Source organism: Electrona antarctica (genome assembly GCF_951216825.1).
Source record: "Electrona antarctica genome assembly, chromosome: 13".
Taxonomy (NCBI): domain Eukaryota; kingdom Metazoa; phylum Chordata; class Actinopteri; order Myctophiformes; family Myctophidae; genus Electrona; species Electrona antarctica.
The window spans coordinates 7439223-7511311 of NC_136794.1; the positions used below are offsets into that span (position 1 = coordinate 7439223).

General features: G+C 42.9%; 1 protein-coding gene across 1 annotated transcript; it reads right to left on the reverse strand.

Annotated features, from left to right (window-relative positions):
- Window positions 1–271: 271 nt before the first annotated feature.
- On the reverse strand, window positions 272–49501 carry nck2a (NCK adaptor protein 2a). The gene is made up of 4 exons (XM_079517565.1): window positions 49173–49501; window positions 16098–16339; window positions 4294–5099; window positions 272–3239 (listed from the first exon to the last, which is right to left on the reverse strand). The coding sequence occupies exons 2-4, from the start codon at window positions 16321–16323 to the stop codon at window positions 3045–3047; spliced, it is 1227 nt and encodes a 408-aa protein (XP_079373691.1). The 5' UTR covers window positions 16324–16339; window positions 49173–49501; the 3' UTR covers window positions 272–3044.
- Between the last annotated feature and the right edge of the window lie 22588 nt (window positions 49502–72089).

The following is a 72089-nucleotide window of genomic DNA, read 5'->3' on the forward strand; positions in this document are numbered from 1 at the left end:
TCTGCTAGACACAGAAAAGCAGTAGAATAGGCTAATCAGTGAATAAAACTTGCGGGGAAAGTGTTGAAGACTCAGAATGGCACATCTGTAGATCCTTGGAATTAATTGGCATAACGACCAAGAAAAAGGGATTATATATATATATATATATATATATATATATTTAATAACCTGGCCTTTATTTACAGATTGGGCATGTCATTAAAGAAAAAGAAAAAAACAGCGATGAATCACAACATAACAGCAACAGATTTTGACCCCCAAATACATATCGTTTTAAGTATTCTGCAAAAAACTTTTATTGAACAAAAGTATTTCAATTCTTACCATGTTGTCGGTGGTACAGTACCATATAGCTGGATCAGAACGATTCATTTATGCAGCCGATCTCATTTTGAATATATACATACAGTGGAAATAAGAATTAAATAACAATGTTCAATAACATTCAGAATGATATATAATGTCTTATAAAAGCCGAGAACCCCATGATCCGATACTCTCATTGGTAAACAGAAGCACATAGCCAAAGGAAACAAAACCAAATTAATAAACAAAGGTTTGGTAAGACTAGAATAAATCTTGTTTTTTTTTATACGGCATTCATAAAGCAGAAGTAAATTGAAGACTTTGTTTTATACAACTTTTAAAGACAGAACATCAATGAAAATATGCTTTTGACTCGCTTTGAATCAGCATTGGTTTTGTTACAGCCAAAAGTGTTGGACTGGTTTAAATGAACTAATTGCTGAGAAACGTGGTTGGTTTATGAATGTATTATTATAATAACATACAGCTTACGATTATGCCTGTAACTTCTTACTACTCTGTTCTCAGGGTCTACTTATAGCTGAGGAGAGTCATCGCTATTCCTCTTCTTCGCAGCATAGCAATAGTTTCAAAGATGTATGCGTTTGATAAATATGAAATCAAGAGGTAATTTTGTGTATTTGCAGGAGGATATTGCGATGAGCAATTCTACATACTAAGCCATTTCATTTCATATCCGAGCGTTCAGATTAGTCTGTAAACTCAAAATAAATTATAAAAACAAAATAAGCTGGGCCAGGAAGGCTACCAAAGGTAGGCTTTCCGCTTTGAAACAACGCCTCAACTCTTTTACATCCGAAGTGTTGGGAGAATTATTGGAATTATTCGTTATTGGAGACATATTGGAATAGAAAGGTACCTGTGAGTTTGAATGCGTACAGTTTATTATTGTGGAGCTAAAACTGACAGATGGCAGTGCAGCGAGTGGGGTAGTGACGGGGTGGCACATTTGGTTGGTTGATCGACAGACATTCAAACCGTCTGCGGACATCAGAGTCCTCCTCCTTTGTAGCTAGAATATATTAAATATTAAGCCATACGTTTAAAACAATCACTCAAAAGGATCAAGAAAGACCGGTTTGGGGGAAAAAAACAATAAGAGGAGGAAATGAAGACAAGTCTGGATAGAGGAGGGGTAGATATCACGTGGAGGAATGACGACACTAAAATGTGTGTGTGTGTGTGTGTGTGTGTGTGCGTGCGTGGCTGCGTGCGCAGGGGGGTATTACGGTCACTTTGTGAAATCATCGGGTGGATGATTGTTACCTCCAGAGATGGTTAGATTACAGCATAAAAGTGGGTGCCTGGTGGCTCAGCCAGTTAGTGCACAGATTATGCTCCCTGTGAGCTCAAGGGTTAAAATCCGAGCTCCAACTTTTCTCACACGTATCTCCTCTCTCTCTGCCCTAGGTTTCCCCCGTCTCTCCACCCAGATAGCCAAGAGAGAGTTACGACACTCCCATAGACTTATGACATGAAGAATGTTCCTATGATATACATTATTTTCTATAATGTATTGTTCAAAACCAACTCACGACTTGATTTGGAATTTGTTTGGGGCGTGCTTGGAGATAAGAACAAGAAGAATGCACAAGTAACTCTTGCCATCGGGTGACCAATATTTCCGAACACCAACTGTACAGTTTCAAACATTGAAACCTCGTGATGGGTGTTGATGAGGCACATGTGATACATGGCCCAAGTGATCACGGCGAGATCAACCCATTTTGGGGCGGGAACCCCTTTTGGTGTTAGCATTATGTTATGCTTTAGCTATTGAAAAATAGCAGATCTACAAGCTCATAGCGCGCCACCGAGTGGCGCGCTACGAGCTTGTAGGTCTGCTATTTTTGAAAAATCGAAGAACGACTGACATAGAAACATAGCTTTTTCAGAAAACTGTCAGGATGTAGAAGACATTTTTAGAATCTGATCTCAGGTCAAAATGGGTTAAGGAGTGTCATAACTCTCTGTTTCAACGTTAAACAAGGAATAACAACGCCCCAAATTAAATCAAAAAAAAAAAAGGGTTTCAAAAATAAAAACACTTTAATGGAGTCCATTTAGTTGAACAAGAATGGAACAAAATACACGCCGGCGGCAACAATGACAGGAATAACACGAGACAATATAATCTACGGTCCTCCGCCAAGAGCACATCCTCTCTCTCAAAATGTTCTCAACACTTGTCCTGACTGTATGTATGCCTGGTGGTGTGTGCGTGCGTGCGCGTGCGTGCGTGCGTGCGTGCGTGCGTGTGTGTGTGCGCGCGCGTGTGTGTGTGCGTGTGTGTGTGTGTGCGTGTGTGTAGGCCAAAAGTTGGGGTGACCCCACAAAACAAGACCTTAAACATTTCCGTTAGCAGCTGATGTGCTCACCGACATAGTTAGCCTCTCACACTAAGAAATAAAGAGGGGCTTGAATATGTTGTGCGCCTTAATGAAGGTGTTTTTGAGCATCTTGCTCACACATTGCTTGCCGTCTTGGGGATTCTGGGCTCTATGGCTGCAGATAATTTCACCTAATATATAAAACCTGAAACAGTAGATGAAGAGTGTGGATGATATCAGCCCCTCCAGAGCTACTGTAAGGCTTGCATTAAGACAGGTAGTGCACAGTAATCCGTGTATGCACGTCATACAAGCATGTTCCAGTGTTGATGTGTGTGTGTGTGTGTGTGTGTGTGTGTGTGTGTGTGTGTGTGTGTGTGGGAGTCACAGTAGCGCTTTGACCAAATACAGCTTGTCTCCGTGTTCACTGGTGAAAATAGGCGCTTTCTTGTAGTGCTCCACCAGCTCATCCATGGAGTTGAACCGACGCTGGCCGATACAGAACACTCCCTCCGTCTGCTGCACCTTGAAGTGCTTGTTCTTCCCCGGCGCCTTCAGAGAGACCGAAAAGTCATTGGGCTGAAAGAGAGAGAGAGAGATAAAGATAAAGAAAACGTTATTGTCCATTAAATTTACATAAAATGGAAATTTGTCTTTGGCACCCGGCAGTCAGTTACAACAATAAAACATTACTTAAAATACACAGATGCATTAAAATACTATATCAAAATGCATTCACATAGACACAGCAACAGTGATCATGAACAGTGGGGATTAGGTGAACTATCTAAACATTTTCTTTCATTTAAAATGTCCACAGCAGTTGGCACAAATGAAGTTTAGTAACCCTTCTTTTTAGAACATTTTGCCCTAAGCCTCCTGCCCGATGGCAACAGAGAGAGAGAGAGAGAGAGACGGATTTGAAAGGGTTACAAATGACAAAGAGAAAGGTGAAGTTTTATGGTTGTACATGCTGCTGTATACCAGCAGATGGCAGTATACTACACAGTATACTACAGTTAAGTGATGGTCTGTAAACAAAGTGTCTCTTTGGTGGCAAAAGCTTTCCATTCAATGGACAGCGGGCGGAGTAACTTTAAAAAAATAACAATAATCTATTCAGCCTGTCCTCATGAACTGCACTTTTAATATATTGTTATGGTTATCTTGATGCTCTTTTTAACCTTGCTCTCTAAAGCACATTGTAACCCTGTTTCAGCTATACAAATAAATACACTTTCATCATTAACCCATTCTCGGGGCGGGAACCCCTTTTGGTGTTTTAAAGCATTATGTTATACTTTTAGCTATTATTATTATAAATAGCAGATCTACAAGCTCATAGCGTGGCACCGAGTGCCGCGCTACGAGCTTGTAGGTCTGCTATTTTTGAAAAATCGTGAAAATCTTTGAATATATTCTTTCAGAACGTTTTTAACTCAAATCTTTGCTTCTGAGGGGTTCCTGGAATAACATATTTTCAGATGGGGGGGTCGGAGGCATATTACATATAACTTTTGGAGTCCTTGACATGAAATATTGAGCACCACAGATACAGAAACATAAGGTTTTTCAGAAAACTGTAACATTTCAGGCCTAAATGGGTTAATAACCCTTAAATCTTCTCACTCACCGATGACTCGCTGTCCCGTATGAGGAAGTCTCCTTCCTCGGCCCTCTCGTTGAGAATGCCCTCGGCCTGGTGTCGGGTGATGTTGCCGTAGTACCAGTCCCTCTCGGCGAACTTCCCCGAGCGCGCCGGTCCCAGAGCGTGGCTGCTCTGGGGGGACCCGGGCACGGACGAGGGACACGCCACGACGACATGGCCCTCGTTCAGCACCACCACGTAGTTCTTAGGCACCAGCCCCACCAGGCCGTGCGAGTTCTTACACCGCCACCACTCCGGGTCGTTCTCCGGCTTCTCCACCACCTCCATCACCTCGCCCTTCTCAAAGTTCAGCTCCTCCTCCGTCACCGAGCTGAAGGGGTAGAGAGTCTGAACGAGCTGCAGCGGCCCGCCGCCGCCGCGCCCGTTGGCCAGAGACGGGTCCCCTCCCCCGTGGCCCGCCCGGGGCCCGCCCGGGTGGTCTTCCTCCCTCCCGTCGTTGTCCGGCCCGCTCGGCTCCTCCTCCTGCACGTAGTTGGAGGGGAACCAGCCCACGCGGCCCGCCTGGCTGCCCCGCCACCAGCCGTCGCTGCACTTCTCCATCACCACCACCCGGGAGCCCTTCAGCAGGGTCAGCTCGTCCTCCCTCTCCGCGGCGTAGGCGAACTTGACCACGGCGGGAACGCTGAGGTCGTAGACTCTCTCGGTGGCTCCTCCGCCTCCTCCTCCGCCGCCTCCTCCTCCCCCGCTGCCATTGGATGGGTACTCCGTGTCCGAGCTTGGCGTCGGCGAAGCATCGCGGGCACTCGTCTTCCTCTTGGTCTTTCCCAAGCCTGAGATTTGTGGAGGAGAGCGGGGGACAAATACAGCATTAACTTAACCCATTTTGACCTGAGATCAGATTCTAAAAATGTCTTCTACATCCTGACAGTCTTCTGAAAAAGCTATGTTTCTAAAAATAGCAGACCTACAAGCTCGTAGCGCGCCACTTGGTGGCGCGCTATGAGCTTGTAGATCTGCTATTTTTCAATAGCTAAAGCATAACATAATGACAGAGACAGACAGACTACATGTTCTACATCAACCAGTGTGTGAGTTTCCATTTTCCAATATTAATATACATCTTTGTTACTAAGGCTATGCATGCTATAGAGCAGGGTGTCCAAAGTGCGGCCTGTGAGGCCAAATGCGGGGACGAATTTTATATGGCCCGCAGCTTCGTACCTAAACAGAGGGTAGGCACATGCATAAAGTGACGTGGCAAAGTGAGTTTAACGTTGTTTTAACGGTCGGTTAATACAATCAGATAGGACTTTTCTGTTCGGATGTATGGGCTGTCCAGAAAGTAGGTTTTTTTTTTGCCACTCAGCAGGCGTTCCTGCATAACTTCCGGGTACGATGATATTGTCACGCACAAAAACTACTTTCTGGCCTTGACAGCCCATACATCTAAACAGAAAAGTCCTATCTGATTGAACAACGTTAAACTCACTTTGCTTTACTGTCATACTTTATGCATACGTGTGCATACCCTCTATTGACATGTAAACACTTAGATTGATGGATAAGTATACATAGAAAATCACAGGAAAATCAATCACCAGCAACAACACAGGATTTATAAAGTTAGTGAGAGGTTCTGGTGAATGAATCAGCAGATGGGGCTGACGATGCACAAGCACAGAAAGGTCTGAGTCTCTGCGTGCTTCCACAACGGAAGCAAACGCTGGTTATTGGGGCAGCGATCCAATTGAGGAGCTGCACTAAATAGGGACAGAGGACATACTTAGAGAAGATTCCCCGAAGGAGGACGCAGAAGAGACATTCCTGCCAAATATAGCCGGGAGAAAGTACATCATGGCCATCATTTTGGGACTCCAGTGCTCATTATATAACACTCCTTGTTCCATCTGTATAATCTCCACGCTCTTAGACACAAATCTCTGCTAATCAAAGGGCTGAAAATAGGTGTTGGAACTTTGGTAGACAGACAGACGGGTGGGAAAAAGTGGAGCAGCTGATGATGACAGCAAGCCACGGGATCAAAAGGTGCTTCCTTCCCTAAACCTGTCGGACTCTTCCCCGCTCCAACAACACAACAAAGGCGTCGGTTAGAAAACACACACACACCCCACTCTGAGACAACAAAGGCGTCTGTTTAACCGATTTTGACCTGACGTCGAAATAAATAAAAATAAGTCTTCTGAAAGACTATATATTCAAAGATTTGTGCCACATTTTCACGATTTTTCAAAAATAGCAGACCTACAAGCTCGTAGCGCGCCACTCGGTGGCGCGCTATGAGCTTGTAGATCTGCTATTTTTCAATAGCTAAAGTATAACATAATGCTTAGTTAAAACACCAAAAGGGGTTCCCGTCCAGAATGGGATAAAACACACTGAGAGCTTTGGAGGCCACGCGGGAGTCCTACCAGGGCCAAAAACTACAACATCACACAGAAACTAGTTTTTCACCTGTCAAATGGAAGAACGTGCAAAGCAGACTAAGTGAGAACGATTGCCGCGGACAACGAACAAAGTGAACGTACTGGAGCCAGCGCGAGCTGCTGTAACACTTACACGCGCAACCGCAAATGCACACGCACATGCACACACACACGCATGCACACGCACGCACGCACGCACGCACGCACGCACGCACGCCATTTCATCACATTTAGTCACATCAATGAAGATGGTTTAAAAAAAAACATGAAAAAGATGAGGATAATGAGGGAGTTGAAAAGAGAGCGATAAGAGGACATGAATACTGATCAGGTACAACATGTAGACCTTGGTGATCTGCGTTAGCTCATAGTCATATATTGAGACTCGGACAGAATATCATATCCGTGAGCCGGGGTGAAAGGTTGTCTCATGGGCCTACTGAGAGAGAGAGAGAGAGAGAGAGAGAGAGAGAGAGAGGGGAGCTGCCACGGGTTCGAAAACAGAGATGTCACTGCGGGTAGCAGACATGCACTCCCTTAAGCCCTCATCAACTCAGCAAAAGCGCGCACGCACGCACGCACGCACGCACGCACGCACACACGCACACACGCACACACACACATTAACCTTCACCTATCTCTTCACTATGCGGACGTAGGCATGTTATTCAATAAGCAACAGCCCCTCGGGCTCCACCACAGCAGGTCTCCATGCATATAAAGATCCAGAGAACTTAAGCTCTGGGTCAGAGGTTTCCTGGCTGAAGTGAGTCTTCCTATACCAAACATACCATACCAGCCGACATTGCATTGGGAGCTATGAAAGTAGCCATGCGTGCACTGCCGATATCTCAACGGCATAATGTACAAGAGCACTTATAGGACTCAATGAAATGGGAGATTGACTGTATGGGGTTGGTTTTATTCTCGTGTCATGCCCTGTGGTACTAACCTGACTCCGCCAGATGGGGCAGCAGAGAGTACAGGAGGAACACAGTGTACTCTCTGCTGCCCCATCTGGCGGAGTCAGGTTTCTGTGGTACTACAGTACTACACAAACATCTGCCACGTTAAGTTCTCTAGCCCATTCTGTCCGGGAACCCCTTTTGGTGTTTTTTTAGCATTAAGTTATACTTTAGCTATTGAAAAATAGCAGATCTACAAGCTCATAGCGCGGCACAGAGTGCCGCGCTACGAGCTTGTAGGTCTGCTATTTTTGAAAAATCATGACAAATGTGGCACAAATCTTTGAATGTATATTCTTTCAGAGCGAATGTTTTTGAGTGGTGCAACCACTCCAAGGAACAGCAATGTCCGTGCTAACCTACCTATGTGACTGTGTGACTATGTGACTATGTGTACCAGTAGGGGCAAAAGCGGCGCTGTTGTGCCAGAAACAGAGAGAGAGAGATAGTGCTGCACTGTTGCCTGCTAATGAGAGAGAGGGGGGGGGGGGGGGGGGGGGGGGGGGGGGGTAGTTGCACCACCCACTTTACCTCAAATCTTTGCTTCTGGGGGGTTCCTGGAACAACATATTTTCAGATGGGGGTCGGCCGCCAATTACATATAATTTTTGGGGTCCTCAACATGAAATATTGAGCACCGCTGAATATAGAAACATGAGGTATTTCAGAAAACTGTCAGGATTTAGAAGACATTTTTAAAATGTCAGGCCTAAATGGGCTAGTCTACAGAAACAACTGGAAGTGCTCAAAGTTCACAAAATACGCCAACATAATTTTGCAGCATATCCTGTTGACATAATGTGCATGTGAGTGTGTGACAGTCTTTTAAAATTATTGTTGAGATCATTACAGGCCTGTAATAATGAAGGCCTTGCGTTATAGATTGTTCACAAACTGGTTGATGATACAATCTATTTATAGTTCAGAAACACATCCCAAAAGAGGATCCCAGTGATACCAGGGAACCCCTTTTGGTGTTAGCATTCGGTTATGCTTTAGCTATTGAAAAATAGCAGATCTACAAGCTCATAGCGCGCCACCGAGTGGCGCGCTACGAGCTTGTAGGTCTGCTATTTTTGAAAAATCGAAGAACGACTGACATAGAAACATAGCTTTTTCAGAAAACTGTCAGGATGTAGAAGACATTTTTAGAATCTGTTCTCAGGTCAAAATGGGTTAAAATATGGTATGGATCTATGGATCATTGTGCCAGACAGTACAAGGAATCCGAATTTCCTTCCTGCTTCATATTCTCTGACAGAACCCTCACACCTTATGTGGAGATACACTACGTCAGTACAAAGTGAAAGGAGTCAAACAGGCACTAGTGTGTACTATAGGTAGGACGCTTGTTGAATATTTTTGGCCGTTTAACTCAAGAGAACAGCATGCATCCATTTACAATATGAACTCTGCCTTGACTGGGGAGTGGGACACACACACACATTATTGCGAGCTAAATTAAAAAACTAGCATTGAAAATACGGAAATTGTTGAGCATTTGAAAGCTGTATTCCAAACTAGTGACTGAATTAAGTCAAGATCCATCAGATTCTTCTGTTCTTTTTACAATCCAATAACTCCCATTAGAATCTAATGGGAGTCCTTCTGCTGCAAGGTCATCTAATGATTAGATGACCTTGCAGCAGAAGGACTTTAAAAGGCCCCGACACTAAAAGTGTCAGATGCTCGTGTCATCAATGTACCCAGGGCTGCAATTATTGATGGTTTTCTTAGCAATTATCTTGTCGATTTTTCGATTTACTGAATAATCTACAAGAGTGTTTTGATATTTTGTATTTTTTTTTTATATCAACAAATCAAAGCAAAAATATTTTAATCAATGCCACACCGGAGTTGTAAAATGGGTGCGCCAGAACCTTGCTGATGAATCTTTCAGAGTTCGGTTCTATTTCGGAGCTTTGGCGCGCAGCACAGACCAACTAAGATGGTAGCATCACGGTAATCTATTTTCATTTCAAACGTGTATCGCAGTGCATGTATGTTTGTTTGCACATTCTAGGAACATAAAGGGCCTTGCAAACGTGAAGCGAGGAACGCAGGCGTTGCTGCCTGGATCAACACAGGTCTCCTCCAGGTCTGTTGAAGACGGGGCGCGACAGCGCAAGCAGCGTAAACAGAATCCAGGTCTTGTGTGTCGCGGGCGTGTGCACGTAACGAGCACGCGCGCAACAAATTCACGGGACCACGCTCACGTAAATACGCTTGCGTTGTCGCACCGCGACTTCTCAGAGCAAAAACGCAGGTCTCATTGAAAATGAACTATAGGCGTGTTTTATCGCTCCCCGTTTGCAAGGACCTTTAGACTGTTTAAAAATGAAAGACAATGCGAACAGGCGTGACACAAGCGTCACTCGTGCTCACGTCAATGATTCTTGTTGTGGGTCAGGGCCTTTAGACCTCACCTATTAGACATCGCCTCATCAGCTAAATGTTCTCACCCACTGAATTTAATCAGGATTCTAACAATGAAAAATGGAGTGCTAAAGATTGAAACAGAACTAGGCCATAATGTGCTAGTCAATATGTGACGTGGTTGGGGAGGACAGATGGATAATCCATCATTCCAGCGCTGCCATTAGTGCCAGTGACTCTTCTACTGATCATCAATCTAACCAGAGAATATACAGTCACAAACGGAGAGGCCAAAGACAGAAAAAAAAAAAAAGGTACTCAATTGTTTTACTTAACCCATTTTGACCTGGGAACGATTCTACAAATGTCTTCTAAATCCTGACAGTTTTCTGAAAAAAACCTTTTCTATGTTTCTGTCAGTCGTTCTCAAACATTTTCAAGGACACCCAGAATTATATGTAATTGGCCGCCGACCCCCATCTGAAAAGGGCCACCCCAGAAGCAAAGATTTTAGTTAAAAACTTTGTCTCTGAAAGAATATATATATTCAAAGATTTGCGCCACATTTTCACGATTTTTCAAAAATAGCAGACCTACAAGCATTGTAGGTCTGCGCGTTCGGTGCCGCGCTATGAGCTTGTAGATCTGCTATTTTTCAATAGCTAAAGTATAACATAATGCTAAAACACCAAAGGGGGTTCCTGCCCAGAATGGGTTAAGTAAAAGTATCAATAATGCAATTTAGAACTACTTCGTTACAAGTAAAAGTACGGAATTGAAAATGTACTTGAGTAAAAGTACAAAAGTATCGGCATCAAAATGTACTTAAACTACTGAAAGTAAAAGTATTCATATTGCAGAATGTCACATTTCACAAATTCAAAATGTGTTGAAAATCTATTGAAAATAGCCGCATTTCGAGCTTGTAGATCGGCTATTTTCAAATGGCCCGAAATGTATAGGGTTGAAGTGGTTAATGTATGTTTTCTAATGAAAATTTAAATTAACTAGTAACTAAAGTTTTCAAATAATTGTAGTGAAGTAAAAGTACACATTTTGGCTCCGAGATGTAGTGGAGTAGAAGTAAAAGTACTGGAAATTGGAAATACTCAAGTAAAGTACAAATACCTGAAAATTGTACTTAAGTACAGTACTTAAAGGTATATTCAGTGATTTGACTTAATTCAAATATCACTTATTTTTTCTTTTTTTCTGGATAATCCTCCCTACTATAGAGTGTGCTGACTATATAAGGAGTTCCTCCCTGTCCCCAGTGAGCCCCTGGGGTCAAAAAACCCTAGTTTCAGTTTTGGTGGCGGGTGGCAAAGCCTTCATCCAATCAGGATGAGAGGGGCCTTCCTCCAATCATGATCGAGTGGGGGCGGGCCTTGGTGCACATTTTGTTACCGGGGCGGACTGGGTGGTTTTCCAAATCACCCAAATCACTGAATGCTCCTTTAAGTAAAAGTACTTAGTTCATTTCTACCACTGGTATTGTCCTGGGGTTGGGGGGGCCGAGGTGAGAGAGAGACATGCTTGCCCTGTCAAAACAGACATGCTGCTCAAGTGAAGAAAACTGTGGCAGGCGGTGCCATGCTGCCATGCTGTTGGCACACATTGTCTGCTAGACGTTTCCCCCCGAGGGGAGTTATCCACAGAGCTGAGAGGAAATCAGAGTGTCAGAAGAAGAATACTGTATTCGTCCCTCATCTCTCTATTTTTCTCTCCCCTTTGCATTGTCCTCTTTTCACTGGTCTCTACTTCCTTCCTTAATCCAAATATGACCTCTATTTGGAGAAAAAAAAATCACCAGCCTGATTGAATTTAGCCTGGCGTCTCTTTGCCCGTTTGTTTCTTCTCTTGCATTCTCTCGTTCTCCGTTTGCTGACAACAAGAGTTGGCCCAATTTCAAGTGGCCCAAAAAAAGAAAATCAATGACTATTCCCCCCTCGGCTTCTTTCCTCCCGCTCAGCAGACGTTCTTGAGCATTTCTAATCATCTGTTTAAGCCATTTTGACCTGACCTCAAAATTTAATACAATTCTTCTAAATCCTCCAGTTTTCTGAAATAAATATTTTCACGATTTTTCAAAAAATAGCAGACCTACAAGCTCATAGCGCGCCACCGAGTGGCGCGCTATGAGCTTGTAGATCTGCTATTTTTCAATAGCTAAAGCATAACATAATGCTAACACCAAAAGGGGTTCCCGCCCAGAATGGGTTAAAAAAACGTATTGACACGGACAACCCTGCACTGCCGCGGTAAGCCCTTCTCCACATAGTTTAAATTAAGTGGAGTTTAATCCATTTCACCCTCAGCTGATTTCAGCTCATGACACTTCTGTCACTCGGTCCAGCTACATCTATACAAGCTACTATTATTCAAGTGATGTCAGGACTCGAGAGCCACAGACAACGTCTTGACAGACCAGATAGCGATGGGCAAAGGAATATTGTCCCTGGGGGCGGCGCCGACAGCTCCCAGCTAGGACAGTGAGAGAATAATTTAGTGTGTACCCCAATATGTTTACGTACGTACGTACGTACAAAGTTTACGTACAAAGTTTACGTATGTACAGACAGACAGACAGACAGACAGACAGACAGACAGACAGACAGACAGACAGACAGACAGACAGACAGACAGACAGACAGACAGACAGACAGACAGACAGACAGACAGACAGGACAAGACAAGACAAGACCAGACAAGACAGACAAGACAGACAAGACAGACAAGACAGACTTAATGGTTTCATCTTGCTTTTCATGGTTTTCGTCCTCAAAGTAGTAGTTTTTGTATTGACTTTCGTTGGAAATGATGTACCCATTCCACATACTGTGAAATAAAACTTTCAATCAGTCAATCAATCAAACCAGGGCCACATTGAGAAGGGAGAGACGGCAGCAAGGTCAATTGAATCTAAATATTCTCCCGGAATACTTTTTCAATAATATAACACATATTTTGTGAAAACCTTTGGGAGTCACTTAAAGGCGTATTCTTCACCCAATATTAAAATGGCTTTTTAAAGACCACATCTATCTCCTCCAGAAGGTGAAAGGTAGGGGGAGGAGCAGCAAAGACCACATCTATCTCCTCCAGAAGGTGAAAGGTAGGGGGAGGAGCAGCAAAGACCACATCTATCTCCTCCAGAAGGTGAAAGGTAGGGGGAGTAGCAGCAAAGACCACATCTATCTCCTCTAGAAGGTGAAAGGTAGGGGGAGGAGCAGCAAAGACCACATCTATCTCCTCCAGAAGGTGAAAGGTAGGGGGAGTAGCAGCAAAGACCACATCTATCTCCTCCAGAAGGTGAAAGGTAGGGGGAGGAGCAGCAAAGACCACATCTATCTCCTCCAGAAGGTGAAAGGTAGGGGGAGTAGCAGCAAAGACCACATCTATCTCCTCTAGAAGGTGAAAGGTAGGGGGAGTAGCAGCAAAGACCACATCTATCTCCTCCAGAAGGTGAAAGGTAGGGGGAGTAGCAGCAAAGACCACATCTATCTCCTCTAGAAGGTGAAAGGTAGGGGGAGGAGCAGCAAAGACCACATCTATCTCCTCTAGAAGGTGAAAGGTAGGGAGTAGCAGCAAAGACCACATCTATCTCCTCCAGAAGGTGAAAGGTAGGGGGAGTAGCAGCAAAGACCACATCTATCTCCTCCAGAAGGTGAAAGGTAGGGGGAGTAGCAGCAAAGACCACATCTATCTCCTCTAGAAGGTGAAAGGTAGGGAGTAGCAGCAAAGACCACATCTATCTCCTCCAGAAGGTGAAAGGTAGGGGGAGGAGCAGCAAAGACCACATCTATCTCCTCCAGAAGGTGAAAGGTAGGGGGAGTAGCAGCAAAGACCACATCTATCTCCTCTAGAAGGTGAAAGGTAGGGGGAGTAGCAGCAAAGACCACATCTATCTCCTCCAGAAGGTGAAAGGTAGGGGGAGGAGCAGCAAAGACCACATCTATCTCCTCCAGAAGGTGAAAGGTAGGGGGAGTAGCAGCAAAGACCACATCTATCTCCTCCAGAAGGTGAAAGGTAGGGGGAGAACGACCACATCTATCTCCTCCAGAAGGTGAAAGGTAGGGGGAGTAGCAGCAAAGACCACATCTATCTCCTCCAGAAGGTGAAAGGTAGGGGGAGTAGCAGCAAAGACCACATCTATCTCCTCTAGAAGGTGAAAGGTAGGGGGAGTAGCAGCAAAGACCACATCTATCTCCTCTAGAAGGTGAAAGGTAGGGGGAGTAGCAGCAAAGACCACATCTATCTCCTCCAGAAGGTGAAAGGTAGGGGGAGTAGCAGCAAAGACCACATCTATCTCCTCCAGAAGGTGAAAGGTAGGGGGAGGAGCAGCAAAGACCACATCTATCTCCTCCAGAAGGTGAAAGGTAGGGGGAGTAGCAGCAAAGACCACATCTATCTCCTCCAGAAGGTGAAAGGTAGGGGGAGAACGACCACATCTATCTCCTCCAGAAGGTGAAAGGTAGGGGGAGGAGCAGCAAAGAGCACATCTATCTCCTCCAGAAGGTGAAAGGTAGGGGGAGGAGCAGCAAAGACCACATCTATCTCCTCCAGAAGGTGAAAGGTAGGGGGAGTAGCAGCAAAGACCACATCTATCTCCTCCAGAAGGTGAAAGGTAGGGGGAGTAGCAGCAAAGACCACATCTATCTCCTCCAGAAGGTGAAAGGTAGGGGGAGGAGCAGCAAAGACCACATCTATCTCCTCCAGAAGGTGAAAGGTAGGGGGAGTAGCAGCAAAGACCACATCTATCTCCTCCAGAAGGTGAAAGGTAGGGGGAGGAGCAGCAAAGACCACATCTATCTCCTCCAGAAGGTGAAAGGTAGGGGGAGTAGCAGCAAAGACCACATCTATCTCCTCCAGAAGGTGAAAGGTAGGGGGAGTAGCAGCAAAGACCACATCTATCTCCTCCAGAAGGTGAAAGGTAGGGGGAGGAGCAGCAAAGACCACATCTATCTCCTCCAGAAGGTGAAAGGTAGGGGGAGTAGCAGCACATCTATCTCCTCCAGAAGGTGAAAGGTAGGGGGAGTAGCAGCAAAGACCACATCTATCTCCTCCAGAAGGTGAAAGGTAGGGGGAGGAGCAGCAAAGACCACATCTATCTCCTCCAGAAGGTGAAAGGTAGGGGGAGTAGCAGCACATCTATCTCCTCCAGAAGGTGAAAGGTAGGGGGAGTAGCAGCAAAGACCACATCTATCTCCTCTAGAAGGTGAAAGGTAGGGAGTAGCAGCAAAGACCACATCTATCTCCTCCAGAAGGTGAAAGGTAGGGGGAGTAGCAGCAAAGTTGGAACAAGGCCTCATTCACACGTACCAAACACCAATCAAGCAAATGTTTGGTCATTTCTTTGTTTTTTTGGGCCACCACAATGCTTTTCCAATGAGTCATTGGTGGTGTTCTGCCCCTCCCCCCTCAAACAAAAATGTTTGGCAGCATCACTCCCAATCTTCCGCCGTAGTCTGAAGACCCACCTTTTCAGACTCCATCATGGCCCATAGCACTTATCCTACCCCCTTAGATAGCACTTTTTAGACTTAAATAGCATTTGAAACAGACTTATAGCATGTCATGTAGACAGCACAATAATTGCATTGTATAGCATATCATAGTACATATGTATAGCATAGTATAGTATATATGTATAGTTAATATGTATAGTGTCATTATATCGATATGTTCTAGTTACGTTCTTAGCTTACGCATGTTTCTTGATAAATGCATTTTATATATGTGATGTATTCCCATACTTTTGTTCTTGCCTAATGTAAGTCGCTCTGGATTAAGAGCGTCTGTTAAATGCCTAAATTGTAAATTGTAAATTGTAAACCATGTGACTCCCATTTGAAAAGCATTGTGGTGGCCCAAAAAAACGACCAAACATTTGCTTGATTGGTGTTTGGTACGTGTGAATGAGGCCCAACTGAACAGGAAGGGAAAACGAGGCTCCAACTAAGTAACGATCCTGACGAGATGTAACAAAAACAAACCACCTCTTCCCCTCGGACAAACCCAATAGAAACATTTCTCTTCTTACCCAGTGTGTCTTTGATGTTCTTCACCAGCGAGCCTTTCTTCAGGCTGTTCTTGCGCTCCACATAGTTGGAGGGGACGTAGCCCGTCTGGTTGTAGCCGTTGCGGACGCGCCACCAGGTCTTGGAGTCGTCCAGCAGGAAGAGGCGCTCGTTCTTGCGGATGTCAAGCTCCTGGTCCTGCTGAGCGGTGTAGTCCCACTTGGCTACAACAATCACCTCCTCCGTCATCTTTCATGGAGTCTCCCTGCAGGCGAAACACCAGGAAGAATGGTCGTGTTATTAGGCCAGACGTCAAAAAAAAAAAAAAAGTCTTCTGAAAAAAATATATATATTCAAAGATTTGTGCCGCGTTTTCACGATTTTTCAAAAATAGCAGACCTACAAGCTCTGCTATTTTTCAATAGCTAAAGTATAACATAAATACATAATGCTTAGTTAAAACACCAAAAGGGGTTCCCGTCCAGAACGAGACGAGACACATCACTAGGAAAAAATATCCAATTGCAAAACAATTGTGATTTGAATAAAGAAATCTTTTAGGTCTACTTTACAACTACTTTACCGTTTACAAGTATAACTACCACAATCAACATACATTGATTAACCCACCTGAGCTAGATTCTACAAAATGTCTTCTAAATCATGACAGTTATGAAAAATCTGTCAGTGGTTCTCAAACATTTTCATGTCAAGGACCCACAGAATTATATGTATGTAGGGCGACCCCCATCTGAAAATGTGTTGTTCCAGGGACCACCCCAGAAGCAAACATATGAGTTAAAACGTTCGCTGTGAAAGAATATATATTCAACGATTTGCACACTTTCACAATTTTTCAAAAATAGCAGAACTACAAGCGGCACTCGGTGCCGCGCTACGAGCTTGTAGATCTGCTATTTTTCAACAGCTAAAGTGTAATATAATGCTTAAAACACCAAATGGGGTTCCCGCCCAAAATGGGTTAAAGATGATATATATACTAGTCATAAATTATACCAACAACGTTCTAAATACCATAAAGTAACCAGTTCACTGAACACATGCTCCTCCCCCACATGCTCTCTGAGACTAGTCATGAGAGAAGCCAATGACGCACAGAAGTCAGTAAGGCTGAAATAAAATGCGGGAAATGTGGCACGCTGCACGCAACTACATACCTCAATACAGGTCAAGTTAGCTTGATAAGGCAATATGTAACATTTCAGTGCAGAGCTGTCAACTCTCATGCATTGAGTGAGTTGACAAATGACCCTGGCCCCCACCTACCCACCCACACGAGAGAGAGAGAGAGAGAGAGAGAGAGAGAGAGAGAGAGAGAGAGAGAGGTAGAGAAAAGGGAGCTGCCATGGGTTAGAAAACAAACAGAGATGTGGCCTGTGTCGCGGGTTCGAGTCCCGATCCCGACGACCTTTGGCGCATGTCTTCCCCCCCCCATCTCTCTCCCCCTTTCCTGTCCTGTAAAAACCTATCAATAAAAGCATAAAAAGATATCTTAAAGGCCTGGGCCGTGGCTCAGCGGTCCAGGCACCTTGGCTGGTAATCCAGTCTGGCAGTGTGCCGCGGGTTCGACTCCCGATCCCGGCGGCCTTTACTGCATGTCTTCCCCCCATCTCTCTCCCCATTTCCTGTCAGCCTACTGTTTGTCCCTCCATTAAAAATAATAAAAGGCGAAAGCCACAAAAAAAACATTAAAAAAAAAATATATATATATATATATATATATATATATTAAAAAGAAAACAGAGATGTACATTGTACAGCCACTGCGGGTAGCCCGCTCATCGCACACGTGCACGCACAGCGCAACCCCAAACCCAAACATGTCCAAACTTATCCAGTAACGTTAATGCTCGTTCCTTTGAATTTGACCAGAAGTCGCCTCGTGATTAGGGCGAGCGCTCTATCAACTTGAGCTACATCTACAGAGAGATTCCATACACCCCAAATAGTGTCACTCTCAACCTCTAGATAGTATTCTTTGGAGTTTGATAGATGGACAAATCGACATCAAATGCATAATGGTGGGGACGTACACCTTGTTTGCCACATCGACGGCTGCATAAAGGCAGATATAAAGGCTTATTGATTAATCTGGTGCTCTATAAATTAACTGCAGTCCAATAGTGCCACATTCGTACAGCGGCACAAATGTCACACAGAGCTTGGCCAATCCGCAAAGCCGATGGGTTGGGGTTGGCCCATAATAAAATCAAGCAGGATGATGCCTAAATATGGCATGTAGAAAGATTAGTGGGGAACATTCTGAAGCTTGCCTGCCGTCTACCAGAGACGTCATCGCTCAAACTGCTCTTTATCTCCGCCAGGGCTAACTAAGGCAGGGCAGAAGAATATGTTTTGCCCCCCTGTGTGTGTATATACAGTATGTTTGTGTGTGGTATGACACATTAATCGAGAAGGTTTGATCTAGTTTGCCGTCCTGTCAAACGTTTTGATAGGAGAACCGATGGCATGAAAAACATCCGAGCAATCTAGCCTATGTTTAGAACACTGCAAAGCTCACAGACTGGAAAACAACTAAATGAAGTTTGGTTAATATGAGAGAGATTATCTGGAATGATAGAGACTGAAGAAAGCCATTGTTTTTTTTGTTTTTTTTACTGGACACCATAAATCTTCGTCTAATTACTAACAATAAAACGAACCGATTGCGCATCCGATCTGAAGAGAATTCAAGCAATACAAACTACAAAGCCCTACTGTTGTGGGATGCGGTCAATTCTGGAACATTTTTGAGTGGTGCAACCACTCCAAGGAACAGCAATGTCTGTGACGTTAATGTCTGTGACGTTAACCTATGTTTGTGTGACTGTGTGTGACTGTGTGTGACTCATGAGTACCAGTAGGGGCGCTGTTGTGCCAGAAACAGAGAGAGACAGATAGTGCTGCACTGTTGCCTGCTAATGAGAGAGAGAGAGAGAGAGAGAGAGAGAGAGAGAGACAGAGAGAGAGGGGAGTTGGGGAGGGGAGTTGCACCACTCAGTTCACACGGGTGTGATTTTTACTTTAGACTTTGTTTCCAAGGGGAAATTCCTTTCCAAATCACTGTACATATTAGACAGCAGTTCACACAATAACAGAATACAACCATAATAACATATGACCAGTGTTGATTTCGTCGACTAAAACTAAGACGAAAAATGTTCGTCGACTACCTTTTTCCACTGACGAAAACTAAATGGAAACTAAGCTGTGATGACTAAAACTAAGACTAAATATACTGACAATTTAGTCAACCAATAAAAACTAGACTAAAATGTTAGGAAGGGACTAGTGGAGAGATCCAGTATGTAATTTTACACTTGCATGCTGAAAATAGCAGCATCGCGTTGTGAGCTTGTAGATCGGCTATTTTCAGCAAGTGTAAAATCAGCCGGCAGACGGCATCAAAGCCCGCCAAAACACATTTTAGTCGACTAAATCACCTGTAGATTTAGTCGACTAAAATCTCATGACATTTAGTCGACTAAAACTAAACTAACACCAACACATTCCAGGTGACTAAAATGTGACTAAAACCAAGTGAAAACTATTCAAGAGACTATGACTAAAACTAAAATAGAGATTTGCTGCCAAAAACAACACTGCATACGACAGCCAAAAGTATACAAAGTGAGTCCTGTTGTTTAATGCCAGCTATGCCAGAAGGTATCATGCTTTTCCCAAAGCGAGCCCTTCTCCCCCTCAGTGCCCTATACCTGCACCCCCCTTACTCCATAAATACCCTGCCCCGACCTCAACCAACAACCAAAGAGCACTTGCCGAAGTGGACATGTTTAATGCATCCTTTCAACCTCAAACCAGGGTGCAATTGCATCAGCGTACCTTTTACAGACATATGAAAGTCTTTACACCATGTTCAATCATTTATGAATAATGTATCATCTGCATAGCAATGCGCCGACGATTAACTATTCTAGTGTTCCAGGCGTGTGTACACGCAAACACCTGCTGAGTGAAACACACTTAACTGGCCTGAGGGTAGGGAAAAGAGTACTTTAACCAATTAAAACCAGGAAAGCTGTGTCGTTTTAGATCTTTGCGTCGGCTATTAAAAAGAATAATGTTATTTTCAAACATTGGAGAAGAAAAAAATGTGTGAGAACTACTGATTTAGAAAGCATTTGTAGAATCGACCCCAGGTCTTGATGGGTTAAAGTGTGTGTGTGTGTGTGTGTGCGTGTGCGTGTGTGTGTGTGTGTGTTCACTACAAAGACTGAGCATTCCAGAGTAGAATGTAACAGACACACTGTATAAAAACGGGTTGCCCAGAGATCACACGTTGCTTCCTTTCTCATATTGTCAACTGCACTTTGTTCTTTAACGAGGGGGCATAGAGAGTAAAGCTTGGGCCACAAAAGAGAATTATGACTCGTGAGAAGTGCAAGCCTCCCAAATTACACCATAATAAAAGATTCCATTACCGCCGCGAAGATTCATATCTTCTATGCAGATAATATTTCATGAAATGCAAATGGGAACACTTTGAGGCATTGGGCGTATTTTTTCATTAGAGCTAGATATTAACCCGTTTTGGGCGGGAACCCCTTTTGGTGTTAGCATTATGTTATGCTTTAGCTATTGAAAAATAACAGATCTACAAGCTTGTAGCGCGCCACCGAGTGGCGCGCTACGAGCTTGTAGGTCTGCTATTTTTGAAAAATCGAAGAACCACTGACATAGAAACATAGCTTTTTCAGAAAACTGTCAGGATGTAGAAGACATTTTTAGAATCTGATCTCAGGTCAAAATGGGTTAAATTCCACTTCAATTAGGCCAGAGACACAGAGACGGCAGCAGCGCACTTGACAGGAGGAGAAATTGCAGTTACCCGATCCACTGATAGCAGATACTGTAGCTACACTGACAAAACACTAGAATCAGATTTGTGTCACACGACATGGAGAACCTCTCACAAATATGTCTTCTTTCCATATATCTACAAACTACGCACAGCTCAGAAGGAGGGAAAAAAAGAAACGATGGAATGCTGCGTTGCTGAATGCGCCCATGCTTGTAGTCACTAAAGCCGTCAAACTGGATTCCCTCACAGGCTGGGACAGGGACAGCAGGCGAGGTGAGACAGCGAGCGGAGAAGGGAATTGTACAACATGCCACCGGAAGAGGCGGGTGTGGTTTAACAATAACTTCATTTGTGCACGGAGCGTTATAGGCAACTCTTTCCATTTCAATTCGACAGTGCCAGCAATAGCGTCCCAGGAAAGAATCCAGATAAGTTCAATTCAGTGCATATCGAGGGGGGGCGACTGTGGCTCAGGAGGTAGAGCAGGTCGTCCAATGATCCATGGGTCGGCGGTTCGAATCCCGGCTCCTCCTGTCTACATGTCGAAGTGTCCTTGGGCAAGACACTGAACCCCAAATTGCTCCCGATGTGCTGGTTGGTACCTTGCATGGCTTCCGCCGCAATCGGTGTGTGAATGTAAGGCACAATCTATGTAAAGCGCCTTGGATAAAGGCGCTATATAAATGCACCATTTACCATTTATATTCAAACAGGTCCCAAGTTCAGTGGCTGGACCGTTTCTTTGGAAAGTATACATGAAGTAGAATTGGAGAAGATTTTTACGGGTCGAGGGACAGTGACGTCACTCGAAACCGTCCCTGCGTGGTATTGTGTGAGCAACGAGCATGTGGCTTCTATCTGCCTCGGGCCAGCAGGGCCAGAATAGATTACAACGAGCAAAAATGCCAATTTCCTTTTATATTTATCATTTCATATCTAATATAATTCTTTCCTCGTAAAATTCCATCTTCCACCAGTACCATCTGCCCATGTCTCTGAGATGTTAATCAGCGATTTAACAGATGAGTCGTATGTATTTCGTATGCTCCCATCATTGCCAGAGTCCTCCCCCCCCCCCCCACTCCTCTGTCGCCCTGACAACCATGCTCATTAGGGAGAGTGATGGGAATGCCACCGAGAGCACAGGATCAATCCTCCTCCTGTGTGCATCGACACATGCCAGAGTGCCACGTAAGCCATCATTCTTACACACGCACCGATGGTCTGCCAACACGCCATCACTGTCAGTCTACAGAAATCAGTTAGAGAGAGGCCTTGTATAAACAACTGCTAGCAAGCAGTCTGCGAGGCTTACTCCAGCGTAAGTCATTTAACCAATTTAGGCCTGAAGTCTTCTGAAAGAATATATGTTCAAAGATTTGTGCCGCATTTTCACGATTTTTCAAAAAATAGCAGACCTACAAGCTCGTAGCGCGCCACTCGGTGGCGCGCTATGAGCTTGTAGATCTGCTAATTTTCAATAGCTAAATAATGCTTAGTTAAAACACAAAAACGGATTTATTCTTGTATGTTATACTTGTGGGGTTTATGAAGAGAAGCTGTTAATGCCGCCATTTATTATTTTTCTACTCCAGTATTTCAATAATGCTTCTGTGAAAAAAACGAATAAACAAAGTTATAAAAAAAAAAAAAACACACAAAAACGGGTTCCCGTCCAGAATGGGTTAAGCTATGGGCCATAAATGGGTTCATTAAACGGTATGTTTTAGAATCAAAAGGTCTTTAAATCAATTAGCTCCACCACCTGTTTTATTGATCGGGGGCCACGGGGGCCACAGGAAGACGGGGCGTAAAAAATGGCAAGAGATTGCATTTTTAAGAAAGGATTTGTGTATGTGTGCAAGCCCACCCAACCGGATCCCCCCCCCCCCCCCCCCCTGTGGGTGTGGGTGGGTGGGTGCGCAGCACACAAGCCCCCCCAAAAAAAGATATGGGAGAAACGGGGTTCAAAACGGAATAGTGGGAGCGCTTGTGCTCCCTGTGACCCTCCATTCTGAGAGTGTTAAAAGAAGAATGGAGGATCCCAACAGACTGCTGAGTGGGGACTAGGCCAGCACTTCACAGCTCCCTTCACTGAGGTGGGAAGGGGAGGGGGGGGGCTCAGAGGCTCTTTTAGCACAAAAGAGAAGAGAAGGTAAAAGAGGATTATGAAAAAAAAGAGAATGTTTAAAAAAAAAAAAAAAAGTCTGGCAGAGCTTTCCGTTTTTGGCATTCAGGTCAACCCTAGCCAGATCAACCAATAGGGAGAATGTTTCCACCCCTCTCTCAACTCCCTTCATTCCAAGCCGTTCACATTTAAGGGAGAGGGACCGTTTTACCCCCTATGAGCACTGAGTGTCTGTCTGCAGCTTTTTTTGAGCAACCTCAAGAGGCGGAAACATAAGGAAATGCACCCCTGGCATGCTAGCGCATCCCATTCGGTTGACAGTGAATGGGCGTCTGTGATCAGGAGAGGCCTAATAGACCTCTCTAAATGCTCTGGCTCTCTAAACACAGGCCAGAGACTGAATGAGCAAGCCTAATAGAGAACAAAATATATATGCAGTCGATGTTAACGTGTTCAACGTCATGAACTTCTGCTGTGAACGCGTCTCAAACAAAATGCATCACTAACAGAGCAAAAACAAAAACAAAAATTGGTGAGTGACAGATCTAATTGTTGACATCATAAAACAGGGATGCTTTTCCATATAACAAAATCTCTCGCATGCAGAGAGGGCGTGGTGGTGTGCGCGAGCGTTCCAGCTCATCTCTCTGGCTTTCTGATGACAGAGATGGTGGTTTGCTTTTCTTCTGTGTCGGGGTTGGAAAATGGGTACCATGCATGGCGTGCAAGAATATCCTCAAAGGGACCAGGATAAAAACATCAATAGGCTCTCCCCGATACTCAAAAACCTCTCGAGGAGGTCTTGGGGAAAGACCTCAAGCTGTTCGTTTTTCCACTGCCGGCTCAAAAATAGACAAGAGGAGATGAGTTCAGCTACCGGCAGCACTGCACACAGACCGCAGAATTAGATCCAGGCCTGCTATCATCCCTCGCCACATGACTACGCAGTCGAGGATAGGGCAGCGCTCCGTTTAACCCATTTAGGCCTGACGTCGAAATGTAAAAAATTTCTTCTAAATAGTGAGAATTTTCTGAAAAACCTCATGTTTCTGTATCAGTGGTGCTCAATATTTCATGTCAAGGACCCCAAACATGATATGTAATTGGCCACCGACCCCCATCTGAAAATATGTTCCAGGGACCTCTCATGCAGAAGCAAAGATTTGAGTTAAAAACGTCAACATTTTCACGATTTTTCAAAAATAGCAGACCTACAAGCTCGTAGCGCGCCACTCGGTGGCGCGCTATGAGCTTGTAGATCTGCTATTTTTCAATAGCTAAAGCATAACATAATGCTAACACCAAAAGGGGTTCCCGCCCAAAATGGGTTAAAAAATAAATCTCATTCTGCTGTGCAGAGCCTTCCAACTAAACCCTGACGAGACCAAGGATAGGACAGACACACAACTATTTTGTATTATGAGCCGAATTAAAACAGTTTAACCAATTCGGATGTCTGTCTGCGGTTCCAGCACGCACTTGCCTTGAATCTATTTATTGTTCATGGCAAAACGCAGAAAGTCCAGACAGAGCGACATCCAGTTTGGATTACATCGGCCAGAGATGAGGAATTCCTTTCTGCCCAATTCCTAATTTCCTATGCACAGATTTCTCTTTCAAAGCAACTTCTCACACTCAATCACGTTCATTTTCAGACTCATGGAGTGAATCTCCATGACTACACTACGTGTGGTGGGTGGTCCTGGTTTCAATGACAGACCCTTTAGTACAAGGCCGGTCACAATTACATAATTGACTATTCACAATTATTTGAGGTAATATCAATTATTTTGTCATAATCATTCCATGTTGACAAATGTTCTGATCTACAACTACGTGAGTGACGTGTTGTAATGTTTTTCTGCAATTGTTTTTAGCCTTTTCTTGTATAAAATGAATAAATGTCAGTAATTTCTTGACATCGTCATATCTTCCCTGTGTATCTTCCCCAATGTCGTTTTGTATCCGTATGTTCCAATGTTCAATGCCAAAAACACAATTAAATCATTATCAATTAATTGTCAACTTAAAATTTTAATCGTGACAGCCTGATTCATCACATGCATTCCACTCTTGTTTTCTAGAATGCAAAGGTTCAACGCTCATCATTCTATATTATTCCTTTTCTTTTGGCTGTTCAATTCGGGACCATTTGGTTACATTTGTATTCTCTCAGTTAAATTAACACAGAGTACTGTACTGTGTACTAACTGTACTTGCGCTTGAGTGGTATTAGGTACGGTCGCCCATAATCCATCTCGCCCTCAATTCTTTTCCCGCCGACCTCACGCCGACCGCTCGGTGCCGCGGTTCTTGTATTCTTTATTTTGTTTTACTGAGAATAAAGGTTTGAAATAAGTTTAGGGTTTAGGCATAGTTTGACTGGGGTTAAGTTTAGCTATAGGGTTAGGTTTAGGCATAGTTTGACTGGGGTTAAGTTTAGGTATAGGGTTAGGTTTAGGCATAGTTTGACTGGGGTTAAGTTTAGGTATAGGGTTAGGTTTAGGCATAGTTTGACTGGGGTTAAGTTTAGGTATAGGGTTAGGTTTAGGCATAGTTTGACTGGGGTTAAGTTTAGGTATAGGGTTAGGTTTAGGCATAGTTTGACTGGGGTTAAGTTTAGGTATAGGGTTAGGTTTAGGCATAGTTTGACTGGGGTTAAGTTTAGGTATAGGGTTAGGTTTAGGCATAGTTTGACTGGGGTTAAGTTTAGGAATAGGGTTAGGTTTAGGCATAGTTTGACTGGGGTTAAGTTTAGGTATAGGGTTAGGTTTAGGCATAGTTTGACTGGGGTTAAGTTTAGGTATAGGGTTAGGTTCAGGCATAGTTTTACTGAGGTTAAGGTTAGGAATAAGGTTAGGTTTAACCGTTTTACGCATCATTTACTTAGGTTACTTTAGGAATACCAGCAGAGGCGTATCTACAATAAGGCGAGGGCAGGCGTCCGCTTGTCCAAAATCCATTTCTGGCCTGGCCAAAATCCATACAATGAGAAAAAAAAAGGACAAAAACAAGACATGAGCACTATTAATGGACAGCTGATTGGCCGTTGCGGTAGAGCTGAAGAAAAAGATAAACATTAGTACAGGTAAAATACTGTAATGGGTAACTGCAGCAAACTGCATTTGTGAGGGAGCAATTAGTTGATCAAACAGTGTAGTCCCTCCCTATGGCTGCTACATTCTACAGGCAAGGCCAATGTATTTGTATAGCACATTTCAACAACAAGGCAATTCACTGTGCTTTGCTTTTATATAAAACGTTAAGTAAAGACACACATTATAAAAGGACATCAGAATTTCAGCATGTAAAAAAAAGAAGTTGAGAAATTATGCGCTCAACCTCTGCTTAACTTTTACATTTTATGAATGTACAAGATCTCATTGACATGCTCTCTTTAGGTTTGCATTGGCAATAATGCCATCACACAGCAAAGAGCCTTAACCAGTGGCGTATCTACAATAAGGCGAGGACAGCTGTCCAAATCCATTTTCTGCCTGGCCAAAATCCATACACAAAACAAGACCTGAGAACCATTAGTGGACAACGGACTGGCCGTTGCGGTAGAGCGCAACCCTCAATCACCCATTGGAATGTAAATGCATGCCTTTCAGCCTTTGTATCCTACTCGTCTGGCAGGTATATCTCTTTGAAAACCTTTAGTGCTACGATTGTAGCGCAGGGGGACGACAATTAACACATCTTGTCTGCCCAAAACGTAATTCCTGGATACGCCACTGAATACCAGGCCGCGCAGTTCTGCCGGCTGTACACCTGGGGCAAGTTGGTCTGGTATTTGCTTGAGTTCCAACCTACTTGTCTCCAAGTTTTTCTCCAACATTTCCCCTTATAAAAGAGCTGTACTGCTGGTAGCCTGGCTAATAAGCCAGACTCAAATCACACTGTCGTGTGGTATTTGAGTCTGGAGATGCTGTGACTGTGTATGGATCTTGTTTCCTGGGGGGCGGGTTCAAACATTTTCTCTTTGACGCAATTGGTCAGAGCTACTGTCAGTCAAAGGTCTCAAGCATTTAACGTCACTGTACCAAAGCCCGCCCATATTGCATACCGTGTCCCGATTGGCCACACCAGTTCTCTGGTGTAGGAAATGGGTGTACAATTGAGCCTCTCCAGACCGCAATCCGCCGGCAGGCCAACGGCTGATTCGGTCTGGCTTATTAGCCAGGCTATACTGCTGGTTCATCACACAGTCGAATCTCAAAACAGCATGCTCTCTCTGGTTCATTACCATAGCTTTGTAGTTTTCATTTTTCTAGCCATTGTGCATCACTTGTTCATAAAAGAAAAGTGTGTTCTATTTCCTTAGGTGATAGCCTGGTACTCGTCTCCTCCCGGCTCCGTGGTAAAGCAAAACAAACTGCTGCAGCCTGTAGTAGTAAAGCAACGGCTTTGATGTGCGGTCCTGTTTGTTTATCTCTGGAGGAGTCGGCCGTGCTTGTATGACAGTATATCTGTTTGTTTGTTTGTTTGCCAGTGCTTTCTAGCAATCAGAAATTGGGGTTATTTCCTGGTCAAATGACTCTGAGGCCACGGGCTACAGAACCGAGCACCGGCGCTGTACTGTCTGTGCTATATTTTATTTTCAGGCTTTGCAAATATTGTGCTTTACAACAGAGGAAAACAATCTAGTGAAGAACACAAAAGCCATGATTCTTCCCCCCCCTTCTGTGCTACGTTTTATATTCAGGCTTTGCAAATATTGTGTGCTTTTTTCAAAAGAGGAAAACTATCTAGTGAAGAACACAAAAGCCACGATTCTTCTCTTCCCCCCCCCCCCCCCCCACCCCCCCCCCCCACCCTTCATCTCTGAGTAAAACCTAACCAGAAGCAGTGGTGAATTCAACAAAGTAAAATAAACTCACTGTAGAAGTCTAAAATCGAAGCTGCTCCGAAACTTATTGAGAGCACTTTGTGAGCATCTTCTACACTCTGCCGTATTATTATTATTATTATTGGCTCTTCTTGGGAACACTGCCGAGTTGGATATGGAAAGCAGGTGGAATCAGATCAATTAAATGGTGTAAGGTAAGCAAAACAAACCACAAATTGCTTAGGCTGCAAGTCCTTCAGTCAGTGAACCAACCAAAGTGCTCAACTGCAAGCGTCTGGCACTAGATGTAACGCCATTAGATCCTTTTAGGATGTGTGAAGTGCCATGCTGCTGCTCTCCCTTCGAGAGTTAACGACTGCAGAGTTATGCAGTGAAGGTTAAGGAGCCCAGAGACTCATTCCAGATCTGCTAGTGTAAGCACTCAGGGAGGTTCAGCTCTAGCGGACTGTTAACTCACGGTAATCATACACATCCAATTTAAATTGATGAAATCCGACGCCTCTGTTCTCGTGTTACCTGCAGATTCCACCTCGTAAAAGGAATTACACTGCCCACCATCTACTGCAGGATAGCTCTGCACCTCCCCCTACATACATACATACATACATACATACATACATACATACATACATACATACGGTCATGATATGAGCACATGCATGGAACTGTGCACCGTTTTGTGTGTCTATTCATTCTGCCTGGTGTGGACTGTGGAGTTAGTCGACCAAGACTTTGTTAGTTGATAAAACCTCTTAATTCCGCCAGTCTATGACTTTCAATACGCCAGCAGCCTTAACCCATTTAGACCTGAGATCGAGTCTACAAATGTCTTCTAAATCATGACAGTTTTCCGAAAAACCTGTTTCCATATCAGTCGTTCTCAAACATTGTCATGTCAAGGACCTCCAAAACATATGTAATTGGCCGCCGACCCCCATCTGAAAATATAAAGATTTGAGTTAAAAACGTTCGCTCTGAAAGAATATATTTTCAAACATTTGGGCCACATTTTCACGATTTTTCAAAAATAGCAGACCTACAAGCTCGCTATGAGCTTGTAGATCTGCCATTTTTCAATAGCTAAAGCATAACATAAAACCAAAAAGAGTTCCCGCCCAAAATGGGTTAAATCAACATTAGAATATTCAGTTCAGCGCTCAACCTCACCAACCCTGAAATGGCTGATCTCAGCGTGATTGAATGTGTGCAGCAAACACAAATTTACAGATGATTAAACGCACTAAATTGATTAGGCGAGTCGCCAACTCCCCACATTGCATATTATATATTAGCACCTGATATAGTCAACTAAGAGAGCAAGCACGCGCCATACCGTAAACCAAATTTGACTCTAATAAGAACATACATTCAGCTTCTGAGAATTCATGCAACACAATTTAGGTCCCTGCAACCAACGGTTCCAAACACACAAGGGTACATTTGTAAGTGAGTTTACTCTGTTCTACTGCTGCTCATGAAATACTCTGCTGTTTCCAACTCTCATCTGGGGACACCACAGCAGTGGTAATGTGTGTGCGTGCTTGCGTGTGTGTGTGTGTTTTCCTGCAACCCTCCCACCGCTTCCCTCCATAAGCCAGCGAAAGGTATTTTCCTGTCCTGTTGAATTCAGTACATCAGTAGCATTATAGAGCGTTGCAGTCCCGCCCCCTTTCATGACGACGCCAGGCCCAGGAAATAATTCCCAATGCATTTTTCCCATAGACATTTCAAAAAGTATTTATTTAAAGAACTCGAGTTGTGACAAATCATGACAACAAACACAATATTTTGGACCAAACAAATAATTACAAAGAAGAAAAACAACAAAAAAAAGTGTTGTAACCTGCCGTTTTCTTCTTCTTTCTAATTATTTGTTCGGCCCAAAAATGTGTGTTTGTTGTCATGATTTGTCACAACTCCAGTTGGCTTTGTTTAAAGGTAAATTAATGTTGAAATCTATGGGAAAAATGCATTAAGAATTATTTCCTGGGCCTGGTGTCGTCATGAAAGGGGGCGGGACCGCGACGCTCTAGCAGTGGTTCCCAAACTGTGGTGCGTGCACCGGTGCACCCCTTGTGGTCTCTATATAGCTTATGCAATTTATATTTCCATGTGGGGGGGTGCATCAGCTAGGTCGGGAGGTAACAGGGGGTGCATGGCCTAAAAGATCCGGGGTGAATAAACTCCTCCCAGGACATAAAGAACCCCATTACATTAATCAGCCAACATGGTTTATATTTGACATGATATGGATCGCACTTACGAAATGCCAGAAGTGAGAAGTGTGATGTGGACTGCATGAGGGGGGGGGGGGGGGGGGGGATTACAGTACTCTGATTGGTTCAGCATCACAATCCATCCATGTAATGATGCCGGTTAAAGGACCACTTCACCATTTTTCAACCTATCTTCATATAATAGGTCCTCACTAATAATCATGAAAAAAATGGTGCAATTCTTTTCTACTCGGTCTGTGTCTCATAGGAGGGCTGTGGGCAGTTCAGAAACCGTCTTCCAGTGACATCATCGATGGGGAATACAAGCTAATAGAAACAGCAGGCTTTCTAGTCCTGAAAATTTGCAATGCGAAAATGGAAGCCATCGTTCTCACGATAATGAAAATCTAAATATTTTTGTTAAAAGAAATCTTGTTTAAAAAACCATCTGCCTAATGATGATGTCACTGGAAGACGGTTTCTAAACTGCCCACAACCCTCCTATGAGACACAGACTGAGTAGAAAAAAATCGTGCCATTTTTTCATGATTATTAGTGAGGACCTATTATATGAAGATAGGTTGAAAAGTGGTGAAGTGGTCCTTTAACATCTCTGAACCAATGTCCCTCTCTACAGGCAATGAGTAGCGGCCACAGAGGCACACACACTACCATAATGAGGTAACATTACATGAGGTAACATGGGGGGGGTATACAATGAGTAGCGGCCACAGAGGCACACACACACTACCATAATGAGGTAACATTACATCAGAGGTAACATGGGGGGGGTATACAATGAGTAGCGGCCACAGAGGCACACACACACACTACCACAATGAGGTAACATTACATCAGAGGTAACATGGGGGGGGTATACAATGAGTAGCGGCCACAGAGGCACACACACTACCATAATGAGGTAACATTACATCAGAGGTAACATGGGGGGGTACACAATGAGTAGCGGCCACAGAGGCACACACACTACCATAATGAGGTAACATTACATGAGGTAACATGGGGGGTATACAATGAGTAGCGGCCACAGAGGCACACACACTACCATAATGAGGTAACATTACATGAGGTAACATGGGGGGGGTATACAAAGAGAGAGGTGTGTGTGCATGTGCAAGAGAGAGAGAGAGAAGGATAGGGAGAGAGACATTAGCCCTACTACAATATGTGTAGACGGCTGTGTAGAAGCCGTCAACGAATATTCCTTATTCAAATATTCCTTTGAATATTAAAAATGAAAGAATGCTCGACTACGGCTCTAATTAAAATGAAATTAAAAACAATGTGCTGTACGAATTCTCGCGAGACCCTGTGCGCCTGTAACCTTTACACGGCAGTTTTTTTCAAATACTTTTTGGGTCTTTTTCTGCCTTTATTCGATAGTTACAGTAAGCCGACAGGGACTTGGGGGAGAGAGAGATGGGGAGAGACACGCAGCAAAGGTCGTCGGGATCGGGAGTCGAACCAGGCTGGATTAGCACTAGCCTAGGTGCCCAGTGCCTGAAACTGGTCTCTTGCGAGATCACAGAGCCGTCAATCTGAGAGACCATATACTTCATCATACGTTGGTGTCACGCAGAAACAAAGTCCACAATGTGTCTCTAATGCAACACATTATATGGGCTTGCCGATTGGCTGTGTTTGCCGCAGGACACCGTCATACAACGAAGGATAGATCAGCTGTCTAGCTGTAAACACACAGACTTGACACCGCAGAGACACACATAACCCAAATCGCTCTGCACTAAAAACAAATCTTATCTTAAAGTTTCAGACTAGATCAAAAGATCAATATAAAAACTATATGGAAATGCAAGAAATGCATTTGAAGCATTTAATTTGATTTAAACAAAAACATATCACGTTTCATCAAGTCAAGGTAAAACTTGTTCCAACTTCCCTGGCAGCATAATGAACACGTCCTTGGAGACATGCGTCTCCTCTCTACAGATAAGACTCTAAACCATTACAGCTTTATTAAAAAGAGGGTAGAGAATAAATTAAGTATGAATCATTCATTTTATCTCAGAAGAGAGCGGGTTTCTCAGCACCAACCGTGGCCGGCACACAGAGAAAGAAAGAGACTTCTGCGGTCTTGGAATTAAGTTTTACTGCAAGCAATATTTTATATTACAAATCAAATCGATAGGTTCGAATGGATCGAACCTTATCTGAACGCTTATCCGTAGTCGGGTCGCGGGGGCAACAGCTCCACCAGAGTGTTCCAGACTTCCCTCTCCAGTCCAGAGCAACATTAGTGACTTCCTCCTGGGGGGATCCCGAGACGTTCCAAGGCCAGTGAGTCGATGAGTTTCCTCCAACTGCGCCTTGGTCTGCCCCGGGGGTCTCCTCCCAGTGGGACGTGCCTCAAGGACCTCCCTAGGGAGACGCCCGAGAGGCATCCTAACCAGATGCCCGAACCACCTTATTAAACCCATTTTGGGCGGGAACCCCTTTTGGTGTTGTAAGCATTATGTTATGCTTTAGCTATTGAAAAATAGCAGATCTACAAGCTCATAGCGCAGCACCGAGTGCCGCGCTACGAGCTTGTAGGTCTGCTATTTTTGAAAAATCGTGAAAATGTGGCACAAATCTTTGAATATATTGTTTCAGAGCGAACGTTTTTAACTCAAATCTTTGCTTCTGGGGGGTCCCTGGAACAACATATTTTCACATGGGGGTCGGCGGCCAATTACATATAGTTTTTGGGGGTCCTTTACATGAATATGTTTGAGAACGACTGACATGGAAAACAGGTTTTTCATAAAACAAAAGTAACAACTAACACCTGATGAGGCGCAGCTGGTGCAGTACGTGCCGGACCAAAGATAATGATAAGTATACGAAAATATGTGGTGCAGCCAGTACAGAAAAGTACAGAACAGCTCTCTGAAAACTCTGCCCTGAGGAGTCTCTGGCCCCCATGTTCCTTCACGGAGTTAACACAACCCATTGTTGACTCTCTCCCAGCTAGAGCTTTAGCTTCTCCATGTACCTCCTCCTGTTTCTCCTCTACAGTCCACCCCACAGCTCTGAATTATTCTCTTTGATCATGTGCAACCTGGCCGCTCCCCAGAGACAAATGTCTTCTTATGGGGGGGGAGAGAGAGAGAGAGAGAGAGAGAGAGAGAGAGAGAGAGAGAGAGCAGTAAAGAAAGTGATGCATCACTAATAGACCTGCTGGGATCCTTGATGCTCCACCAAACCCTTGCTCAGGAGGCAAGTACTGTACATTTTCTTACATCCCAGACCAATCAAATTAAGATAATTTATCTAGTATTTAGTGTCAGGGTCCCGCTGGGCCGCGTTATTATTATGGATCCCACCACAGCTCCAGGCAAACCCCGCCCACAGCGCTGCTCAGTCAGAACCCCATTTACTGCACACGACAACAAATTCTAAAATTCACACTCTCCTTCAGCCAATGGCCATTTGGTCCAAATTGTTAAAAATAAATAAAACAGAATTTAAGGAATTAGTATACATCAGGGGTGGGCAACTGGCGGCCCGGGGGACACATGCGGCCCCCACCTTCACTTAATGCGGCCCGCAGGTTAATATCAGAATACTGATATAGTATTGATTTACAATTCCAAACCTGCTTTAATTACTACATGACTAGTATTAAATGACTAGTACTTAATGACTAGTATTAAAATGTTATTGTCCAATGTAGTTATGTTAACAGTTCATAAAGTTAACATAAACTAAATGCATTTGAAATTCAATAAAAAGGTTACTTTTCAGGATTCCAATTCAAAAATAGCAAAAAAAAAAATCAGGTTTTCAATTCAAATATAGCAAAAATAGCTGATCGGCTATTTTTTGCTACAACAGTAATATGCACTGTGGCCCTCTGGAGTGAGTGTGGAAATATATTGGCCCTCGCTATCGTCAAAGTGGCCCACCCCTGGTATACATGATTAGAACCATGATTGAACATTTGGCATGTACTGTACAGACGCTAGGAGATTCCTTTACGGAGATCAGAAACATACAGGCAGGGTTTTCCTGCGTCACCAGGGCTTTGGAGCAGCGAGTTTGCCTGGATGCTGCGGTGGGATCCATTAATAAACGCCACTGGACTATCCATCTGCAATGTCTACCATGTACACTAAGTGGCCCCATGGTAAAACATTTTTAGTATCATTATACATCGACCTAAAGTTGTCATATCTGTATCGAGTGTCTAGTATAGGGAATGAGAGTAACGGTATAAATCGTATACGTTTTTCAGGCCCAGGAGGAGGACCCTTAGCTGAGAGATAGAATCCTACATTCAAATTGGTTTAACCCCTTTTGGTGTTTTAAGCATTACGTTATACTTTAGCTATTGAAAAATAGCAGATCCACAAGCTCATAGCGCGGCACCGAGTGCCGCGCTATGAGCTTGTAGATCTGCTATTTTTGAAAAATCGTGAAAATGTGCCTCAAATCTTTTAATATATATTGTTAGAGTGAACATTTTAACTCAAATATTTGATTCTGGGCAGGTCGCTGGAACAACATGTTTTCAGATGGGGGGCGGAGGCATATTACATATCATTTTTGGGGTCCTTGACATGAAATATTGAGCACCACTGATACAGAAACATAAGGTTTTTCAGAAAACTGTCAGGACTTAGAAGCCATTTTTTAAATTTTGAAGTCAGGCCTAAATGGGTTAAGAGCGGACGGGCCGGCCGGACCTCTGATGGGGGTCACGGCATGTCACCATGACTCAGCCATAAGCATAATCCTAATGCAGCTACGCCCAAATATGGAATCTGTTGTCTGACCTCAATGTGTCGTCATGGCGTCAGCAAACAAATCACTCAGCTCCACATATGATTACAAAAGGGGGTATGCCCATTAGCCATTGGGAACATACTGATGATACTAGATCTTGAACAACCACACTAATAACCATGGGGATCTAATAATGGTAAACCCTAGATTACGTGATATCCCACCGTCTAACTTCAAATGCACATAAGCCCACATTCACTGATCACGTCAAATGCACATACTGTAAATACTGTATATGAAGTTCAACATGCACTGATGCCATGCACGGTTGTCTTATCAATGTGTTGTGTTGACCATTGGCGTTGAGAGATTTGAGAATAGCTTTTAAGTATTCCAACCAAGGGTTTTTTTCTTTTCTTTTAAAGTGACTCCATGCTGCAGCTTTTGTGGCTTCATAGATTTGTTTGACAATCCTATCATCAGTCTTGTGCACTGCAAATAAAAAGGTTTTTGTTTGTTTACACATTGATAATATTAAACCTTTGGGTGGCCTGCCTATAGGACCCCCTGTTGATGAACACTGGTATACTACATGTCTTGTGCATCAGTTTGTGTATACATTATAGAGCAGGAAATAATTCCTCATTAATTTTCCCCATAGATGTTTCAAAAAGTATTTATTTGAAGACCCTTGCTTAAAGCCTCAGACAAAGCCAACTCGGCAGGTGACAACTCATGACAATAAACAAGTTTTTTTTGGGACGAACAAATAATTAGAAAGAAGAAAAACAACAAAAATCTAATTATCTGTTGTCACCTGCCGAGTTGGCTTTGTCCGAGGCTTTAAATAAATACTTTTTGAAACGTCTATGGGAAAACTGAATGGGGAATTATTTCCTGGTGCCCTCGCAGGGGGCAGGACTGTGACGCTCTATACTGTACTGTACTGTATATTAACTTTCTTCTGACAGCCCTGTGGAGATTGGAGAGCTATCCCAGATAGACTTTGGCATCTATAATATCTGGCGTGATATTAAAGTCTGGGATGCACCCAATACAAATTCCCCTCCACAATTTCTAAAAACAACCTCAACCAGCAGCACCAATATAAGCACACTCACCAGCTGAAAACAGGTCTGGTGGTCAGCTTCTTTCGTGGTGAATGTACAAATGCAGTAATGAATACAAGACTGCATATTTTCTTAATTAGTGTGGTTGCCCAAAGGGCAACCAGACTATTGTTATTGTACATTTGGATACTTTGCCGCACTACTCCTCCCACAGTTTTTGCCGCACACACGCGAGCTATAGGTCAAATTGACCGGCTTCATCGGGAATCGTGTGCTTGTATTTTGCTAAGAGATCCGTTGTATAGTTTAATTGATATTAATTAATTCGTTCTCCATAGACTTATTAATGGGGAAATCGAAGACTACATTTAAGTATTTTTTTCCCTTGGAGACCGTAAGCGCCATATTTACAAGACTTGGGGGGGAGGTTCATAATAATTATGAAAAATCAGTCGGCCTCATGGTGGTGCTATTACAGCCCACTTTGCGTTTTTCCCTATAACTCTTGAACCGTAAGTCGTCAAATCTAAATTTATTTTTCCATGGATTCCTTGGGTCATGATGCATTTCCACATATAGGCCACGCCCATTTTCGTCAGGGAAAAAAAATCCTGCAAATTTGAATTTTCTCCAAAACACACTTTTGGCTCCTCCTCCTGCAGATTTTGTCCAAATCTCACAAAAATCGGCACACGTGATCTCCGGACCTATCTGATTAAAAGACCAACTGCATTTTGTGCGTATACTTCGGCCGTAATCGTCGTCCGAAGTTAGTAGGAGGGGCCTATTTTACAAAAAATGCCACAAATCACGAACGGAATGTCCAAACCATCCCAAATTTGTCCCGAGTGGTTCAATCAACCAAGTTCCAAAAGCAATTCCATTTTCATCCATAGGGGGCGCCGCAAATGCGAAAAATTTAACCGATTGTTGCAAAAACATGATTTTGGGGGGATAAATCCCCTCCGAATTACTTACGCATGATCACAAGGTTGACGCGACATTGTAATTGGCTAGCAACATTAGTGGGAGGGGCCTATGTAAGCGACTGCGGCAACCACACTTTGCAACCATCCAGTTCATTTGAATAGAAAAGAGAGGTCGCACACAATGCATCGCATCGCAACGCATTGTGAGCTTGTAGATCAGCTATTTTCAAATGGTCGAAATGTATATAGGGTTGAAGTGGTTACAGTAATGTATGTTTTTCTAATCAAAATGTAAATCTCCAAAGTAACTAGTAACTAAAGTTTTCAAATAATTGTAGTGGAGTAAAAGTACAAATGTTGGCTCTGAGATGTAGTGGAGTAGATGTAAATATATTGGAAATTGGAATACAGTCAAGTAAAGTACAAATACCTCAAAATTGTACTTAAGTACATTATTTGAGTAAATGTACTTGTAGTTACTTTCCACCACTGGGTTAACGGCAGGAGGATGAGTTAACAAAACGTCAACAAAGAGAGAAGTATATGACCAAGCTGTCCGTCTGATGACAAAAAAGATTACGAAAGAAAGGAGAGAGAAGTATGACTAAGACACAGAAGTGGTCAATGTTATCCTCAACTTCATATTGACATCTGTTGTCCAGATCATATCTCACACCAGGGCTGCAGGGCTGAATCATTCAGGCCGCGGTAGTCAAGTCATACACCCAGCCAGGCCACCTTATCCCTATACCCACACGCGTGTACGTTTGGATTACAACAGAGCCATAGAGTATAGACAGAGTTGCGACATTGAGGGGGCAGAAAACAGCCCGTTCATGTACTCGCGCGAGCCCTATCGACTACAATAGATTCTGTAAACTTCCGGTGTCCCTATTCGCCAATAGAAGTCTATGTAGAAGAGGACTGGCCCCATGAAGTGAACGGAGTTGTCGTAACTCTGTCTATACTCTATGGGCTCTGGATTACAAGTAGGGCTGCACGATATGGATAAAATTTCATATCTCTGTATTTATGCCAAATATTGCGATATCGATACGATATACGATATTGCCGTTAACATTTCATATTCTACATTTTAAGTGTTGCAACACTTATACATTGAATTTACATACATTGAAAAACCATAAAACCTGGGTGATCTACTGTATGCTATCAAATTGTATGTTTATTCACGCAGCATAGTACTGTACAGTATATGAATGATACAGTCTCTGGCTGATTTTAGTTTCTACCCTTCTAAGGACCAGCTGAGACCCCAACTTTGAGAACCAATGGTGTAGTGACGGGCGGGAACCCCTTTTCAGACTTGTGGGTGTGTAGTTTTGCTCACATCGTCTTTCTCAGCCCTACCGTGGAAGGTCGTGCCAAGCCGGTGGAGTTAAGGCGAGTGGCGTTTCCAGGAATTACATTTTGGGCAGGCGAGAATTACATTTTGGGCAGGCAAGATGTGTTAATTGTCGTTCCCCCCGCGCACAATCAGTAGCACTAAATGTTTTCAAAGAGATATACCTGCCATACACTAGGATACAAAGGCTGAAAGGCATGCATTTGCATTCGAATGGGTGATTGAGGGTCGCGCTCTACCGCAACTGCCAGTCCGCTGTCCACTAATAGTTCTCAGGTCCTGTTTTTGTCCTCAGTGTATGGATTTTGGCCAGGCAGAAAATGGATTTGGACAGCTGTCCTCGCCTTATTGTAGATACGCCACTGGTTAAGGCTCTTTGCTGTGTGATGGCATTATTGCCAATGCAAACCTAAAGAGAGCATATCAATGAGATCTGGTACATTCATAAAATGTAAAAGTTAAGCAGAGATTGAGCGCATAATTTCTCAACTTCTTTTTTTTTTACATGCTGAAATTCTAAATGTCCTTTTATAATGTGTTTCTTTACTTAACGTTTTATATAAAAGCAAAGCACAGTGAATCGCCTTGTTGTTGAAATGTGCTATACAAATACATTGGCCTTGCCTGTAGAATGTAGCAGCCATAGGGAAGGACTACACTGTTTGATCAACTAATTGCTCCCTCACAAATGCAGTTGGCTGCAGTTACCCATTACAGTATTTTACCTGTACTAATGTTTTTCTTTTTCTTCACTTACAAATATCTTATGTAACCGTGTTCCTATGCCATACGTAATATGAATTAAGCTGAATGAATACTATATTGTATTCAGAAATATGTCATATTGCTCCCTTTGAAAACAGCCAGAAAATAGGCCAAACGATAATATACCATGTTGTCAAAAAATATATAAATGATGGAGCTGTAGTATGGAGTTCAGAAGGTGAATGTGGATTGGAACATATATGTGCAGAATGGACCCACAGGGCCATCCCAAGCCAAGGGTAGCCATGAGATGGACACCACCAGGGAAGAGAAAATGAGGCCAACCCAATGAGACATGGAGAAGATCTAGTGGAGAAGGAAATGAAAGAACTGGGATGGACCTGCGGGGGCCAAGTTGCAGCATTGGGGCAGTAGACCAGGGGTTCTCAACGTTTTTGGCCGGGGACCCCCGGAAATGCTTTGGCAACGTCTCGGGACCCCCGCCCCGCCCCCTCCCGACCCCCAATATAAATTGACTGCTACAATAACCTTAAACCATTTTGGGCGGGAACCCCTTTTGGTGTTTTAAGCATTGTTATAATTTAGCTATTGAAAAATAGCAGATCTACAAGCTCATAGCGCGCCACCGAGTGGCGCGCTACGAGCTTGTAGGTCTGCTATTTTTGAAAAATCGTGAAAAAAAAAGATATATATATATATATTTATTTTTTTTGAAAATAATTTGGGGACCCCCTAAAATAATTTGGCGACCCCCCGAGGGGTCGCGACCCACGGGTTGAGAACCCCTGCAGTAGACAAGTCACAGCATTGGCGTGCATTGGGCGCAGACCTTCACCTTTTTTGCTATCCAGCACGAAGAGGATTAAGTACGTGTATATGGATGAGGAGATGAGGTTACAAGTTCAAGGTTCAAGTGTGTTTGCTTGCATTCAATTGTGTGTGTATTTTTTGATATCTCTCATTTCATTTGGGTCTGTGCAGTGCACATTTAGCTCCTGTCCATCCGTGCCACACTAGGTTAAAAAACGTTCTTCTACTACTCCTACAATTACTGTCCAAACCTCTCACAAATTCATACACACCATTTCTGGAGTAATCAAGATGAATATTTATGTCAGATAATTTGTCATACTCATACATTCTGACTGAATTCAAATTCGTTGCAGGCTGGGTAGGCTGGCCTGGTGCCGCCAGGCTGGTGGAGCGCACGTTTCTAGTTAATTTGCTAATTTAAACGCCAAATGCATTCTCAATGGCGAAAACACAAACTTTGGCACCACGTATAATTTTTTTTATTAAAAAAAATATATATATATATATATATATATATATTTCTTTTTTTTTTCTTTTTTTTTCAAATACGTCCACAGACGTCTTGGGCTCTGCACGTGCGGTAATACCCAAGACGTCCACAGACGTCTTGGGCACAAAATGTGAGAATTGGGCATTAGTGTTTTACAAGCAACTTGTCATTTGTTATTTATAAACTTGTGTGTTGTTAACTTGTTGATCTGGCTATTTTCGGTGCATGGCAACAAGTATAAATCCAGCTTTAAACTTTTGTATACTTGTTTTCCACTCCACATGTGTTTTCTGTGTTTTTGACTTCCACTGCATACCGGGTTGCTAAAACCATTCAATGCCACTGGCACTAGTCATTCTTTTGTGGCTTAACCCATTCTGGGCGGGAACCCCTTTTGGTGTTTTAAGCACCATGCTGTTGAAAAATAGCAGATCTACAAGCTCATAGCGCGGCACCGAGTGCCGCACTACGAGCTTGTAGATCTGCTATTTTTGGAAAATCGTGAAAATGTGGCGCAAATCTTTGAATATATATTCTTTCACAGCGAACGTTTTTAACTCAAATCTTTGCTTCTGGGAGGTGCCTGGAACTACATATTTTCAGATGTGGGTCGGCGCGGCCAAATACATGAAATATAGAGCACCACTGACATAGAAACATTTCAGAAAACTGTCAGAATTTAGAAGGCTTCTTTTTTATTATTTCGACGTCAGGGCTAAAATGGCTTAATTCTGCCTGGGAGGATGATGTTTCTGTTCCTGACATGAAGCATGCTGGATGATATCATTTCTTCCATAGTGCTCAGTGTGGCCACATAAAAAACACTGAAGCGCCACATTCAGCAAACATCTGCCAGCAGCCCTCCACACACTGTGCAGACAGAGGTCACACTCAAAACAGCTCTGCCTCTGCCACAGATCAAGCGTAAATAGGTTGCCAGCAATATACAGTATGTCACTAGACCGGTGTGTGTGTGTGTAGTGTGTGCATGTGTGGAATACCATGCATGTACTGCCCTAGTGCCCTGTGGCACTTTGAGCTGTACATCTCATAAATAAAGCATGATTTCTATAGAGCACCTGCGTGCATGCGCATGCATACGTACGTGTGTGCGTGTGTGTGTAAAGAAAGCCTATCACTACTGCTGTATGGCTGCCCCATCCAGCAATTCACCCTGAAGCAGCACACTTCAGAATATTGTGTTGTGTTGTGAGAAATTATATATAATAAGGAGGTATTCTAAGAATAAACTTGGCCTTCCATCTGTATACAGATACAATCATTGACAGAAAGCTCAAGGGCCACAACAGCTCTCTGTCTCTCTGCGTTTGTATTTGTTATTCACTGCTCAGAAATTAAACCAGGTTTACAGTACATGAATGATCAGAGTTTTGTACATTCAAGGAACCCCTGGGGGACTCCTTCCTAAATGTACCACAGCTACTCTTTGGCAACATGGAACGAGTGCTGCAACAGATCTGAAACGGAACTGTAAAACCCACAGAAACAGAACTGAAACCTATTATAATATGACTGAGGCTGTGAATGAGTTTATTGCCCCGTGCACTCTGCTGCGCTGGATGTCTTGGCCAGACTAGTTTATACAAACCCCATGGTACGCAGGTATGTTACGGCCATATTGCTCACAGAAAATACATTTATTTCAACTACAAGTATTGGCATTTATTGGCAAGCGACGCAGTCGTGCAAATAAATAAAGTATAAATCAAGCTCAAGATATTTAAAACTGGTGTGTATTTTGTAGCTCAGTATATAATTGCGACAGCCTGACCTTTGTTTTGCTCAGGCGGGGTTGGGGCAACAGAGCATGTGGCAGGTTTTCACTGGTGTTGAATTCCATCTCCCTAAGCTGCCCTCCCGACGCATGTCTCAGCAAACCCAGCATTCTACTGTGAGACATGAGATTCCTCTGTGGCACTATTTCACTTTCCCTTTCAAGAGAGTATGCAACTATGCACTGGCACTTCTCTGGATTATGCCGAATCCTAGTACAAACAATCTTGAGGAAACCTGCTGGATGCCATGATCTCAACAACCGGCTCAAGTCAAGACGTCCCAACTGATTTGCTCATTCTACTGGGACTCTTTCACAAGGGGTGTAATTAAAATTATATAAATCTATGATGAGCAACTGGCTGCCCACAGGCCACATCCGGACCCTGTTACTTATTGATAGTTCTCTCCCATTCATTTTGGGAAAGTTGTTAACCTCAATATGAATTTGGAAAGTTACATTTCTATTTTTTCCCCATCTCATTAACATACTTTTCAGATGAAACGGATGCATGCCACCGAAGCTCCAAGGAGCTTGTTATTGTGGTTAACAATAGATCAGATAAAATAATAAAAATGAAATATATTTGCATATTGTTATATCAAGGGTCCTTCTTAACACAATCTGTGCTGAAACGAGATAATCTCGTGAATAGCTATTGTACCCCACTGTGCCAAAACGAGATTACGAGATTTGATTATTTGGCATTAATCATTATTTTTTAAATATTATTATTATTTTACGGTAGAACATTCTAAATGTGAATCTTATTAGTCCTTTTTCTGCTCAAAATGAGACAGAATCTGACGTTTGGGAGCTTATAAATCCATACTCAAACATCGCGCTGATCAAAACAACTCCCTCGCGGCCGGGTCCTCCACAGACTAGAGCGAAGCCACACTACAGCCCAGGAGCTCTTCTTCTACTTTGGTATTTTGCGTATTTGACTGGCACTGGCCTCACGATCCCGCCTAGTGTAACGGGAGGGAATGTGTTAATTACTTCCTGTCAAATTATTAAACCATAGTGCGTGATTAGTGCCCAGCAGGCCCAGACCAATTTCAACCAATAATATGATCTGGCACCTGTTAGTTTAATGTCGCTCTTCCACACAGAGCTCCCTAACACGAGTTTCACGAGTTAATCGACTGTAGAATAGCTTCCCTCCCAATAACGAGTTACACGAGTTATGTTTTCATCGTTTAATTCGCGTTTTTAAGATTTACGGGGTTAGATGGAAACCATCAGGTGATGAGTTTTGATGACGTCATCGGAAAAACATCCGTCGCACTTTCATGCAAAGGGTTCTGGGAAATTGAGGCCCAATGCATTGCAATGGCGGCGGTGGCCTCCGCTCTGTTGTTGTGATCGCCACTTTGGATTATTTTTCAACACTACGACCAGGCATCAATTACACCATTTTAAAGCGGATTTTCATGAAAAGCAACAATGATGTTGGCGCAGCTGTTCTTCAAGGTTAGTGAAATCCAGGCAGTGAACGTGGCATTGTGATATATTTAATTCCGCAGTCAATTCCACTGTTAATTTATGCTAGACAGTAGACGGCAATTCACCTCAGTTGAATCTAAAGGCAGATGGTGGTCGGACAGTGTGTCACAATTACAAACGTTTAAACGTAAACAGTATGCCAAAATATGCATCTGAAACATTTGGGGTGAGAAATAGGCAACGCAAACTTGATTCAGCACTGCCTTGTTGCAGTGCATGAGGTTGACTAGAGAAAAGGATGCTCTCGGAAGAGTATGGCATGGAAAGAGTCTACTGCTAATGAGGCTGAAGCTCAGAGGGACGTATGTAACACGGGTCATGGTCCTCTGAGAGGGGACTTGGAATACGGCTTATTCTGTGGTGTATAGATAAGTAAAGCGCTCATGTTCTGTGTGAGATAACACACACAGAGAGAGAGAAGTGCCTGTGTGTGTGGTGTGTGCGTGCGTGCGTGCGTGCGTGCGTGCGTGCGTGCGTGCGTGCGTGCGTGCGTGCGTGCGTGCGTGCGTGCGTGCGTGCGTGCATCAGCAGAGCCACAAGAGGGAAAAGTCCACTTAATTGAATCAATTAAGACCATGAAGGACCTGCCAATGCCTTCACTAATATGAAATGATGAAGCAGACTCATAAACAATGACCAAACTCTCTTCATGCATCCCGCATACTGCATTGACTTCCTCTTCCATTCAGTTATAACGGAAAGATAAATGGATTGTTGACAACTTTGATAAGTGACAAAAAAAAGTGGTACAGTACACGGTTGCAAGTATGGGTGTAACACTTAATCAAACTAATCAATTGAAATCAAGTATGGGTGTAACACTTAATCAAACTAATCAATTGAATTAGGGCTGCAACCATCGATTATCTTCTTAATTATTCGTAATTATTCTATTTATGGATTCCTTTTTCGGTTAATTCAATAATCGAGAATCACTTTTTTTTATTTTTTAAATCGATTAGCCACTTAAATGTCATTTTATACTTTATTGCACAACGGTGTCGTGCCAATATTTAAAATAGCTGATCTACAAGCTCACAACAACGATTCACAACGCACCAAAAAAATCGAGGGATACAAAATAAATTAAAAAACAATCACACTAGTGTGAATTGTGAAGTCAGGGGCGCTCATATCGTAAAACATCACATTCTGTGCTCAGCCAATCAAATCATCTCAAATTTGGTACACACAAAGCTAGCCAATCATATCATCTCAAAACACACTTTTTTTCACCGTAATACCACCAAGAAATCAGACTAATCCATTTCAATTTGGTTGAATAGAATGTTTTTTGTTTTTTTGGTCAAGTCAGTTCGTTGACTTTGACATAATGCTTCTCGAATAGTAAATAATTGATAGAATTGATAGAATAGCAGTGATGCAAATAATAGCCTGAATCCTTAGACTCACTAAATTGAGAAAGGACGCAATCATGTCACCCTCCGGGGGTCCTGGGATGCAATACTGTACTCAGTACTGTACTCTAACGTCATTGTAGTAGGACTCATAAAATGTCCCTGGGACCCATCTAAAAGACCATCCCTGGGTCTTGTCCCAGGACCCATTACATTGAAAACCTATTTACATCACTGAATAGAATAATCACTACGAAAATAATTTATAGTTGCAGTTTCGGATAAATATTTAGACAGATTAGGATCATGGTGCTTACATCTTCATCTGATGATAATGTTATATAAATTGAAGACACAATTAACATGTTTCCATGCACCTGTGGGTTTTGAACTGTGACTGACATTTCTCACTGCCTATTAAAAAGCAGTGTGTTTCACCTCTCACCCTGACCCCATAACATACAAACGTTAGGGCCGGTTAATATGAACCCAGGCATACATTACAAACTGAAGATAGTGTATGGAGGGAGCACCATCAACCCTTAACCCATTTTGACCTGAGGACGATTCTACAAATGCCTAACAAATCCTGACAGTTTTCTGAAAAACCCATGTTTCTGTCAGTCGTTCTCAAACATTTTCATGTCAAGGACCCCAAAAAATATCTGCATTTGGCCGCCGACCCCATCTGAAAATATGTTGTTCCAGTAAAGCAAAGATTTGAGTTAAAAGCTGAAAGAATATACATTCAAAGATTTGCGCCACATTTTCACCATTTTTAAAAAATAGCAGACCTACAAGTTGAGCTTGTAGATCTGCTATTTTTCATTAGCTACCAACTAATGATGGTAAGAGTAGAGGTGTTTTACAGTCCCTCTCTCTCTCGGTTTTAATATTCTCTCACATGTTCAAAAATTAGAGGCGTGATTTAAGCAAACGTTTTTACTTCAATGATGCCTAGTAATTTGGCAACATTTCCAGATTTAAAAAAAAAGATATCTTGCCATGACCAAGTTGTGCCGTTTAAGTGGTATAGGATAGGTCTTCAGGGGGTCCAGGCCAGGGCCCCATTTTTATGTCGTGGGAAAAGAATTTGGTAGCAAGCATTATTTTGTAACAAACCATATCTGTATGAAACAAACTGTATGCCATGATAAAGTCATACTTTTCATAACCGGTTATGATTACTTAAGTGGCCACTGAACGCCAAATCTTGACCTTCTCCTGGCTTTATGGTTTGGGAAAATAGTCCAGGGCTGATAGGGCGAGTGCATGACAGAGATTACCAGTATATAGTGGCAGCTTTTTCCTCTCAATGACACAGTTCCACTACCCCTCACCAATGGCTCACTCTTCATCTCACACTGACACAAGGTTAGTGAAACCAACAGTCAGCAAAAGGCAGCATTGGGAGGGATACACCAATGGACCGAGTCTGTGATGACAAAATGAAAGGACTTTGAGACTAAAACCACAGAAAGTAAAGTATAGAGTGTGCATGGAAGGCTAGGAGACCCACAGAGAGACAGCATTTAACAGTTTTCAGACTGAACAATTTTCCTAAAGATTTTTAACACATACGAAAGGGTGAATTTTCTCAAATAAACCACAGGAGGTATGCAATAAGGACACCATTTTATTTTTAATTGTCAACCAACTGACCCCATATTCTCAATAGTAGCATAAATCCTCTTTTCTTCTAGGACTCGGGTTATGGGGTCACAGTATAGAGCTTCTACCCTCATTACTGTACCCACTGCCCATTTAATAGCTGCCCTGCCCCAGATTTAAGATGATTAGAGACATATAACAACAATGACAATACGATGGCCTTTGTCTCCCTCCCACCCTTCATAAACATATCGCTGTGTGTCCCAACTGTCCATCTGCACTTGTTTATCCCATTTAGACCTATGTTCGATTCTACAAAATGTCTTCTAAAACATGACAGTTTTTCTGAAAAACCTATGTTTCTATGTCAGTGGTGCTCAAACTATTTCATTTCAAGGACCCCCAATATCATATGTAATTGGCTGCCAACCCTCCATCTGAAAATATGTTGTTCCAGGGACCTTCCAGAAGCAAAGATTTGAGTTAAAATGTTCACTCTGTAATAATATATTAAAAAATTTGAGGCACATTTTCACGATTTTTCAAAACAAGCTCATAGCGCGCCACCGAGTGGCGCGCTATGAGCTTGTAGGTCTGCTATTTTTCAACAGCTAAAGCATAACATAATGCTTAAAACACAAAAAGGGGTTCCCGCCCAAAATGGGTTATTTCCACAGGGAGGGACAAGTCGCAGAGCGAGACCGTCAACTTACACAGCCCACAAACCCCCCCTCCCCCCAGGGAAGAGCTGCCATGGGGAGTGTTTAAGGCCCAAATTGTTTTTCCAGCGTCACCAATAAATCACATGCCAAAATAATAATTAAAAAAAAAAAAAAAGGAGCATGAAACACTGGCAGACAAAATCAAGATATTATTCATGTTGTATAATTCCATGTGAAAGGTCTGATTCCAAAATGAGCCGATCCTTTGTTAAACCTAGTGAACCAATACATTTCCCAATACATTTTGACTAATTTCTCACTACGCATTCACTGTACTTCTGTTGCTCCTTTACGCTCAATCCCACGGTACTATTAGGAAAATGGCCCTGTTGATCCATCGATGAAGATCTCAAAGTGGGCCTGGGGACTCCCCAGGGGTCCTTAAGGCTGGGGGTTCCAGGGCATCCCCAGCTAGTTTAGTTAATCAAAATAGGTTCAACCACTTTAACCTTAGTATACATTGACTCTTGTATACAAAAAATTGCTGATCTACAAGCTTGTATATTTGCCATCATCAAAAAATCTTGGAAAATGTGGGGGGAAAGTGAATATTTTGAATCATTTGAACAAAACAAATCTTGTTTGGGGGGCCCTGTCAAAAATATTTTCAGGCCTGCAGCCAAAAACAACATGAAAAGGTTTGAGAATCACTTCTCTATACAGTATGTCAGCAAGCACTGTAAACAGAGACATTCAGGGACAGGATATCTATTACTGATAAATGATAACTCTCCTGTCTTTACTCATCTGCACTAGTCAGCAGCACATTCATTGATTTACTTCTAAAGTCTTGGGACTTTCAAGTACATGTGCAGCTGACTGCTGAGCCTTTTTTGTTTGTTGTTTTTGTTTCGTACTTCTCATCCAATAAAAAGGCTTAACCTGCCCTGAAGCCAAATAAAATTCAACGCGGCTTCATTTGAATGAAGTTTATCAACGAAGTAATGTCAAAAGAATGCCCTTTCTTTCCCAGACATGCCTTCTTCCACATACTTATCATTGCCAAGCGAACCTTTGGCCTATAAAACAGTGTTACCATGGTGATCTCTAGTAGAGGAGGGCGTGGAGGTAAAATAGGTGTGTCATGAAACTATAGCCTACCTGAACAACAATACATGGCAATCTGAAATCTCTCCCCAACATAGTTACTCATAGATCAGGAACACTGCTTTAGTTTAGACACAATAACTTCCATCCCTCTAAAGTCTAAACCTTTCCAAATACTTAAAAAATGTATTGGTGGCTGCCTGGCTGGCTTTGGTGTTGACCTCTGAAGGGAGGGGAACACTAAATCATACCATGACATGCACCCCCTACAATTAGCCTACACATACTAGAAACCTTGACAAACTAGACATGCAGTGAGTGTAACTATACGCCTATGTTTAGCTGTGTGTCAACTACTGCAGGTCTACCTGCCATTTGACATAGGCAACACATGGCACACTTGACACTTGTAGTAGTAGACTGTAGATAAGTTAAGGGGGGGGGGGGGGGGGGGTAGTGAGACTAGACTAGACCTGCAGCCTAAACCCAATCTGCAAATAGTAGGCCTTACAAGATCGGTCCTACTAAAATCGGATAAATGCAAGAGGGGGCATATCAAGATAATAACAATGCCTGACTTATCTCAAACAAAGTGAACCACTGGATATTTGAATCAAAGTGGTAGCCTCAACATGTTGGGCCACATCAGACTGGACAAAGACCCAGCGCCAAAGGAGCCTTGTCTTGAAGTGAGACGCGAGAAAGCTACCATTTTGATCACAACTTTAGTTATTGTTGTGATGTTGTCTGCAATTTTAGTTTAAAAAAAACCCCATACAGCAATATAGCACTGCAGCGACAAGCAACAACAACCTTGTGAACAAGACACAAAACCTGCCAACTTGTAGTGAAACGAGCGTTTACGCTGGCTTACCTTTAGTGTTCACTCCACTGTGAATACATGGGCAAACCCCGGGCTGGCTCGGCGCGCGGAACGAAACCCCTTTTGTAAATTCAATTAAGTGAACCTGGACAAAAGAAACAACACATACACAGCGAACCCGCGAAGTATTCGGGTTCTCATACAGTTCCCTTTGTTTGAAATAGGCTAAACTAATAGCTGTACTAGTGCTCGGTCTGTCCTTGCTTGTTTTTTCGTCGCAGGGTGACTACTACTGCCTCCACCTCCTCAATCCATCCACTCGCCCGACGAGTGACGTCACCAACGCCGGAGCGCGTGTAGGACCCGCCGGGGTAAAGGGACGCTCGGTCTGCGAGGGGTATTACTGCCACTTGCCGATCATAATGGGAAAGTGACACATTCATACTCATACTGTATATACTATATAGGCAGAGAAGATGGGCATGTATTTGAAATACATGTATTTTTATATTTTTTCGTATTTTAAAATACAGCAAATACGTATTTTCTATCATTTTAAAATACAGAAAATACGTATTTCGAAGACATGTATTTCGAATGCATGCCCACCTCGGACTGTATGGGTCAATCGGGGATATAGGCATGACAACAATTTCATTCATTGGTCATTAAGAAGGATTCAAACATTCAGTGTTTGTATAATTGCATCAGTGTGTGGATGATGGAGCATCTTAAACCCATTTTCGATCAATCTTCATATTGGTCCTCATTAATGGACCACATATTGCCCCTATTGCTGCAACCATTTTGGTACTTTAATACTTGTGTTGTGTGTTTCAGAGAAGAGGGATGGGGACAGTTCCAAAACCTGTGACATAATCGGCCAAGCAGGTATTTTTTTAGTTAGGTTGTTATTTTGTATTAATGCAAGAACAAATCTTATGAGCATGAAAATGGGTGAAGTGCTCCTTTAAGCATTACAGAAAGAAAAATATATATTTGAGAAATAAATAAATAAAAAAAGTTTATCACAGTATGAGTAAAATCAAATGCATTTTGAAAAGCATTAGGTATAGGCTAATCCATCCATGACTGACTGACAGCCAGACAGACAGGGACCCCATAATCAATAGATCAATATTGATTTTTTTTTAAAAGTCAACTGAAAACTGTTAACAATTTGGATCCGCGCGCGCACGCACACGCGCGCGCGCACACACACACACACACACACACACACACACACACACACACACACACACACACACACACACACACGGTCTTTTCTTTGGAGCAATTACTGTTGTTTATTAACCTCTTCCAAGCCAGTGATGCCACATTATGCATTATAGCCTACAGGCTAGTACAAATAATATTATGTTCATTTCCGTGTTCCTTGTCCCAAGGCGCCCCCATACGTCTTACTTTATTCCTACACTGAAAAGAATGGCATATTTCTTATAATTTCTATACCTGCTGGCTGCTGCTGTCTGTCTGATATGTAGCAGATTTTGGACAGCTACACTATAGCAAGAATAACGTTTTTGAAGTTAAATAGTAAAACAATGAATCAATATACTCTCTAGTCTAAAATATCCTGGATTCCTGGCTGAAAGACAAGCAAAATGACAAATCTTTGTAGATTTATACGGCAACACTGTCTGTAGCCCAATACAGTGGTTCTCAAAGTGGGGCCCCCATCTTGAAAAATGTGTTTATTATTATTATTATTATTATTATTATTATTATTATTATTATTATTATTATTATTATTATTATTATTATATATATATTTTTTAATAGCACAAAATTCGATGGGGGTGTGAGTCCTTGGCACAAAATCATTTCAGATGGTGGTCCTCGGTCAAATACATATCAGTATTATATGGGGATCCTTGACATGAAAAGGTTTGAGAACCCCTGGCCTCATAATCCAGATCTCACCCGAAAACCATGTAAAAACTGCAACCTGCTGACAGACATCAGATTCTGTATGCAAAGGTCAGTACATGTCATAGGCTGTCACAAGGGGGCAGAGTACTCCTGAGTCCTGAGTCCTGACTGACCGCAAAGTGCAAGGCCTAATCATCAGCATCATCCCATGAGAAAGAGATAGACAAGCGCACATACGGCCAACAACCCAAATAAATGTTTGTACAAACATGGTGTGGTGCGCACGCACGCACTCACGCACGCACACACGTACGCACGCACGCACGCACGCGCGCACGCACACACACACACACACACACACACACACACACACACACATTTTAATCATTTATTTATGTCCACATAAGAGATACAATACAAGGACACAAATATTTACAAGGTGCTGTACAGAATGCAATCAGCAAATCCCGGACAAATACCCACACACCCTTCAGGGATACAATTAATTAACAGGGCTACCGATAGTAGAACAGAATTTTGCAAGCCGTTTATCTGCTTTTTTGGCTTCCCAATTAAGTTGTTGGAAGCCTCTTACAACCAAACTATGTACATGTCCTAGGCTGCCGAAGATAAACACAATGCCTAGCTCTATGATGGTTTGGAGGAGCGGCTGGTATTTAATGACTTTGGTCATAAAGGCTTCCTCTAAGCTAGAATCAAAGGTGCAGGCCACTTCAAGAATGAAAACCGATCTGTTCTCTTCATTGACAACAACATCTGGTGTGTTAGCAGAGAGATGTGCAAAGATTTCAGGATTTTCAGTACATAGTTGAAACATGGAAGGTTTGACACAGGAATGTTTGTACATTCTCACAGTCAGTGTATTCTGTCGTGGCGTGCTATGTAAAGCCCTTTATAGGTGTAACAGCCATTCCAGAATTTGTGACATAGTTTCTGTAACAAGCCCTGTGGTGTGATGCAAGCAATGAAGTGCATGGGTGGAGTGGAGGGAAACCAGAGGGAAAGGTTGAGTTTGGTGGGAAGGATCTGTAACCTGGCTTTTATTGTAAGTGTAAAGGTGATAATGTCCTCATTGAGAGCAGTGTTCCTTAGAAATGAATAGGAAACAGAATGGTCAGCATGGGGAAGGCAAGCAAGTTTCCCCTGGAGTTTAAGTCCAGTCCAGTGTTGTTGTTGTTGCCGATGTTGGAACATATCCAACAGGGTCCGCCGGGCACCCTTAGGTGTCAACAGGTGAGTGTGTGTGCTGTAGGTCACTGTTGCTCTAACAGAGGTGAGAGGGTCAGTTATTATGTCCAGTTTATTATATCCTCAGAGACCTCCACAGTCTCAGAGTCAGACCGCGCCCACTCCAGGGACACACCGGCTTGGACGCAGAGGTTGTTCAAATCCGGCCAATCCGATGAAACTCCAAAGCCTGGGAGGAAAGTGTCCAGTTTCCCACTGGATTTCCTTTTGAACCCAAGGAAGTGGGGCATTTTGACTCCCTGGCTGAAGGTACCTTGCATCTCCTCAAATCGAGGAACAGGGAAGATCTAGCCAGCTCCCTAACATCCCTATCATCATTATTCAGTAGATGTGATATGCGCATGCTGATATAGATCCATGACACATTCGGTACACCCAGCCCACCCCCTCACTGAGGATGGAAAATAATATCACGGGTGTTCAGGGCAAACCACTTACGTACTAAGCTCACTGTGTTATTCATTCATTTCGCCTAGTACGTTCTGCCGGAGGTGAACATTGGAGAAGAAGTGTTGGACTTTAGACAGTGCTATTGGTCTAATGTTCCTTCCATTCACCTGCAATGTTAAACCTATGCCCTAGATAGGAGTACGTCTCATGAAGGGAGAACACATGTATGGGTTTGGTGGCTATTCTAAAATCAGGGCATGTGTCGGTGTTAGAGTGGTACCACCTATTTCCTCCGCTCCTTCTCTCATACAGTAAACAGCACATTTAATGTCTTTAACTTCCAGGCCTGACCATTCTAGAAATACATCTGTCCTGGCGAGCATGTTTTTGATTACTCTCTCTTCCCTGGAAGCCAACTGGACATCATCTGCGTAGCCCTGTACTGGGTTAGGTGAAATCACACCGTGGGGGGCACACAGACATAACCACTTTAACCACTGGTTGAGGGCAATTATAAAATTAACTGCGCTCCATGGGCAGCCAGTTTTCTTTTGTTTTTTTTACTAATTGTTTTCCCACGATTTTGTAACCCATGTTTCACCTCTGTGTCAATTATCTAATGTGATTCTGTGAAGTCCACACCCACACCAGAGGGAGCTAAACAAACCATGTGCAACCCAGATTTGGCACAAACAAGGGACTAAATTCATGTCGCTCCTATGCCACCAAAATGTGGAACGCCCTACCAACAGTCAAAGACATGTGAAAGTGAATCCCTTGACTCCTTCAAAACCGATCTCAAAGGGCACTTACGGACGGCTGCAATTCGAAACTGGCCCCCGTTAAATCGGAATCCCCCACCCCTTTTCCCCTCACTGTAAATGTTTTCTTTTCCCTTTTTACCTCCTTCATGATGATTTCCTGTTTTTTGGCTATATAGAAGTGTATATTTGTATGTCTTTAAATTAGTTCGGCAGCCGAGGTGGACGGGTGGGAAATTTGGTATATAGTCTTTTTTATTGGCCTAAAATATTGTCTATATACATACATTCATGAATCCACTTGCTGACCGGCTGATAGTATTGGGCAATTATTTATAGGGGTTTCTTGTGACCCTACCATTGACATCCTATGGCAGGCAAAAATGTAAAAAATGTCAAACTTTCCTTTTGCTTTAAGTAGCATGTGACATGTCAAACTAGGGGGTTTTCTTAATCCATTCCAAGCATTAGTTTTGCACAAAATACACTCCTTGGGCAAAAAACTACCATAGACGTCATGCCAAATGTGATGAGGTCAGTACATTTTGGGCACATTTGGGCAAGTGGCCATGGCTGCTTTTAGCCCAAGGAGTGTATTTTGTGCAAAACTAATGCTTGGAATGGATTCAGAATCATGAAAACCCCCTAGTTTGACATGTCACATGCTACTTAAAGCAAAAGGAAAGTTTGACATTTTTGCCTGCCATAGGATGTTAATGGTAGGGTCACAAGAAACCCCTATTAAAACAATTGCCCAATACTAACAGCCGGTCAGCAAGTGGATTCACGAATGTATGTATATAGACAATATTTTAGGCCAATAAAAAAGACTATATACCAACTTTAAACAAAAGAAGCCTGTCGGCTGCAGGACTAAATGTTATGATGAATTGAACAAGGTGGACCCTCTTGTAAACAAGTCTACTAGTGCTTTATTGGTCGTCCACTCACAGTTAACAGTTTTTTGTATTGAGTTGTGCTTGAAATGTACTGTAATTCTGCAAACTGTTAATAAATACTTCAATCAATCATTCAATCAATCCTCAAGTGACCTGATCATGACACCACACACACACACACACACACACACACACACACACACACAGACCAATAAAGTAGGCTATAAGCTATCTTAAAAGGATCTCTGGCTAATAATACAATATGCCTTAAAGGACCACTTCACCACTTCAACCTGTCTTCATATAATAGGTCCTCACTAATAATCATGATAAAATGGCACAATTATTTTCTACTCAGTCTGTGTCTCATTTCATAGGAGGGCTGTGGGCAGTTCAGAAACCTGTCCACTGGTGACGTCATTGTTAGGCTGTTTTTTCTTTTTAAACAAGATTTTTTTATAAAAATGTTTAGATTTTTATTGTCGTGAGAACGATGGCTTCCATTTTCGCATTGCAACTTTTCAGGACTAGAAAGCCTGCAGTCGGATTCCCCATCGATGATGTTACTGGTGGATGGGTTTCTTTTTTTTTTATCTCTATAATTTTTATCCCACGATTTTGTAACCCATTTTTTCACCCCTGTGTCAATTATCTAATGTGATCCTGGGCTCTACACAGCCTCCGCCAACCTGGGGAGAGCAACGGACTTGAACTCATGCTTCCTTCATGCATGAGTGTCCAAGTCGCTCCTTTACACCTGACAGGGGGTTCCTTTCCCCTCCATCAGGCGCCCCGACTGGCCAGGGGGAGGCAGTTTAGAGACCAGGATTACTGCATGTTTTTTTGAGGGTACCTACCCTAGGGGACACGGGGAGAATATGCAAACTCCACACAGAAAGGCCCTTTCGCCAACGCCGCCTCGGGTATGGGCACTGATGACGTGGAGGAGAGGACACACCGCCAGCGCCCACAGCGTCCCGAGCGGGAATCGAACCCAGGACCTTCTAGCTGTGAGGCGACAGCACTACCAACTGTGCCACCGTGCCCCTCCAGTGGATGGGTTTCTGAACTGCCCACAGCCCTCCTATGAGACAGACTGAGTAAAATGAAATGGTACATAATTATTAGTGAGGACCTATTATATGAAGATAGGTTGAAAAGTGGGGAAGTGGTCCTTTTATATATTACCGTATAATTGCCCTCTATAATTAAAATTCCAAAATAAAAACACCTTAAATATTCAATATATTTTATAAATAGATAGATAATCTTGCAAGCTGTCCATGTCTGGTCTAGCCCTGGAATGTGTGGAATGCATATGCTAATAAATTAATCAAAGTTAATATGATCAAAACAAATATTTGAAATACTTTTTATAGCACATGCATTCCATACATTCCATAGTGCTGGACCACAAATGGACAAATGACATCATCAACTTAATAATAATAATAATAATAATAATAATAGCGTGAATTTATATAGCGCCTTTCATGAACCCAAGGAAAAGAGTTCCACAGGGTGCTGTCCCTATATTGAGTGAACGATAAACTATTTATAAAATAAATAAAATATTTAAGGTGTTTTAAACTTTAGATTTTATATAGAGGGCAATTATATAATGTATTAAGGCATATTTGTCTAATTATCCTTTTAACATGTTATTCTGAAGTAGCCTGCACACACATAGGCCTAGCCTACTGCTTATTTGTTCAATTTCATGGCAGCCAACAGAGGGAGAGCTAATTGAATGCAGCTGAGTCTGCACGTGAAATGTCCTATATGCTATCATTAGATTTCCCGTTTGATTTTAATTGGATACACTATAGGCCCAATCTGTTTTACCACACTGTTTATCGCTGCCATATTACTATTGCGCAACATAATTACAGTGAGTGGTATGATTATAACCGGCTGACACAAAACATTCTGTGTCAATAAACTAAACTGTACACAGCGTGAGTGTGCAGATGGGTAACACCTCCTCCTTTAAGTTCCCAGGAGGGCATGGCTTATTCGAGTATGTCAGCACTCTGACCACCACTTCTATAATCAGGATGTCTTCCATTTTAGACCCACACTCCTCCTTCCATTCCCAGTACCATCCAACACAGGAGCACCCCACTAGTGTGTAGCCTCGGAAACCCAGACGTTTTTATTTCCAGGGAGAAAAAAAAAGTCTGGGTCCGAGTCCACTTCAATTCGGCATAGAGTAGCGCAAACATCACTCACTCTCTGCTGATTTCTGATCGTCTGCACCTTTGTTAAATTGACACACACACACACGCACACATATACACACACACACACACACACACACACACACACACACACACACACACACACACACACACACTCCTCTCTCTCTCTCTCTGTCGCTCTAATTAATCAATCTCATGTCTAGCAGCTGCGCATAGTTTCTGCCGGCGGATCCTGCCGGGAGCTGCCTATGCCATAAAAAGCATAGGTGAGTTCCAGGCTACCCACTGTGTGACTGCAACAGAGCAGAGCTATACTTACAACCCTGACCAAACTAGACGGTTATTTTATATCCTGGAGCCCACCAGACCATAACTGATGATGTACAGTATAATCCCAACGGGCCTGGGGAATACTGTTGAGGGCATTAGCGCACTTTTGACTTTGAGGGTTCTCTCCACCATGTTTGCAATGTGCACTATCCCATGGAAGTGTGTGAATAATGTATGGTGTATTCATTGGTAAGATATTGGATCGGAAAATATCATAGGTACAGTAAGGCAAGTTTAATAGTACAGTACATAGCCTGGCTTACACAAAGGCAATTCAAAGTGCTTTGCAAGGCATTAAAGGGGCATTTAAAGGCATCATTCTTAAAAAATAATATAAAATAAAAGATGATTTTGCATTCTCTCATAATCAGCAATATCATGACACACATTCCCCTGTCATATGCTTGCACATTTTCCATTCTACCTACAACATGATACTCCATCAGAAACGATTCACTTTTATTATTCACCATATTGTATCAGAATAAACGGTTGTTCATTAACTGAATGGCTGTTTTTTTTATGCAACCATGGAGCTAGCACTGCACTGTCAGCCGGTCGGTTCGTTGGCCGAATGGCCGGTGTGTCTGTCCAAAACATTTGAAGCGCGATCTTATCACAGATTACGTGTTTGTTTTTAGAAGAAGGCCATGGAGAACAAACATTTTTAGCCTGGATTTAAAGGTAGTCAGGGTTGGCACAAGTCTCGGTGTCCCTGGAAGTTTATATGTTCCAAATACGTGTGGCATAATAACCAACTAATATCTCATTGTCTGTATGAGACTAGTACGCTATCACCAATATCATCTCTAAACCATTTCATTTATTTTTTAAGTAATGATAAACAAACAGTCCAAAGCCATTCTGATGTCACTTGATATGATAGGCACTTGCTAACACAATAAAGCTGTTAAGATGGAGAAAAACACATTTCTGTTAATTAACCACAACTAGAAAAGTGTGATCATCTTTTTCGCCCGGAGGCATGTCCTAAAAAAACATTAACGTATGCAGTTAAATCTCCTACAGCCATCAAAGAGTAGCACAGCATGTTGTACTTGTACCATTGCTTTATCTTTCTTCCACTCGTTCCCATTTATTGTCTCGATGATGATGATGCTGAAAGATGCTCTTTATGCAGCACTTTATATATTATCTTAAGCACTTTTTTTGCTTTCTTGTTTTTTATCTCTTATTCTCCTACCTGCACTAGATGCGACCAGACCTCCGGTTATGCTATGTTATGGTGTCTCTTGTCTGTTGTTGTCCTGTATGTTTTGTATTTGTATTTATGTCGGAAACCACTACTGTTACTGTAAACACAATTGCCCTTCTGGGACACTAATAAAAACCTTGAACCTTGAACCTTGAACTCTATCAATCTTTCAAACGGCTTGCCATAATCACATGCCCGATGTGATGACAATGTTTTGGGGTTGTGAGTATGAAAAGGATCGTTATTACATTATCATGGTTGCAACCAGAGAAGACAGGCTATGTGGAGACAAATCTTTGGACACCGAACACATCGTAAAGTATGTGGCATGTTGTCATCACTAGGACAAACCAAACAATACAATGTTAAAGCCTAGCCTCGGTACATTGCAATATGTGTGCGCGACCGTCACAGCTCCAAGTAATTCACAACCGATTTCTCTCATTCAAAGTTCTTTATATCAAAACATCTCTTATAATCAACTTTACATGAGTAAAAACTAGGGATGGAGCTCGATAACAGTTACCCGAAAGAATCCGATAACAAGTTTATTGAGTACGCCGTTATCAATAAGCTTTGGGCTTATCAAGCCTGTTATTGAGCATATAAGCAGCCCATGATGTCTTGTTTAGACAATCCAGACAAGAGGCGATCAAGAAATAAATGTAATCACCCACGCTGGCACAAACAGCTGGTCTAAATGTGTTTCGATACCTGCCAACCAGCACTGTCCGGGTAAACAAAATTAAATTTTTAAAGTGACGGCACACATATTAACCAGTTAACAGTTTCTTTAATATTTTTTGAGTGGTGCAAACCACTCCAACAACTGGCTTTGTACCCGTGTACCCGTGTTTGTTCGTACCAAAAGAACGAGCATGGTTGCTATGGTTAGCAACCAAAAAAACGAGCATGGTTGCTATGGTTAGTATGTGACGTCACTGACATCACAGAGTACTTATGACACAGATGCTTTCCTGGTTCTAATGTACAGTAACTATAACAATAAATGTGTAGTTGCACCACTCAGTTCACACGGGTGTGATTTTTTTCTTAGTAAAAAGGTCAATTGCCTTCCGTCTGTTAGAAGGGTACTGCATTTGAAGGCCTTTGTAAAATATTCCACAAAATAATAGAAAATGCTAGCTAATCTAGCTCGATAGTGGGCTCGATAAGAACCTGGCTCGATAACCCTGATCGATAAGGTGTCATTAAAAATTGACAAGCTCCATCCCTAGTAAAAACCCTTCGAAAATCAGCTATTTCAAAACTACAGGGAACAACGATGCTGCATTTACAGTATTCATCCCTACAAAAGGCCACATCAGCACATCAAAATGGCTGGATCAGTTGACAACTTTAATATAATTCATGAATAAAACAGACATTTGAAATCTAGCAGTTTAACTGGATTATTTAAATGTATTTATGGAGTTTGTCATCTGTTCAGCCAATCAGTTGGTCTGTATGTCGATTCAATATACCTTGATCCCAAACAATATATCTCGAATAACTACTCGGTTGAATTGGAATTTGCTGTGCACCTTCATGCTCCCCAGATGATGGGCCATATTGATTTTGGAGAGCCAATATTTAATGCAACCTGTAGGTCAAAATGTTCAATTGCACACAGGATAATGTAAAATCTAATGGATTGCCATGAAACTTGCTCAGTGCATTCATGTCTTCTGGAATATCAATAGGGGTGACTGTGGCTCAGGAGGTAGAGCAGGTCGTCCAATGATCCATGGGTCGGCGGTTCGAATCCCGGCTCCTCCTGTCTACATGTCGAAGTGTCCTTGGGCAAGACACTGAATGCCAAATTGCTCCCGATGTGCTGGTTGGTACCTTGCATGGCTACCGCCGCAATCAGTGTATGAATGTGTGTGTGAATGGGTGAATGTAATGCACTATGTAAAGCGCCTTGGATAAAGGCGCTATATAAATTTACCATTTACCAACCCAAACTATTTGAGTGACCCCTACAACGTAATCTGTAGTGACACCCTCAGACCCAAATATCACATTTTCACACAAGATATCTCATAATCTAATAGGCAGCATAAAAGTTAGCAGATGGCTAGTTTTGGTGGTTTTATTCACAAAGACACAAACTGTCGCAAGATGAGGTATTCACAGCGAGCCCCCGGGCAAAAATAGTACTGACAGGCCAACATTTTTACCAGCTGCAAGCTGGTTAATGAAAGCCTTCAGAATGTACGCAACATCGTCATCACCCTGGGCAAGAGGTACGCTGAAAAGACTATCAGCGGAAGTGGCGGAAGTGTTTCGTGTAAGATAACTACGTCACGCGGTGCGGCTGTGTTTACTAGTCCCCACCCAATGATCATTTCAGCGGGAATACATTTTCGGGAACACAACGCTGCGATTGGTCAAAAACGTTAACTTCCGGGGGGGGGGGGTTACACGGCGGAAGTCCTGCCTTAGATAGCTTATTTGTCCTAGGTTGTGACCAGGCTCTTCTTTTTCGCAGTTAAGTGAGCCTGGGACCGAGGCTACATCGTCATCAGCTAGTGTACTGAATCCCTACTCCTGATTGGCTGCTTCTAGGCAATAGGACGGCAAAGTGACCTCTGGGCAATGGGGTCTTCAATTTGGCTCCGAGTCCGCTGTGTCTGACCATGCATGCAAGCGGCTGTGGTGACGTCACCCCACCTACATGAGTGTGTGGGGTGGATACGCCAGCATGTCGAACAAACACAAAAGCAGAAGTGATCCCCACGGGTTAAACAAGAGAATTAAGCACCACCTTTAGCTTTATAAAATCCCTGTCAGAGCTCTGTCCGTTGTTCAGTTGTTGACTTGTCACTGTAGCGCTGAACGGTAATGAGCCACAGCTGTTGGTCTTGCTGATTCTCCGATGCAATTGCGAATCTGCGTCGCGATCATCATTTTGTAATTAAAGAAAGCGTTCTGCAAGTCGTTTTCAACCGTTTCACAACTTTCCAACTTTCTCTGTCTGCTGCTTCTCTGGGATAGAAGCCTCATTTATATTCTGCAGCAGTGCAGCATGACGGTGTCGCACGCCTAAAAATGCTGATCCACAATTAAGCTCACAGCGCGCCGTGGATGCGACGCGCTGTGAGCTTGTAGATCTGCATCTGATATGTATTTAAAACGTTTTGCCTAATAATTGCACAATGCTGGATAATGGATTATATTCATATACATATCACACTACCGGCAACCGGCCAGTTCCACGCGCTGCACAAGGTGCCCTTTTTTCACTTGAGCACCTGCCCCTCTAAATGTCTGTGCACGCCACTGGCTATTATATTATAAAACTGTGTTGCAGATTAAACTAGTCATAGACTCGTTTGACAGCACCAGTATCAGTGTGTGACATGTAAATTAATGTTTTGTTTATTTGTTTTTTTTTCTATTTATATGTTAGTAACATGAATTGATGAACGATATTACATTTGAATCTCTTCGACCCTCTATACTCAAAACCTCAAATTGACCTTTGAGGTATACAATATATAATAATGATATACTATATGATTAGTAGGCTAATCTAACAATTCCACAACAACCAGCAGAGAGCAGACCCTTTGTTGGGTTTTGGCAGAGATATAGTACTAACCTACAGTAAAACAATAAATTGCTTGCATTTTACATGTTTTGGGAAATTAATAGCTTTAATATAAATCCTTTCTATTGTGTTGAATCGCCATCAAATCGCATCGTATCGGGAAGAGGGGTGAATCGTATCGCATCATATCGCCAGGGGATTCCGTGATTGATTGATTGATTGATTGATTGCTTGCTTGCTTGCTGTAAGGGTCTTCCTTATACTTTTAGAATGCCGCTTCAGATTATGATGATGGCCCTAATGATTCTGCACGACTTCAGTACTACTAGTTATTTCACTGCGGAAGGACGTTCTTCAGAGCAAGCAGGTTATTAATATAAGAAATGCATAAGAATACTAGAAGCATTACTGTCATTGTCAATGTGTGCTGACAGGAAAGTGAAAAGGCATTTGCCTCCACTCCATCATCTCACCGCTCTTGAAACGTCCTAAGGGCCGATTCATACCTCTATTTTAGAGCCGAATAAAAGTCGGTTCGGCTCTGTAGAGCCTACAATGTGACGTCATTTGAGGTTCGGGGGGGCGGGTACCGTCCTAAAGTCGGCTCTTCGGTGCTACTGAAAATGTCTGACGAGCCAAAATCATTTCAGCACTACAATGCCGAAACAGCGGTAAAATAGGAGTATGAATCGGCCCTTAGAATAGCTGCTTCATTATTGCCATGTCATATCATTTTGGATTTAGCAAGATATGTGGAAAGAAACACCAAACCGATCAATAATTCCCAGTGCATTACTTACCAGTAATTACCCCATAAAGGCATAGCTTGAAGAAATATGTTCATTACATTTCAACAATCCAACCAATACGATGGCCAAGTTCATGCATGGTGCCATGCTTTTTGTTCTTGCTTAATATAAATCGCTCTGGATTAAGAGCGTCTGCTAAATGCCTAAATTGTAAATTGTACTATCAAAACAAATATGCAAATCATCCAGTTGTTTGATAGAAAGGGTGTTCTTTCTTTTAGGTCTAATCTTCTCCGGACATACCTGTCCTGTACCCTCATGACTTCATATTCAAACTTTGAATAGAGTCATTGTGGTCATTGAAATTAGAGTTTAGGTTGATTGGTTGGTATTAGATTGTCCTAACCTGGTCATAGACAGAAAGCACGAGGCCTGTATCATCAAAGGTCAGCCTCATTGAATTGTCAGGAGACTGGCATTCTGACAGGGAGGAGGGAGGGAAGATACTTGGTTAAAGTTAATGTAGGATAGTTAAAACTGAGAGTATAGACTGAAGCTGATTTAGGTGCATAAAACTAGAGCTCTGTGGTTCAAAGATGAGGCCGGTGTTTCACATTGGTTGTTTAATTCTCTTAATGTTACAGATGTGGTTCTGAAACAAATACAGCAATACAAAATCAAATATGCATAATCAACCTAACTTATACAAAAACATAGCCCCATATGTGCCCTCTCCCTACGCTCATTCTGTAGCTCCGAGATGAGGTCACACCCTGGGCACCTCCCACCGCGGTTCAGAAATGGCGCATGTTTCCACAAGGAACGCTTCTTACCCTTTTCTGCACAATTAATCCAAAAAGTGAAGGGCTAAAAAAGTTTTACACTAATTCACACTTAGCAACGTCCAAGAAAATCCAAGTTTAAACGGTTACACGAGCGTTACAGCGGTTGTTTAGTCAGCCGCTTCCATGTTTATCAAGGAAGTCGTGCGTGTGCGCGTGCATGTCGAGTGAACTGAAGTCAGTTGGAAATTTTCGACCAGGGGAGGCGCCGGGGAGGCGCTAAACTTTTCAACTTCCTTGAAAAACATGCTAAACAACCGCTGTGAATCTCGTGTAACCGTTTAAAGTTGGATTTTCTTTGGCTTTGCTAAGTTTGAATTAGTGTAAACCTTTTCTGCCCCGTCACGTTTTGGATTCATCGTGCAGAAAAGGGTAAGAATCGTTCCTTGTGGAAACATGCGCCGTTTCTGAACCGCGGTGGGAGGGGCCCAGGGTGTGACCTCATCTCGGAGCTACAGAATGAGCGTAGGGAGAGGGCACATAGGGGCTAACAAAAACATAGCTCTTAACATGAAACTAACATAAATATGACTCACTTGCATTTCCATGGACGCACACATGAACAGAAAAGGCTCAACACTGCACACCAAACTTTTCTCTGCTAGAGCTGTGGTCCAGCTGCCTCACATCGCAATCAGTGAGTTCTGTCCAATATAGCTAATTGGCCCCACCTGGAGGGCCTTTTCAACAATAGTGGTTCTGTATAATGTTACAAATACATACTGTATGTCTGCATTGTGAACTCTCCTCCTCTTCTCCTAAGATGTGTGACCATGCAAGCACTAACGACTAACCTACCCTACTCAGAAAAATATGAAAATGAAAACAACCGTGTGTGAAGAATTTGGGAACTTTTGGTCTAGACCTCTAATTAAACATATTTGGACTACTGAAAGAGAGACTTTCACACTCACAAGATGCAGTGCACTGAACACTTTCAGCTGACTTCAGTGACATTACAGCTGTCCGTAGGTGCCCTTTGAGAGCGGTTTTGAAGGAGTCAAGGGATTCGCATGTCTTAATGACTGTTGGTAGGGGCGAAAATAATTTAGACCCTTGTTTGTGCCGAATCTGGGTTGCACATGGTTTGTGGCACTCCCTCTGGTGTTGTGGGTGTGGACTTCGTTAACATGGTGGACGACGTCACTGCACGGCACGTTGTCGCTCGCGGTACGTCAGGACAGTCACAATGAAACATGTATTCCTTTTTTTAAATGTTTTTTTTTCTGTGGCTTTCGCCTTTATTTTTTATTTTATTTATGGAGGGACAGACAGTATAGGCTGGGGAGAGAGATGGGGGAAAGACATGCAGTAAAGGTTGTCAGGATCGAGAGTGGAACCCGCGGCACACTGCCAGACTGGATTACCAGCCAAGGTGCCTGGACCGTTGAGCCATGGCCCAGGCCTGAAACATGTATTCTAATGAGATTTCATCGTTCGCTCGCTCGCATCGCTGGCAGTGCATGAGGTGTTACTCCTTCCAATACCCTCCTCAGTGCCAGTATCTGCCCGACTGTTGTGCGTTCCGGGGCGGAAGCCGTTCTGTGAGTTTCTCAGTAGAGGGTCTAAGATAGGTCTAGCTGTCTTGGCGACTTGTGAGCTCAGGGTGATGCCACGATAGTTGTCCGTCTTGGTGAGGTCGCCTGACTTTGACATTACATAGAGCTGAGGAAACATAGGGCTGAGGGAACATAGGGTCTATTTTGGGATGAGGGAACATAGGGTTGAGGAAACAAACGGCTGAGGGAACATATAGGTTTGAGGGAACATAGGGCTGAGGGAACATAAGGCTGAGGGAACATAGGGCTGAGGGAACATAGGGCTGAGAGAACTTGAGTACGCTCCTACCCTGAGCTGAAGCCTCTCTTACCTAATCAGCGGACATGGTTTGTGCCTGTGGTTTGGAGCGAGCCTGTTTCTGTCATGGTACTAGAGTTCATTGCAGATCCCCATCCAGGTTCAGTCTGCAATCACATGCGGCTCAGCGAGATACAATCTTTCAATCTGGCGTGCGTGTGTGCGTGCGTGCGTGCGTGCGTGGCATTAAGCAGGGAGTTATGGCAAAATGAGTGAGAGGCAACCTTAGAGGCTAAATAAAGTGTGTCCAGTGACTGCAAGCACTCAAACATCCTACCAATCTCTGAGTGGATTTAGCAGTCTGGGAACACAAGGCCGGGTTAAGTGACCATGGATTTGCTCCTTCATATATAGACCCTCATCACTCTACTGTCATGCTATACTAGGACGAAAAGGGTGAAAATGACAACAGAAGATTGTGCTTTAATTGTACTTCAATATCTTTCACAGGTTTATTAGTGTTCTTTTTCCTCTGAGATGGTCAAATCCTTCAACCCATAAAGACCTGAGGCCGATTCTACAAATGCCTTTAAATCAGTAATTTTCCCCCAAAATGATATGTTAAGATTTTTCAAAAATGCAGATGCGAAAATAGCAGATGCGATTTCCACTGCAAGCTTGTAGATCTGCTATTTCTGAGAACCAATATGTTCTAAATCCTATTTTATTTGTTACTTATGTTGCTATTGTGTAGCTAAAATGATGCTGATGTTTTCCCAGTATCAGATGTTTTTCCTGATTGGCAGTCTCTGTCCAATCAGTACTGTAACTGTATGCATGTACTGTACACATACTACTGTGTGTGTGTGTGTGTGTGTGTGTGTGTGTGTGTGTGTGTGTGTGTGTGTGTGTGTGTGGGTGTGTGTGTGTGTGTGTGTGTGTGTGTGTGTGTGTGTGTGTGTGTGTGTGTGTGTGTGTGTGTGTGTGTGTGCACACACGCATGTGACATAATATGCATCACGCGAGGCATACTCGTGGCACACGCGTGGACACATGCCAAAAACATTCAATTACACAGGCACACACACGTTCCTGTGCATGTGCCAGATGTTTTCAATACGGATTACACGCTATAATACGTGTCTGTGTATGTGCTGCGTTCTGCGTGCATGCGTGCGTGCGTGCGTGCGTGCGTGCGTGCGTGCGTGCGTGCGTGCGTTCGGGTGTACGTGCGTGTCTAGTGTGTTAATAATAATAATAATAATAACAATAATATAATACAATTAATAATCAAAATTAATAATAATAATAATAATCGAAATAGTATGTGCACATGTAAACAGAGCTGCTACCTTTAAACACATAAATCTGAGGGTATTTTTGTATACTATTTAAATAGTCTTGAGTAAAAATGCTGCTATTTGTCCCAAAGTGACTGCCAAAAAAGTTTTTTTGTTTTTGTTTTTTTTAAGCTTTATACATGTAATAAGAAGTATAATGTACTTCATACATTATATAACATGTATATAATGACGCAATGTGACATGTGTTTACAAAATGCTGTACCCCCCCAACAGTATATTTCCCCATTTCAACTGTTTTTTTTTAATTATTTTGACACTTAATTGCTTTGGCAATGTCAGTATGTTTTCTCATGCCAATAAAGCTCATTTGAATTGAAATTGAATTGGTTAGTGAAGTACTTAGGCTGGGTTGTGTAAGGGCATTGTGGTGATGAAGGAACATATGAAATATCAATGCTATACTACTTAATGAAGTGTTGACACATTCCTTGCTCTTTGAAAGTGTTCCAACAAGGACATGTGATTTACAAAGAGCACACAACTGAAAAGCCCCTGAAAAGCCCCTAGTAGTAAAAGCCAGTAGTAAAACTGTTTACATATTTCTTACTTACTCCAGTACATCGGACAGAGGCAAATATTGTATTATTTACTCCACTACAATTCTTTGGAAACTTTAGTTACTTTGTAGATTTTGATTATTAACAAAACGACTTCAGTCCTATTTATATACTTTGGCCATTAAAAAATAGAAAATCAACAAACAGTGAGTCGCTTTGCGATTCGTTGTGAGCTTATCTGCTATTTTCAACCTTCTGCATAATGAGTTCTTTTACTTATATTTTGATGCCAATACTTTTGTACTTTTTCCTCAAGTAAATGTTGAATACCGAACTTGTACGTGTCACAGACTATTTCTACAATAAGTGAAAAATGTCGGTACAGTACTACTTGCAGCACAATAAAATGTGTTGAACAGTAAAGAAGAGTACTTTTGCCTTTCTTTAGCCACTATATTATCAACTTAAGGGCTTCGTTATCCAAATTGAATTTCCCTAGAAATGTGGGTTTTCTTAACTTGGTTAGCTGTGCCCACACATAGCAATGTGGGGAAAACAGTAGCTTAGGTAAGCTACTTTCTTAACAATAAACAAATCACATAATTGTGATTCATGTTCGCACTGAAAATCTTTTGTGAGTATGTATGAGGTGGCATTCTCTTTTTGAAATCTCTGGCCATTGTTTATTTTTTTAAACATATATACCCTAGTGATGCACCGAATATTCGGCTGCAGAAAATATTTGGCAGAAAATGGCTAAAAATGCAATTTCGGCCTATTCGGTTTCGGCCTGAATAGGCAGAAAATATATCACCGAATAGTGTATGCAATTAATGCATTCAAAAGAGCTGAATAAAATGTTTTATGGACCCATAATAGTGATTATTATTTAAGTTACGTTTTGCCATAACCATTTATTTTGCCATAAATCAGGTAGCTTTAAGGTACGGCCATGACAGCAATGGTAGGAAAAAATATATAATATTAATCATATTCGGATATTTGGTTTTCTGTTTTTTGTTTCCTATATTCTGTATTCGGTATATTCGGCCAAGAATTTCCCTTTCGGTGCATATACCCTATACCCTAAATACTGGCCATGCAGTGCAGCTAAAGTTGCACTTTAACTTCTGAACGTACAGTATATGGAGGGGTCTCCATAGCATTCAGCAAAAAAGGAAGACTATAGGGAAGTCATAAACACGCTCTCTCACTGACTTGTTAAGCTGCAAGGAGTCTATTCCCACAGTGGGAGACTGAAATGACTCCATATGTCTTCATTAGGTTAATTGCTCATTTGAGACCCAAGGGAATGACTTAAAGTTCTTTAAAGGGATTCAATTTCAGTGTTGTGTTTGAGCGGCGGTTCAGATGCTTCTTCGAGAGGATCATATGGGATCTTGGGAGACCCAGTGAAGTTCCACGTGGCAATTGGTTTGCCTTGGAATTAATGATTAACAGTCCACCATGATGACGGATTCTGTCTGACCTGACCTTTCCACAAGGCTGTATTTGCAGCAGCAGTAAGTACCAGGCTTTAGCATCACTATGGCTTGGCAGCGCCCAGACAGCTGCACAGTTATCCCTCCTGCCTTAGCAGCTGAGTGGGGGGGCTTGGATCTGGGGGCCATGGCATGGGGAGATGGAGGCATTGGCCAGTGGAAAAGAGGCAAGCGCTGAAGGCCATGGGCTGAGGTCAGGGACTGGAGATGAATAATTAAGGGTGAAGGCAGTTTTGGGCAAAGTTTCAATTGGCTGTGCTGAGGCACAGTTTCCAAAACCCATTGTTGGCTGAAGACAAGAGCCCTTTAGACGGGATTACCTGTTAATTAATGTCTTTAGAGATTGTTTTCTGTGCCAGATCAGAGCAGCAAGGAGAACATGGTTTATTTATGATCATAATTTGTATGCTTATTATGATCACTATTATTTGCGACCACAGGTCGCATTTACTATGAAATTGTGCATTTCCCGTCAGTGTGTTGTTTAGTCACGTGACATCATCAGGGATGGAGATGTATGTAGATCCCTGATGTCATCAATATTAAGCCCATTATGGAGATCCCTGATGTCATCAATATTGGCCAGCAACTCTACATCTGACCTCAAACCTCAAACCCTTAGATCTCCATATATGGAGCTGACCTGCTCTGACATTCCATATGTTGATCCTTCCCCATCCATCCTTCCTCTTCGATGTCTCCCTTTTGACTTATACCTGTCCATTCAAACTCTAGACAGGCCTGCCCCAAAGTAGTTAGTGCAGCCGCGCCCGGCAGCCGGTGAAAACTAGAGTTCTCAACAGGCCCGAAAATGAACGCGAGTCACACTTGCAAATGAACCAAGTTGGTACAACACATCTCCATGAAGCTGACTATCATCACCTGGATCTCCATATATGAAGATCACGACACTGACCTCATCAAACCCTGGATAGCCATACATGGAGAAGACTGGATCATCACCTAGATCTGCATACATGGAGCCGGCCAGCAACTCCACATCTGACCTCACGGACACCAGATTTATGGTATAACTCCTGCTTCTTAACTGTGCCGTATTAAGAAGCTCTGTTGTTTCAGCGCGACCTCGTCCTTTAGGCCGTCTTTCTGATAGTAATACTGTACGCATGTGGAGTTTCAAGTTGATTGGTATGACAGTTCTCCAGATACGCTGGAGACACACAAACAGTGACTACACGCACACACACACGCACACGCACGCACGCAGCGCACGCACATTTTGTGAATTTATAGATTTATCATCATACTATCATCATCATCATATAATAAGCCACTAAATCACTGCCCCAGAAATCTCAGAAAGTATGTCTGCATACAGAATCCCTATAGTGTCCGAGACATAACTTAAGGAGCGACAGACAGACCAAAGATTCCCAGATTTGGGGTGTGAGCTTCAGGTGACCCCTTGCAGGAATGTGCCAAACGGTCAATTGGGAGGGGTTTACTGGACCCCGAGAATCCAAAAATCCAAAAAGGGCCCGAGGAGGAGGCACAGCATTAGGCGGAGGCATGGGTTCTAGTCAGACTCCTTGAGTGATAGCCAGGGCATGGCTTTATGAGACATTAGAGTTTGGTGTGTGAACTTTGTGCTGGGCTCTACGTGACGTTTTGCACTCGCCGTGGCGTGACGAATGCGAACTGGATGAACTCCCTGCACATTCGGCACGCTTTATCCCGGCACAAACGTCACGCCACGGCCAAGTGCAAACGTATGCACTGCTGCTATGCAGGCTAGGCTTCTCATAACTCCGTATAACTCGACATAATAGGCCGTTGCCGCCGTCCTATAGTCTATCATTATAATTAATTATTATTACATTATGACTTGTGTGAATAAAACCACTGGCGACTGGGGTAAATCAAACAGTACAACTTGGTACTAAAACCTGGTCGCCATGTGATAATACTTCAGCTTTAAGGAGTCTAGGCAGCTAAATCAAATTAAATCCCTCACTCTTGACTTCATCTCCTAAAGAGAGATTACAACAACTGCTTCTGATGAACAAGCTAAGTCATCTGACTTAAATTTCCCCCTCCAGTCCGCAGGTCATTGCCTTCTTTTCAATGTAGTTTCCTGTCTCAAACCGGTCTACTTACATGTAGCCAAATTACAATGGCAAAAATCTCTACAGTGCAAATTGCTGTTTCTCAGTGTCAGTGACAAATGACTTCTGTGACAGTAGGTCGCGTTCAATATGAAAACCTGCGTCTCCCGTTAGTCACGCCTCCATATATGGTCACGCCTCGTGACATCAGAATCAGAATCAGAAGCCTTTATTGCCATGACATGTAAACATGTTAGGAATTTGGTTTGGTGGACAGCATTAGGTTACAACATTAGGACAAAACAGGACAAGACAGTGCAATGAATAGTGAATAAATATAAAGTGAGTTCAAGTGTTCAGGTCAGACAGCACAAGTCGGTCCATTCCACTCTGAGTGGGGATGGAGGGAGGATAGAAGGGGGTCAGGGGGGGACCCCAGCAGCATTGAGGAGCCGGATAGACGTGGGGAAAAAGCTGTTTGAATGGCGGACCTTCATAGTCTTTAGGGACCGCAACCTCCTGCCTGAGGGGAGCGGGGCACACCTTCATATATGGTCACGCCTCGTGACATCACGCCTCCATATATGGTCACACCTCGTGACATCACGCCACCATATATGGTCACGCCTCGTGACATGTCACGCCACCATATGGCCACCTCCATATATGAAGATCACGACACTGACCGCATCTAACCCTGGATAACCATACATGGAGAAGACGTATGTATATGTGGAGCCGGCCAGCAGCTCTACATCTGACCTCAAACCCTTAGATCTCCACATATGGAGCTGACCTGTTCTGACATTCCATATGTTGATCCGACCCCCCAATGCCCAAGCGCCAGCGCTCGCCCAGCAGTCTGCCGCCTGCCGTCACCCAGGCGGACGCGTAAACGCAACCTCGCCCTATAGGGTGAGGTTGCTATTCTCGCCATCAGGGCGTCTTATACTGGTATATACTTGATTATACAACAATATGAAACTGGTTGCCTATCTCTAGAGGAATATTTTTCAATTAGAAGAGTTGAATTGGGTATGTCACCGTATACTGTCCAACCAGATGAGGGCAAAGCGCACAAATGCCTTGGGAAGAGATCCGACTCTCTGGCCAACCGGAGGGGTGAAAGCGTTTTTTTAAACGATTTAAGCGCTGGACTGCAATAGCAATAGTGTGCTTGCCAACCACACCATTAACACGATTATGGGTTATGATCGTAGTCATGAACTTATGACCTCGGTCGTACCTTGCATCCATGCGCAGTAATATTCTGCAGGACTTTTCTTTTCCTGGCAGGAGGACAAAGGCCTGCCCTAGCCCTTGGCCAGAGGCTGCTGAGCTAAAAGGCCTCTTGAGATGACCATCAGACTTATAGATAATACCACTATCTTGGCAGGAAATTGATGTATTCCTAATCTACGCACGGCTCCCCTCTGACAATTCCATTTGACCCTTTCTTCTGATACACTGTAATGCGTACCGTACACTAAAGTGCATGCACGCAAATGCACACACACACGCACACACGTGCGCGCACACACAAGTATACCACAAATACATTCACACTCGCGGACATATAAATACCTACTGATTAACAATTCTTTAAGTAGCATACTCTCTGCTAGAGGTCCACAAA

What these genes read in the sequence shown, in the direction of transcription:
- nck2a (XM_079517565.1), bottom strand. Translation starts at nt 16,323, where the DNA reads ATGACGGAGGAGGTGATTGTTGTAGCCAAGTGGGACTACACCGCTCAG. An exon ending in GAACATCAAAGACACACTGG is followed by an intron (nt 5,100 to 16,097) that starts GTAAGAAGAGAA and finishes CACAAATCTCAG; the next exon opens with GCTTGGGAAAGACCAAGAGG. An exon ending in TACGGGACAGCGAGTCATCG is followed by an intron (nt 3,240 to 4,293) that starts GTGAGTGAGAAG and finishes TCTCTCTTTCAG; the next exon opens with CCCAATGACTTTTCGGTCTC.